The following is a 62,741-nucleotide window of genomic DNA, read 5'->3' on the forward strand; positions in this document are numbered from 1 at the left end:
AATGTGAAAAGGATGGGATATATTCCTCAGCCTAGTAGGAAAGTGCATGAAAGATTTCACGTAAATTGCACGCTGCGTTCATGATTTGAGGCTTTTTGTTCAAAACGGGCCAATCCTGCAAACTTTGAGCCAATTAGGATGGATTATGAAATATCGGACAGATCCGCCTTGAGCACATGCCTATAGAGATACTGTGTAACGATTTGCGGGATCTTTGGACAAAATCTGGAGGAGTAATAATAAAGAAATGTGTTTTACAAAAGTCGACCTCCTGGTGGCGCTATAACTGGCCGTTCTGAAAAATTTGGGACAGAGGTTCATCGTTTATCTAGGGAGTGTGTGTGAGATTAGCTGGTAACAGACGGACGGACACACACACACACACACACACACACACACACACACACAGACGCAGTGCAAAACATACTCCCTCCCCATGCCTTCGGCCTGGTGGAGACAAAAAAAAACGTGGTGAAATGACCCTTCAAACAGAATCCCCTGCTGCAGTGGTTTTCACATGTTCATAGGCCCAAGGCACGTACAGAAAAGTGTACGTGAATATATCAACGTGCAGTTGTGCACCTGTCAAAATAGACTATAACACGCTATCACTGTTATGACCCATTAAGTGTTTATTTTTATTTACTATTATTGCCAAATAAAAATGTTTAACCACTTAAGCCCTATTTTATAAATAGTGTCAAAAATTGCTAAAATAGCTGATCTACAACTCATGGTGATACATTGTGAGATTGCAAATCAGCTATTTCCAGTAGGCTATTTATTAAAATGGTGCATAATAGTGATGCCTGGCAGTTTCATTGTGGTTTAATATATTTACATAAAATGTACCTCTGTATTGAGAAATGAATGTGCACACGTATAGACTTGATTTGATCAATCGTAGAATGTGATATGAGAACTTGTACAATGTAAATTGACATTTGCACCTGTATAAAATATGCACACACATGTAATCTGACATTTTCACCTGTATCTACTAAATTAGCTTCCATTCCTACGTAAGCACTGCTCTGGGAGGCCGTATGGGACAAAATAACCAGTATGGAGACGACCAGCAAACACAGCTTCATCTGTAATAAATGAAGAACATTGCATTTAATATAACACCAATTATAATAAATAAATACACTTTGTGTTTGAAAATCTACAGAGATTAGACAATCAGTCTTGCTTTGACATCAAATTATGTCAGACTGACACAACTTTCAAACTTGTGCTTGTCCAGTTGCCTTGAAGCTTCTGAGATTAATCCAAATCAGAACCTGTCAAAGGAATGAGGAGCTGGCATTATAAACATTGGCGCAACTGTTTTGGAGAACAAGATGACACCAGGCAGTATCACTCAACGTGTATTAAACTATTAGGATATGAGCGTCATAAGATAACACATAAAGAAAGAAGAAGGGTTTAAGTAGGCCCTACACAATAAAACATGATGTTCTACAACGTAGATGAGATGTACTTCGACTGTTGCATTGAATTTAATTTAATCAGACCTCTGTGCTTACACAGATAAGAGTGAATCATTTCAAAGTTTTCAGATTTTCTGCAGTTTTTGTTTTGCAGATTTCAAGGCAAATCTGGAGCCAATCTGATCCAATAAATACAACAGTGTAGCCTACAGATGGATTTTTGTTTTACTGCTTCCACGTTGCAACTATAGCATCACTTAACTGTTTAGCCTGTGATTTCACGGTCTGTGCAGCTCTACACAGTAACCTACTAAGGCTTTCTCGTCATACATTTTATTTTTTTTCCTCTCAAAAGTTGAGGGGATGCCCCCCCCCCTTCTCATGAAACTGAGGGTGACCCCCCCCCCCCTTCTCATTAGTTTAATGAGAGAGACCTAATTAGCTTTAAGTGAAGTGAGCTTTACAATGTAAGCCTACATACCATTGTGCAGTGTGCACACAGTCACAAGTATATGCTCCAATGTCTTAGAAAGTTTCACCTAAGCACCGATTCTCTTCACTAACCCTTCCACATGCATGCACATGTTGCACATTGTATGCACACTCTATTTCCCCTGCAGCTTCTTCGGGTATCTAGGCCCGGGTCGGCAACCTGGCCTGGGGGAGATCTGCACTCTGAGGAGAACACGTTTCTAGATTTATATTATTCTATTGTATTGTATTTAATGTTTAATTGATTGCAATTGCTTGTGTGTGTGTGTGTGTGTGTGTGTGTGTGTGTGCGCGAGTGTGTGCGTGCGTGTATAGAGAGAGAGAGAAAGAGTGAGTGTGTGTGTGTGTGTATTAATAATCTATCAGGAATATTTAGAATATCTGTTTTCCTTGTTCTCTTTGTTTTCTATCTCAATTCTCCCTCCCTTCCTGAAAACTGCAAATGATGGTCACTGTTTTATCAGGACAATTCATATCCAAGGTTACAGCAAGCAACTGTTGGAGCATACGGTATCTACATTGGAGAACATCATGTTTTCTAAAAGACGTAATTAAACAGAATGCCCACTTATCACATTCAACAGAGGATAACTGTATGCACTACAGTAGAACAGTTGCATCCTGTATCCTTGGGCATGCAGTGTCCTGATAAAGTAGTAATAACCATAGCATCATGGTAAGGTCACATTTTAGTTTTGTTGAGTGTTTACAAGTCCAACTCCTCATTCTATTGACACTTTACAGGTTCTGATAGATTGATCTCATAAGCAACGAGCCAACAGGTTTGAAAGGTGAGTCCATTTCTGTTTAGTTCTTCATATTATTTAATATAATGTTCACTTTTAGCAAGCCATAGTTGATTGTAGTTTGGCATAATTTGATGGTAGCTATTTTTTTGAAAAATCGAAGAACGACTGACATTTTTTAGAATCTGATCTCAGGTCAGACTGGGTTAATCAGACCAGTGTGTTGTCCAGTGGAAACCTCATATGAATCTGATCTCAGGTCAGAATGGGGGCTGCCAATGTACTAGGACTAGGAGCATGTGGCCATCTAGTGGCCGCATTGAACAACATCAGGCCAAGCTGTTCCAGTGTTATCACAACGTGTTTCTAAGCTACTGAATGCCCTTCCCCTCTCCCTCAGTACAGACATGGACCATGCCTCATGGACTCCCAGCCCAGGTTATTCCTACTGTATAATTATGAATATAGTACAGTCAGCAAAGTAACTAGAAATATGAATGAAACTCTGTAGAGTGCCTACTTGCTTGTGCGCAAGCAGAGATCAGATCATATGCTGCTAAGGGACATACGCATTGTAGCACCTAACAACCTGTTAGGTTGTATTTTTAATACAGTATGCAAACTAAATATACTGACAAGTGTGATTCCTGATAATGAGAATGTATTCAGACATTTAAAAAATATACACTACAGCAATAGAAGTTGGCATTAATGCTTAAGTTTTATAATTTACACAAATGATAAAAATTTCAAATATTACAGAATTGTGATATTAGTGAGATTCTACATAAGCCTAGTGACCATATGCACATGAAGCCAGTTCTGGACAAACAGAATGAGCCAGTTTGGCTCATTCAAACGACTTCAGACTCAACACAGTAGTGTGCAGACTGTTGAGGTGACTGTTGGAGGGCCTTCTTAAGTTCCAAGTATAATCATTTTCAATATGAGTCAAAGGTATATCATACCGCAGTGCTGTCACTGCTCACGTGCCAAGTCAAGGCATTCACATCCCCATGAAACATTTGCAAAATGGCCTCTTTTTCAAACTCACATAGGGTATAATACCCTTTAATAAAAGCTTTGAGTCTGCACATAGTTTGATTACAGAGAATCTTAAATCAGAGACATCCAGGTTGTTTCAATGTGTCGCGCACACACACACACACACACACACACACACACACTTACACTTCAAAGAACAAAACAAGCTAAAATGTGATACTTTGTTTTTTCTTGACCTGCCAGGGCAACTGAGTACCCACATTTACCTGCAGAAGTAAAGGGAAGATTAGGGAACCGTAGTTAACATAGGTCAAGCTTTATTACATTACATAACCAGATAATATGATTGAGATTAATTCACAAATAGCCAACATCTTAATGCGGTGGAATAAAGGTAGGGGCGCACACATAATCATCTCTCAAATGTTGTACGTGTAATTCAGTAAATCTAGTCATGCCGTTTGTCACAGAAACAATGCTGAACATGCTGGTGGTATCATGGAAAATATAAAGTGAAGAATTAGGTAATATTAGCTATGCCAGCATCTAAAGTTCCATGCAAGGTTACTTTGACATAACATTTGCACATCATCTCTCCTCACCCCCCCTCCCCCCCAGTATTTGACAGTATCTGACAAATGGCTTTAATTAAGATTAACAGCCAGTGAGTGTTGCTTGACTAGGAGCAGACGACTTCCCAGAGCCTTGCGTTAACAAGAGGGACAGGGGCATCACTACTGTGCCCAGAGGCATTTGGGGCCCACGGCCGCCCGTCCGTGCCGTCGGTAAAATAAAATTATAAACACATACAGAAATGCAAACAGTTGAGTTTTTCTTTTTTTTATTACAAATTTTATCCCACAATTTGGGGGGTGTGACTCTAGAGTCTACTGTCATCTCGTTATGCCACTGAAGAGGGGCAGTGCTCAAGAAGGTCCAGAGGGGTGGCGCTGCACTAGGTCAACTAGGTCCACCCATTTGGCTTTGCAGTAAACTACAGTTGATTAGAACGAGTGTCCCAGGCCTGTTAACCTCTCAACGCCGGCTTTTGGGAATTCTCGGGTGATGCGTGTAGTGTAGTGGGTAGACAGACATAGGTCTACTGTAATAATCCACAACATGTCAATGTTAACACATATTCTCCTATAAGAGGTATGTCATGTCACGTCACTCACTACATCATTATTCCACGTCTAGGTGAAAGCAGTGCAACTTGCACATTAGCCTTGGTTGGTACCCAGGCTTTCATTTTCGTCGGCGCAAAAAATGAAAGCCTGGGAAACGCATTGGCCGCTCTGGTCTAGAAGCGGGAGTCAACTCTTCCGTGTGGGCGTCGCTCTAAATGTGACGTAGTGCTGCACTAGGGGGGGGAGAGGAGGGGGGAGGGCTGACGGACAGATCGGTGAGCCAATCAGGGCGTGTGCAAATGTCATGCGCGACCTGCCCCTTTAGACCAGAAACCTAACACGTTAGCTCAGGCTACTTGCACATTAAAGGTGAGCTGAAATGGTATTTTGAGAGTATTTAATTCCCATATTGGGACATCTAATAATTAAACAGGAGATGGAGGCAGGACTTAGCATTGAGCTGAGCAGAGAGCTGGGCCAATCACAGCCATGTGAGCGGGGTTGAATTATTTATAATATAACTTTCGAAACGCCATGGCTATACAACATGATCAGAAGCTACTCTAACGCGCATGGAGGTATCCTCAAAATGCAAAGTAAATAATATCCTACTTATAGACCCAAATGTTTTCAGAAACATTTTTGTGTACCATTTAGCCAACATGGCTATCGCGTTAATTGCATACTGCACAGCCTTCTAGTGTCTGTAGGACAATGCATGTGGAACAATGATTGAGGGGGTTTGTTGTGAATTATTGGTTAAAATGCGTTAGTACATGGTGTGCTAACGTAGTGCATCAACGTACGTTTTACAGAAAGTACATTTCTTCATAAGTATTTTGGCACGTATTGTTACTGTAAAGTAGGCCCCCGCTGTGACCCATGCCCAAAACACTTTTCTCATTTCAGCTCAACTTTAAAGTGACTATGGCTTTCCTTTTGGTGAAGTATGTTGTAACTTTTGTTTGTTTCCACAAACACTACAGTTTCTTCTGTCTCTTTTAAACATGCTTAATTAAAATTTATTTCATTTGTGCCTTACAGTGCATCACACGATGCCTAGCCCTAAAGGGCTTTTATGACACTATAATTCACTTAAGTGTGACACCACATTGCACACAATTACAATACAATGCCAATAATCAAAATACAATAGCAAAAAAAAAAACTAAAAGAAAACAAACAAAAAAAAACACTTTTATATGCACAGTGCACACGTTACATACACTGCACTAATATACAGAGAAGGGTTGTAGAAGGAAAAACGTTTGAACTAGTAGGAACAAGGCAGAAACTAAATGAGCATTTGAGTTCATGGTTGTCAGCTTTTTGTTCAAAGTCAGTTGATTTTGAATGTACAAAATTGAACTGTTGCCGAAGTCCCAAAAAGAATGAGCAATGCAAAATGATCCTGGCCATTGTGTGTGTGTGTGTGTGTGTGTGTGTGTGTGTGTGTGTGTGTGTGAGATTGTGTGTGTGTGTGTGTGTGTGTGTGGGGGGGGGGGGGGGGTTGATACAGTACATATTTATGCAAAAATGTATAGAGGGAGACGGATATTACATGGTTAGTATCACAGATAAATGAAGACTTCATAGGAAGGGCACCACGAGAACACGCAGAATTCTTCATGTACCAGAAGTGGTTCGTCAGCTCAGTCTTCATAGGCAACTGTCACTCATCTCTTGGTGCTCCAGCGCCGCTATTTCTGCAGCAGCCACCTCCACTGTACCTATGGAGAAGACTTTAGTAGTTTTAGTTTAATCTATTTCTGCAGCAGCCACCTCCACTGGGGGGGGGGGGGGACACACGTTGTTCCCACCAGTTCCGTTCCCCTCCATCAGGTGCCCTGGCTGGGCAGGGGGAGGCACTATAGAGGCCAGGATTACTGCATGTTTTTTGTGTGGGTACCTACTACCCTAGGGGACACGGGGTGAACATGCAAACTCCACACAGAAAGGCCCTTTTGCCAACCCCATCTAGGTTATGGGCACTAATGATGCGGAGGAGAGAACACGCCCCCAGCGGGAATCAAACCTAGTTAGCTGTGAGGCAACAACGCTACCGACTGTGCCTCCGTGCCGGGTTATTTGTATCGGTTCCTTTCATGAATTAACCTAATGGAAGCCAGGTAAAACCCTGAACATGGTTAGTTTTGCTCAGTGACACACTCAGTTTTCCATATTGCAGTCCAAAACTTACAGAGTCCAAAACTTACAGAGCCTTCGAAGTACAGTTTCACCCAAAAAGTACGGTGTATTGAGGAATTTGAATCCATGATTTACTATGTTGAGACCACAAAATGTGCATATGTGCTTAAACTAGTGGTCTCCCGATAGATACGTATACGATACAGAGGCCACGATATGATATATCGATTATATAAACGTATAATCGATATATATATATACACGATATATATCGTATTCAAAATAATGACCATGTTGCACAAATTCAATAAAACACTTTCAGGCCCACGGAGATCTTTAAATTAAAATGTCTAAACATCCTAACAAGAGGTCTGGGAAAAGGAGTGCATTGCAACTTGCAAGGGGGGCTTTGATAACGTTAAACAAGAGGTACATTTGTCAACACTGCGTCACCCAGCCGTTTATTGCCGTATCGATACAGCAGCCTCTCGATCGATTCACCTATCGTCCGGATGTTCGATCGATATATTGCCATATCGATGAATTGAATGCACCACTAGCTTAAACAGCATAAAGAAATCAGTTTCACAAAAGCTTTGTTTAACTTTTTGGATGGGGCAATGGGGCCCTCCAATGTTCGGCTTTCAGAAGAAAAATAAATCACACGTAAGTGTGTAAATATCCTTTGATATTTATATTGTACCACATGACATCACATGACGTTTACTGCTGTAAACAAACATTAAAAGTCCAGACTTTGGCGGCCTATTTTTTGTTAAAAGTACTCTAAACAAACATTTTAAAAGTCCATAGACTTGGCTGCGATATGATGTAAATCCCTCAAAAACAGGACCCACTCATCATGTGGCAACCAAGTCTATGGTCTTCTTTTGTTTGCTTTAACCCATTTTGGTCAGGAGTGTTTTAAGGATTGAAAAATAAGCAGATCTACAAGCTCGTAGCGCGGGACAGAGTGCCACGCTACAAGCTTGTTGGTCTGCTATTTTTGAATAATCGTGAAAATGTAGCGCAAATCTTTGAATATATATTCCCAAATCTTTGCTTCTGGGGGGGTCACTGGAACAACATATTTTCAGATGGGGGTCGGCGGCCAATTACATATAATCTTGGGAGTCCTTGACATGAAAACGACTGACATAGAAACATAGGGTTTTTCAGAAAACTAGGATTTAAAGACAGTTGTACAATCGTTCTCAGGTCAAAATGGGTTAAGCAGTGATGTCATGTGGCAGCCACAGTCACAGTCACATCCACCACTTCAGTTTCTATGTGTGCTGCTGCTGGTCTGCTTCTGTGAGTCTGCACTTCCCCCCTCTAAGAAAGCAATTTAACATTGAGCATTTTCTTCTCCATTAAACATACGTTATACTCATTTAATGTTTGTGTTAGATGACGTAAATTTTTCCTTCAATGGTGTTGACAATACAGGTTTAACAAACATTAAACCTGTATATAAATGGTTCACACTTCAGACGATTTGGAATATTGCTATTTTCTCTTTTGACAAAAGTTTACATTGCCAATGCAAGTGCCGCTGGGAAAGAGGGAGTCGCGGCTGTGATTGGCCTACCGAACGGCGCCTTCCGTTATGTACCCGGAAGCATGGCAAGCTTCCACTTTGCTTCACGACAGAAACAGAATCTCCATGTTGCCTCCCCTCCACAGACAAACAGAATCTCCACGTTGCCTCCCCTCCACAGACAAACAGAATCTCCATGTTGCCTCCCCTCCACAGACAAACAGAATCTCCATGTTGCCTCCCCTCCACAGACAAACAGAATCTCCATGTTGCCTCCCCTCCACAGACAAACAGAATCTGCATGTTGCCTCCCCTCCACAGACAAACAGAATCTCCATGTTGCCTCCCCTCCACAGACAAACAGAATCTCCATGTTGCCTCCCCTCCACAGACAAACAGAATCTCCATGTTGCCTCCCCTCCACAGACAAACAGAATCTCCATGTTGCCTCCCCTCCACAGACAAACAGAATCTCCATGTTGCCTCCCCTCCACAGACAAACAGAATCTCCATGTTGCCTCCCCTCCACAGACAAACAGAATCTCCATGTTGCCTCCCCTCCACAGACAAACGCCCCCGAGCCCAAGGAGGCATCTACCTTTTTATGTCTATGGATCAGCCAACCACAAGCCAATGGTTGTGTTCACAAACCTGGAAAGCTGGGCATAGGAGGTGCCAGTGCCCCTCAAAAATAAAACAAAACACCAATGCTGCAGTATTATTAAGAGTCACAAACTCACAATGTTAATTGTGGGTGGGACTAGGTCTAGGATGTTTTCAGCTGAAGGAGCTACATCCCATAGCCCAGACAGATAGCTTGCACCTGATTGGTCTGTGGTACAGTTCATGAGAACAGGTCATTTTAGTGAGGCCTCTTCCTTGTGGACACTATAGTCCGTCGGAAAGGGACTATAGGGTCTGTGATTGGCTCATCTCTCCGTCAGGCCAGAGGCAGGGACTATGTTTTTGCCCCGTCCGTCCATGTGACGGTCTGACTGTGTGCAGCGAATCTTGGACTGGACTGATCAGCGTGAAACTTTGCACACACACTCGCAGTGAGTAGGACATGGAGGAACATCCACCCCAATTGTCCCCCCCCCCAAGTCAGCCTCATGGTGGCGCTATAACAAGCTGCATCACCTTTTGGCCTATAACCTATAGCACGCACGCACAAACTACTGTAGGCAGACCTAAAAGCGATTGCCATGGTGATCCGTACTCACCAGGAGGTGAAGGATATCACTGGTCGTAGTCCAATGCCTCTCCTTCACATTGTTCAGGATCCTGCACCTCCACTTTTACAACTGTTTTTTATTTTATTGATTTAGGATGGAGAGAAAAATGTTCAATATTAACTAGGGGTGCAACAGTTCACTGAACTAGTCAATTTAATCGATTATATTTAAAGAAAATCTATCCTATATTAAAACTGCCTAATGGGTGGGTGGGTGGTGGGTGGACGGACAACATGCACCGATGTCAAACACAGACAGAATCTGTTGCTCAACAATGCAGATTTGCGCATGTGCTGCGGGCCCCGTCACATGCCTAGATGCATGTGCTGCGGGCCCCGTCACATGCCTAGATGCATGTGCTACGGGCCCATAACATGCCTAGATGCATGTGCTGTGGGCCCCATAACATGCCTAGATGCATGTGCTGTGGGCCCCATAACATGCCTAGATGCATGTGCTGCGGGCCCCGTCACATGCCTAGATGCATGTGCTGCGGGCCCCATAACATGTCTAGATGCATGTGCTGCGGGCCCCATAACATGCCTAGATGCATGTGCTGCGGGGCCCATAACATGCCTAGATGCATGTGCTGCGGGCCCCATAACATGCCTAGATGCATGTGCTGCGGGTCCCATAACATGCCTAGATGCATGTGGTGCGGGCCCCATAACATGCCTAGATGCATGTGCTGCGGGGCCCATAACATGCCTAGATGCATGTGCTGCGGGCCCCATAACATGCCTAGATGCATGTGCTACGGGCCCCATAACATGCCTAGATGCATGTGCTGTGGGGCCATAACATGCCTAGATGCATGTGCTACGGGCCCCATAACATGCCTAGATGCATGTGATGCGGGCCCCATAACATGCCTAGATGCATGTGCTACGGGCCCCATAACATGCCTAGATGCATGTGCTGTGGGGCCATAACATGCCTAGATGCATGTGCTACGGGCCCCATAACATGCCTAGATGCATGTGCTGCGGGCCCCGTCACATGCCTAGATGCATGTGCTGCGGGCCCCGTCACATGCCTAGATGCATGTGCTACGGGCCCCGTCACATGCCTAGATGCATGTGCTGTGGGCCCCGTCACATGCCTAGATGCATGTGCTACGGGCCCCGTCACATGCCTAGATGCATGTGCTACGGGCCCCGTCACATGCCTAGATGCATGTGCTACGGGCCCCGTCACATGCCTAGATGCATGTGCTGCGGGGCCCATAACATGCCTAGACGCCTTGAGGGTACGTTGGTTGTTTGGTGGATCACACACGTCGCAAATATAACATGCACTGCTGTCACAGTCGTTCGGTGGACAACATGCAACGATGTCAGACGCAAACAAAAACCGTTGCCTAACAACGCAGGCCGTGGTTGCGTGTTGGCAATGTCCAAATAAGGAGTCCATGATGGACTATGACCTCAGTACAATGATGTCATATTGATGACATGATCAGAGTACTTCATATATGGGCCCCTGTGGACAACATGCACTGATGTCAGATACAACAGAAGCCAACTCATTTAGGGCAAGAATCTTTTTTTTTTTATCACAAAATACAAGCACAAAGACATTTCCAATAACAACGAAACAGTTGTGAAAAACTGTGAAAAGAGGAAACGAAAAGAGAAAAGAGTGCAATGATGAGCAACAGAACAGGAAAACTAAACAAAACAAAAGACAGACATGAAACTTACTGAGGTTCTGGTGGTCTTCTGGTTCCTCCAGCTCACTAGTGTCTGGAGAATTCATCTTCCCATGCAGTGTGGACTCCACAGCCTGGTCTGGAATCAAGGAATTCAATATGGACTCAAATACATGACATAGGTTACACAGATAACACACAACAGGACCAACAATGTCATCCTTAGAGGCTCATGCTCTCACTATGCCTACAGTAAATTGTCTGAAGGCAGTGCTAGAGTAGAGTACGGTAGACCAGGTTTTCAATATTCATTACCAAATGGTCCAGGTTTTCAAATAACATTGAAAATAAAAATAAGTTTGGCACTTAAATACTAAATATAGACATATCATGTTCTATTCGTTGAAAGGTGAAATAACGGTCATGAAAGGTCCCATGTGTGTGTACATGATCATGCGTGCATGAACATACAAGTTCATAAAAGGTCTTGTTTAGGGTGTTAAAAAAAATGTGGAGTTCTTCACATAAAAATCTCCCAACCTGAAATGGATCTGTGAAATTTGACTGAATATAATGGTCAAGGCAATTGACATGGACATGGAGCCACCAAAGATCTGTAAGGTTACACTGCCTAAGTAGATTCCCTTATCATCATATCATATCATCATCATCATATCATCATCATATCATACTATCATTCTGTCAATGTCTGTCTGAATGTGTGTCAGAAACGCCGCCGTATCTCCTCACCGCCTGCACCAATCGCTCCCACTTTTCACACAGGCATTGACCATATGAATATGGAGGTCTTAACGAAGCCCTTTTTCCAATTCAACAAATTCTCACAATGGGTAAGGGCTAGTTCTTACAATGGTGAGAAAAATATATGTGAAATATTTGCAGACCAGCAGCAGCTAATAAGCTGCTTGTCTGCAAAGTTTTACACACCATTGTAATAACTAGCCCTTACCCGTTGTGAGATATTTGCCCCCCAGGGGGGTACTGCGCCCAGTGCATTTTTTATTCACTAATAAATTAGTGAATTAAAGATTGGTGCAGGCAATGAGGAGATAAGTGTTTGTTTCTGACACACAGACACACACACAGACACACACACACACACACAGACACACAGACAGACACACAGACAGACATTCGGTGAATTATAGTATGATGATATGATCATTGTGGTACAATCTAACAAATATTTCAAACGGATATTTCAAAATTAATTCCTTTGGGACAGTTAGAATTGCATTTGAGCAAGTCATTCGGTTGCCACTTCACTTACCCAAGAAAGAAAGAAAATAAGTTAACCCATTCTGAACGGGAACCCATTTTGGTGTTAGCATCATGTCGTGCTTTAGATATTTAAAAATAGCAGATCTACAAGCTCATATTGCGAGCTACACCGAGTGGCGCGATTTCTAGAATCTGAATTTCTAGAATCTGATCTCAGGTCAGAATGGAGTTAATCAGACCAGTGTGTGTCCATGTGGAAACCTCGTATGAATCTGATCTCAGGTCAGAATGGAGTTAATCAGACCAGTGTGTGTCCATGTGGAAACCTCGTATGAATCAGAATGGGTTAACACTCGGCCCTGGTAATTGTACGAGTACAGTACGTGAGAGAAAGAATGACACTTACCAATGTCCTCGTGGTATTCAGGTTCATCTTCAGGATCAAGCAAGGAAATCAAGCAAGAAATAAAATAAGTTAACACCGGTTATTCTACAGAGCCACAAACTATACATGAGAGAAACAAAGAGAGAATGACACTTACCGATGTCCTCATGGTCTTCTGGTTCGTCTTCAGCATCCTTTTGGTCAGTAGAAACGGCAGGGTCTGAAGAGCTCACCTCCAAATTGGACGCCACAGAGTCAGACTGGTCTGGGGGGAAAAAAGATAATTTTTATTATTTGACTTAAATTGGCCCCATGGTGGAGCTACAACAGGCTGCTTCACGTTTTGGCCTATAACCGTTTGGCTCATGGCCCATATACGCCCCCCGGCCCATATACGCCCCTGGCCATTTCACACTTTTCAACTCTATTCTTTGTTTTGGGATTCTTCATTCACCATTAAGTAATGCAATACAACTCCATGATTACGGTACATTACACCCCCCCATGAGTACACCGTCCAAACCATGGATGATGGTTTGGATCAGAGGACGATTCTACAATGTCTTCTAAATCATGACAGTTTTCTGAAAAACGTATGTTTCTATGTCAGTGGTTCTCAAACTATTTCATGTCAAGGACCCCTAGAATTCTATGTAATTGGCCGCCGACCCCATCTCAAAATATGTAGTTCCAGGGACCCCCCCCCAGAAGCAAAGATTTGAGTTAAAACGTTCTCTCTGAAAGAATATATTAAGATTCGTGCCACTTGTTCACAATTCTTCTAAAATAGCAGACCTACAAGTTCATAGCGCTGCACTCAGTGTCGCGCTATGAGCTTGTAGATCTGCTATTTTTCAACATCTAAAGCATAACATAATGCTTAAAACACCCAAAAGGGTCCCCGCCCAGAAAAGTATTTTCTTATAGAGATTACCCTGTAAGGATTACTTTTATGATTGGAATTAGGGTCATACTGTGACCTTTTCAGTTATTTTTTAGGTTACAGTACATTTCACAATTACCATTCAACATTTTTGTCCTCTAAACACAATCAATATTGGTGAGTGTCTGGTACTGATGATGTAGGCATTGGAAATGTACCAGACATTGATTGCTGTTGCATTTCAAAATATGTGGGCAGGTCGTGGGCAGGTGAAAGAAAGAAACGAGAGAGGAACTTACCGAAGTCCTGGATATCGTCAGGTTCCTCCTGTACATTGGCAATGGCCCTGGCTTGTAATTTCAACTTCACCCGCAATCTGGACTTCACATACTGGTCTGGAATGAAGGAATAGGTCCATCAGGATTTGGATACGTCATTCCATTTAAAATGTTGGATCTCTGAACAGAGTTCCATTACGGTTCTAGTCATTTTGGACCTGAGAAAGAGCTCTAGTCACGGTGCATTCACATGTTGACTTATTCATATGTGAATAATCCAAGCTGCGACGTCAATCAAACTTACTGTACACAATGTAAATCAAAACGTGTTACTTAATTCAACATTCACGTCATATACAACTTTATTTGGATTTTCTTGATCATGTCTTTTCCTCATTGATAGCATGCTGTCGTGACACTAACCCAACACTGCAGTGACTGCACATGTCGAAGGAAGGAAGGCTAGATATTAGATAGCTAGGCCACTGTGAGAGCACATGACGAAGAGCTAAATAAATAAGTGACACTGACAGAAACCATTGTGGTGAGGGTAGGTGGTGTTATACTGGAAAAGTGTAGATGCATAAGGAGCCATGATTTTCACGTGTACCTCGGCATCCCAAAGTACCGCAAGTTATCACCGCCCCGAAACCCGTACAATCTAATGATGACTGTGTGAGCTACTCTCTCCGGAGAAACAGCGGACTGACTGCATTACACCAGGAAATGTCGCATCACTCTTTTGCTTATTCCTTCTAAATCTCTACGAGATAACTCGTCAAATCTCAGTTACATCAATATTGTCCTCATAAAATAGTTGGTTTGTGCCAAAGTATTAATATTATAAAGATCGCTTTGGTCATTTGACTGCCAGGGACTTCCCATCCATTTCCCATGATCGTGGTGGTTTGACTCATATGGATACAGTATAAAGAATCAACTGACTGAGAGAAAACGCTAATGTTACTGCCGTCGAATTATTACACATTTCTGAGACAGTTTATTTAGTTGTGACAACACCCTGACAATAATCGCTGAGACAGTTTATCTATTTTTGGACCACAATGCTTATATGAGACAATTTGAAATGCAACCTAATGACATAATGAAGTGACATAGTGTGTCAGCCCTTCGGTCACCTTACTGGTTGTAGTAATGTTAAGACGAGCTACTCTACTCCATCAGCATCTGATTCGTTGTCGAACGAAATAAGGGACCTTGTCCACAGAAAGCATGCGTGTGTGTGTGTGCGGTTTCACGGCAACAGGACACTGCATTTATGATTTGGGGCATTTTGTGCCAAAGAGGCCACCTGTGCAAACTTTGGAAGCCAAGTGTAGCCAACTAGAGATTCGCCAGCACATCGAGTAGCCAATCACAGGGCTGATATCCACGAGCCCAGAATTCAGCCAGTCACAGCACTGATATCCACAGGCCCGGAATTCAGCCAAACACAGTGCTGATTGCCACAAACATCACGCCGGAATTCAGCCATTCAAAGTTTCTCAACTATCTGTCCAGGAGTGGTGGGGATGAGGACAGAATGGCACTTACTGATGTCCAGGCTGTCTTCAGGTTCTTTTTGTTTAGCAGACTCGTCTGTGGATTCGTCTGGCGAGTTCTCCTGCAGTCTGGACTCCATAGACTCGTCTGGGAAGAAGGAATTTAAATGAATTAATCAATTAAATATAGCGGTGAGCCGCAATTAACTGTTTCAACGTCATGCCCAAGAACACGAGATTAATCTACCTTTGTCCAGGACCTCACACCCGAGTGAACGATATTTTATTAATTGCCGTTAGTCCAGCATTAAAAAAAGAAAAAAATGTATTCACATTTTTTTGCTTCGTTGCTACCACGTAAAAACAGCCAAACTCCCTCTGTGCACGCCTTTATGGACATTATGGCTCAAAATGAGATGAAATAGGCATGATCGGCACCTAATAATAGATTAATCCAACCTCCCGCTAATGAAAACACTGATCGCATCGCTAGTAGGCCTTGTTGGGCCTGGGGCTCGATTAGTTTCACTTCCACCAAAACAACAAAGACCGCCCCTTCGCTCATGTTGTAGAGTCGGCTAGCACCTGCTACATAAAGCTCTACCGCGCCCAGATGAAGATGATTAACAGAGAACAACAAAAACACTATGTGCAGTGTTTTCGTGCTTTTCACAAAATGGTTTGGAAATCTGGGTGATTTTAGAGATTGTTTCTGGTCTTAATGTGCAAGAATATCTTTTGCCCATAAATGATAATCAACAGAAACCTTGAAAGAACATATTGGCATTGATCAACTGAATCTTTCATGCTTTCAAGGGCTTCAATACAAAATATGCCATAATCTGCAAGAGGACTCCATTGGTTGGAGTGCAAAGTGTGAAGACATGTCACATGGCACAAGCCTTCTCATCAGGAGCATTTGGTGATCAGTGTCATAATGATAAGACACTTAACTGAATCCTTATCTACTGGTTTAAACACAATGGTATTCTATGAAGGTAATGTGAGTTCAGTTATGAAATGATCTTCAGAATATTTCAAAGAAATTGGGAACATTTAGACAGTAGCAGCCAACCAGAAGTGTGCCGTGTTGTGAAGTAGGCATAGACTAAGCACTAGACATAAGACTAGACACCTGACACAACGGAAACAGTACTGTATTGACTTTTCCCCTCATTATCAAATCTCTAGTCTAAACCAAAAATAGCTCATCTACAAGCACACAAAGAACCATGTAGATCTGCCATTTTTCACCAGAATATAAACCAGGAATATAAACACTAGCGGCTCAAGTGGTTACTGGGCTGAAACAGAAAGTGGCAGACGCTCGCATGAAGAAACACTCATTAGGTGAGATATGAAGACATGAAGAAACACTCATTAGGTGAGATATGCCAAATTCAGGAACTAGCTCAGCTTCAGACACGTTCAGGGCAGAATGAGTAGTAAAGAAAGTAAAGAAAGGAAAAAGAAAGAAGAATTACCGCAGCTTTACTGCTCGTCTAAGATTAATGTCCCCTTTATCCCATTTTGGGTAGGAACCCCTTTTGGTGTTAGCAACCTGTTTGAATAGCAGATCTACAAGCTCAGAGCTTGTAGGTCTGCTATTTTTGAAAAATCGATGTAGAATGTAGAAGACATTTTTAGAATCTGATCTCAGGTCAGAATGGGTTAAGTAATTTGGCCAATAACTTGTCAATTGGGAAAGCAATGTTTTGGACCAAGAATGTCCTGAATGTTGAGTTTTGGCAAGTAGAATTCAAAGTCTACTTTGCTGACCTGGCAACAAAGCACTGGGTCCTGGTTTTAGGAGAGACGATGTGCCCTGGTTCTACTAGACTAGAGACAATGATGTGCCCTGGTTCTACTAGACTAGAGACAATGGTGGAACTTTTAGCGTCTTGGACCAGAGTCAAAGAAGGAAACAGAGAGGGGAACTTACTGAGGTCCTGGTTGTCTTCAGGTTCCTCCTGTTCATTAGAAACAGCCCTAGCTGGGAATTTCATCTTCACCTGCAGTCTGGATTTCACAGACTTGTCTGGAATCAAGGAATTGAATGAGGACTAATATAATAATAAAGGAATTGAATGTGACATGGGTTGCACAGTTAACGGACAACCGGACCAATGTGGTTTGAATCGACCGACATTGCCATCGCTAGAGCCCCATGCTCTCACTAGGGTGTATAAAGGACATGAGTTTACCAAAATACAGGGTTCATCCGCAGTCTGCCAGTGTAGCTTATATTTTAATGTTAAATTGTAGTAAGTAAATAAGCCATGTGGTATCTCCTGTATCCAGAGTGTGAGGCAGCTAGATGTACAAGTACACCCTCTGGACGACACTGGTACAGTATGTCTCAGGAACTTACCCACAATCCAACCCTTGGTGCAGAGTGCCAAGCAGGGAAGCATTGGGTACCATTTATTTTTATAATCTTTGGTATGACTGAACCTGTGCCTCCCAATCTCAGGGCAACACGAACCACAAGGAGAACCACGAGAAGATGGCGTCAAATGGTTCTCAATAAACACATTTCACGAATAGTGTTTTTGGCTTTTCTGAGCCTTTATTGGATAGGTACAGTGTAGAGAGACAGGAAACCGAGAGAGAGAAAGAGAGAGAAGGGGAGTGACATACAGCAAATGGCCAGGTCAGCCGGGAATCAAACTGATGTGTTACACTGACTCCCTAATAAAATCGGATAGCCCCACGCAATTAATGAAGAGTTGCCCTTGTTTGCAAATCTGCAGCAGATAAATTGTCATCGTGCACATGCTCACTTCATAGCAGAGCAACAACAAAAAAAGACTGATAATATGAAGGAAGTTGCTCTTGCTGGTAGCCGGAAAAGTTGTTCTTGTACTGAATTATTAACACCAATTCCCGCCAGCATTAATTAATCCCTCGATAGCGTATTGTCAAGGTTATATCGCACGTAACACTTACCGGTACTTTAAAGTAACTATCCTTAATCGCATGTTACAATGACAAAATGCTGTGTGTGGTGTCATGACCGGTTGTTGTTCTCTTGGTCGGTGGTGGAAAAACCTGACAGTATCACAGCGCCTGCTACAGGCCGTTGAAAAACCTTGTCTTCCCCAGAAACAGCCCCTCAATGTCGTTTCTGAGATAGAGGGCTTTGGATGTGTGATGCGTGCGTGCGCATCTTCAAAATGGCCGCGGCCACTGTCCCACTTGGATTGTTGTGCTAACGAACGGTAGCTAACGATTTGATCGGATAAAAACATGGATTAAAGAATATAAACCCTGGAAAATGAGAATTCCGGGTTTGGCAGGCGAGGGTAATAATTTAACCCTACGGTTTCGCCGGGTTTTGATTTTGTGTTGACATATTTGTAAACATTTTAGAAAAGCAATAAGCCATGTGAGGTCCAAGCTTACCCCCATTTTATAATGGCTGAGAGGGTTGGAGCCACTCTGCTGGTGAGTTGTGCCTCACTACACCCTTTAGCCCATTATAAAATACTCTGTCTATAGTCTATACTGCCTCCCCCTGACCAGTCGGGGCGCCTGATAAGAGGGGAAAGGAACCGGTGAAACTGTTCTGTCAGGTGAAAAAAAGCAGCTTGGACAAAGGTTTTATGGGCATGACTCACCAGGATCCTCAATGGCTTGATTCTAGGCTTAAATAAATAATCAATAAATAATCAATATAAATATTTTTGTAAATCTCTATGGGAAAAATGAATGGCCGGTTTTTCAGTGGAACCAGAAAACCATGCCCACTGCTAACAGCAGTATGTTAAGTTCAGGAGTTATGTTCGAGCATGGAACTCAGGTGACATCTTACACAGGTTCTAAGAACACTACAAGCTGACCTTGTGGAGAGGGAATAGCTGATTTGGGTCCCAACTTCAGTTTTGATAGTATATATTACACATTATTGGGAGTTTATTTGCACCAAGTTAGTTGTGTTGGCAAGTAGCCCGCCACTTATACGAACTCAAGCACAAAAGAAAAAGGTTAACACTGGTTATTCAAGAAATCCCAAACTGGAACTACTAGTAGTTTGCACAGAGAGAATGACACTTACTGGTGTCCTGTTGGTCTTCAGGTTCCTTTTCTTTAGCAGAATCATCCCTGGCTGTGTCTGAGGAATTCCCTTGCAGACTTGACTCGATAGACTGGTCTGGGGAGGGAGGGAGGGAGGTTGGGGGGGGGGGGGGGGGGTTGAGATCAAGTAAAAACCTTGATTATTAACTTACTAATAAAGACGGTGGAGTTACTTGGCCAATCACTTGTCAAATGGTCAGCTACGTTTTTGATAGCGTAATACTTCAATCTTCAACGTAAACGTCTTCTCACTTAATTATAATTCCTTATTACTAACGTCTATCCATAAAATCATTATTTTGGTGAAAACATAGAACTTGTACGAAGATGTGATTTGTTTTTAAAAGGTCATGCTTAAATTCATTAAGGGATTTCACATTGTTAGTATTACAGCAATATAAATAGATTAATAAGGTAAATTAAAGTATGGGAAATTAAACCATGCATTCCACTTAGGTGGCTGGGTAACAAAACAAGTTGACACTGAACTCTGGTGCTACTAAAGTCCATGGCAGACCTTTTAGCAGCTTGGACCCGAGTGAAAGATAAAAATCACACACGTGTGAACTGAGTGGTGCAATCCCCCCCCCCCCCCCCCCCCCCCCCCCCCCCTCTCTCTCTCTCTCTCTCTCTCATTAGAGTCACTACCCCTCTCACTGTTTCTGGCGCCCCCTACTGCTATTATTAAGTCACATACTCGTGCTTACACAGACACACACACAAACAAACAAACAGGTACGAGGACATTGCAAGCTGGTTGTAGGAGTGGTTGCACCACTCAAAAAAACAAAGAGGAACTTACTGAGGTCCATGTCATCTTCAGGGTCCTCCTGTTTGATAGAAATGGCGCTGCAGAAAGGATTCCTTTTCTGATGGGATTTCAGACTGTTCTTTTGGTGGAAGCATTTCCCACACTGGTCACAACAGAAAGGCTTTTCTCCAGTGTGAGTTCTCTGATGTGATTTGAGTATAAACCTTGTGGTGAAACTTGTCCCACACTGGTCACAAGTGTAAGGCTTCACTCCAGTATGCATGCGCTTATGCTTGCAGAAGTTTGAAGAGTCGTGAAATTTCTTTCCACACAGTTCACATTTGAACGGTTTCTCGCCATTATGAATTCTCTGGTGTCTCTTCAGATGAGACACTGTGGTGAAGTTTTTGTCACACTGGTCACAGCCAAACGGCTTCACTCCACTATGGTTGAACTCATGAGTCTTTAAATCTCCAAACTCAGCAAATCTCTTCCCACACTGCTCACAGCAGTAAGGCTTCACGGTATGCATTCTGCGTATATGCTTTTTGAAGTTTGTGGAGTCATTGAAACTCTTTCCACATAGTTCACAGTAGAAGGGTTTCTCTCTATTGTGAATTATCCGGTGTCTTTTGAGATGAGACACTGTAGCGAATGTCTTATCACAGTCCTCACAGTTGAAGGGCCTCACTTCAGAATGCATGAGCTCATGAGACCTTAAATGGCCATACTGAGTAAATCTCTTCCCACATTGTTCACAACTATAGGGTTTTTCCCCAGTATGCATGAGCTTATGGTTTTTTAATGATCCTGAGTGACTAAAACTCTTTCCACACAGATCACAGTAGAAAGGTTTCTCTCCTGTGTGAGTTATCTGGTGTGTTTTCAGACTGGACATTTGGGTGAAGCGTTTCCCACACTCCCCACAACAGTAAGGCCTCTCCCCAGTGTGGACTCTCTGGTGTATTTTGAGCTCGGTCCTTCTGGCGAACCTTTTAAGACACTGATCACAGCAGTAAGGCTTCTCTCCAGTATGAACCTTGGTGGTTCTCTGGCGCTTTTTGGTAGGGGTAGGGGTAGGGGTGGTGGTAATTGTAGTAGGCATTGTGTTGAAGGTTCCACCACAATGGTCAAAGGAGAGATGTTTTCCTTTCATTTGAGCCGGGGCAGACGGGGCATCTGAAACAGAAGAATAAGAGATCATTCTAACATGTAAAATATTTTTTTGTTGGAAGAAAAAGTTTTTAATTGTAGCTTAACCCATTCAGGCCTGAAAAAAAGGTTTTCTAAATTACGACAATTTTCGGAAAGATTTGAGGCACATTTGAACGATTTTTCAAAAATAGCAGACCTACAAGTTCATAGCGCGCCACTTGGTAGCGCGCTATGAGCTTGTAGATCTGCTATTTTTCAATAGCTAAATTATAACATAATGTTTAAAACACCAAAAGGGGTTCCCGCCCAAAATGGGTTAAAGCAATGACCACAACTCTTCAGGTCAGGTCAGGCAGATCCTGCTCCTGCTACTGGTAAACTGTAAGCCAGTACCACCTGTTTCAGTCGGACAGAGAAGGTTCGTTAGCTCTGGAAGCAACTACTCTAGTGCTTGCAACACGAACAATAAGGCGAGGGTATAAATTCCAGGACGGTATCTGGCGCCGGATAACCCACCTCATGGAGGGGGAAAGACCTTCTTTAATACTTGGTTGTATAAATCTTTCCAATGTGTGTAGTAGTGGCGCCCACACACATGATCAGCTATTTGAAAAGATTATGGATTTTACAATTGGCATTGTGAAATCCATGATCTCGCCCGCGGTCGAAAGATAATGATGATAACTCTTCACCTAGAAAGGAAATGTGGTTCTTCATGTAGAACAAAGTGTTTCAATTTGCTAAGGTGTGGCTAAGTTCGTCCCTTAGATGAGAAACAACACGTAGTGGACAGGACACTGTCCTCATGTAGTCGAATGGCTGTTACCATCTTCACTTTGTGTTGTTATTTTCAAAACATAGTTAGTACAATTACAACAGCAGTCTATGTGCAAAAGTGTGCTCTTCCCATTTCCTGTCTATCTGCTGTATAGTGTATACCAGGGGTCCTCAACTGGCGGACCGCGGTCCACGACCGGACCGCGGACCACCTCTCTGCGGACCCTAGGCAAAAGAAAAAAAATAATATATATATATATATATATATATATATATATATATATTTTTTTTTTTTGCATCAGGTCAGGCCAGCAAAAAAGAAATCTCTCCTAAGCTCAGGCCAGGCCAGCCACAGTCAATTTCAATTCAATTCAGGCAGTGTTGCTGCAGCACAACTACATTGTGTGTCTTATGTTCATGGAGGGAAGAAGTTAATAATATAAATAACATCAGATGGTACATTTCTCATGTGAAATTGCTGCAAAGGCCCCCAAAATGTCCCCCAAGGGCCCCCAAAATTCTGGCGCGCGCAGTGTGATTTGGAGTTCCACTCCGGGCCTGCACTCTGCACCCCATTATTGGTTGGTTGGAAGGGGATCTGATTTGTATAAGCTTGGCTTGACCATACTAAACGGGCATAGAGCCCCGCTCTCCGATGGACGCCGCGCATGGGACCGGACCTCAGTCTTATTAAAAAATATATTTGTGGACCTTCATCATTTCTAGTTGAGGACCCCTGGTGTATACTATCAATAAATAGGCAGAAAAACGTTTTAAGAAAGTTTGTCATTGTTATGACACAAAATGCATTCATTGACTGCATTGACTTCATTTGGCAAAACTTCCCCCACAGTGGGTAAACTAATCACATGTTCCCATTATATAATCTTCATAAAAGAATATATGTTGTCATGAAGTGTCTCCCTTCTTATACTATTTAATAATGCCATGTGGTGTACAGTTAAAATATCTAAAATTGTACGGATACATTATGGACTAAAGAAATACCTAACAAAAGCTAAACTAACTAAAAGAAAAACTTTTGACCACACCCCCTCTCTTCCCTTACCAGGGAAGTACAGTCTGACAAGGTATTTGACAGTCTTAACAAGGTGACTGACATTCCTCTTGGCTTGAGCGGCCAGTCTGACTGGAACTATAGGAAACATGAGCTACAGTCTAAAGTGGTCCAGGAAGAACCAAAATGCTCTACTGTCATAGTAATCAGCAGCAGCAGCTGATGAAAAATAATGAACGGAGCCCAGTATAATTTGCAGTGGTGACAAGGGTTGGGATATGTCTGAGAAGACAAGTTATGGTGTTCTAGCCTGGTTAATAAACCAGACCGAATCAGCCGTTGGCAAAAAAGAAATTGCCTGGCGGCGGATTACGGTCTGGAGAGGCTCAATTGTACGCCCATTTCCTACACCAGAGAAATGGGGCGGCCAATCGGGACACGGTATGCAATATGGGCGGGCTTTGATACAGTGACTTTCAATGCTTGAGACCTTTGACTGACAGTAGCTCTGACCAATTGCGTCAAAGAGAAAATGTTTCAACCCGCCCCCCTGAAAATGAAATCCAAGCTGAGCCTCCCCAGACTAATATCCCGTGGTCCGTGCGATATTAGTCTGGTTTATTAACCAGGCTAATGGTGTTCTTCCCCCATATCTACAAACCTCAGCTGCCCAACACACCACATCACATTACTCTACGTCTGTATAGTGAACACTCGATCCCTAGCTCTAAAGCCTGTGAGCTTGTAGATCACCAATTTTCAGCTCATGGCCGTTCTGAAACGTTGAAGTAATACCAAGCTCTCTCTCTCTGTGTCTCTGTGTGTGTGTGTGTGTGTGTGTGTGTGTGTGTGTGTGTGTGTGTGTGTGTGTGTGTGTGTGTGTGTGTGTGTGTGTGTGTGTGTCTGAGCGAGCATCCTTTATGGAGGCAGCAGTGCCATTCTGGACTTCAGTGCTTTGAAGAGGAAGGAAAACACATTCCAGAAGAGAAAGTTGTTCACTGCAGCCAAGGCCACAAACACTGACTTCATATGCCCTCACTGCAATAGACCATGCCCGCTGGTTTTATGTTGACCGCCCGCGCCCGCCCGTGGGTATTTTAATACCGCCCATGCTACACATCACATACTTTGTACAACAACATCATATCCCCGCACGGGTATGGATTAGTTCGAACGCGGGATGCCCCGATCAGGGTTTTGGGGGCCGATCACCTGAAGCAGGACCAGCTGATACCAATCACCGATCCGATCATGTGGGGGAGAGCTATTTCTATTATTTATTTACCAGAGTTGGCACAACACAGCTGACTTTGCCATGATAATAGCCACACCAGGGGGAACATGTGGCCCCCATGCCACCAAGGGCCCACAGATGGTCCAATCCACACCAAATTTGGCAGTCACACCGGCCCCAAGGAAGGGCCACAGGTACACTGATGCTCATAATCAGAACATAAAATCATAAACAAAACAGCAGCAGTGCTGTTTGGAAATACCGGTACTCAGGCTGGAAACCAGGCTAGTTTGTCAATACTTTGGATTTGAATCTGATGAACACGGAAAGCCAAACGACAGTTGCAAGTCTATGTACTTTGTTGTTGTCGTCCTAGCTATAGATAAACCTATTGTAATCAAAATAGCATTGCAACCCATCGTTGCATATCCGGTCTACAGAGGATACGGAAACGATTCTCTGTTTGCATGTGTGGGTATGGAAATACCGGATATAGTTTGAGTAGGCTGGCCTTAGACTGGATGCATTGGATAATATCTGAATAGAAACCAAGATAATAGCCTGGAATTATATAGCGCCTTTCATGAACCCATGGTTACTTTACAAAATGAACAAACAACCAAAAAAAGAGAAAGGAAGATAGAAAGGAGTATGGGTGAGTGGGTGAGTGGGTGAGTGAGTGAGTGAGTGAGTGAGTGAGTGAGTGAGTGAGTGAGAGAGAGAGAGAGAGAGAGAGAGAGTGCAGTTTGAGTTGAGTTCCATGCACACCTTTTGTTACTTCAAGATTCTGGACAGTATTTGTCATTGTTCCAACAATAATAATAAACATGCATTTTCATAAAGGCATTCGTCTACTCCCATATGTTGATAAGAGAAAAACTTGAAAACTATCTGTTTAAGGCAGTGGTTCTGAACCAGTGGTCCTTGAGGGGGTTCCAGGTGGTCACCAGCTAAATGAGGGAGTTGGTAACCAAATGGGCCCTTATACTGTAGATCTTTAACTCTTGAGTGTAAAATGAAACCAAGTGGACCCTTATGGGTCCATTTCGTTCCATTTTACACTCCCAAGAGTTGAATTATTGTTAAACATCTGCATTACTTAAGTTAATTTACAAGAAGTCTGCACAATTAGAGAATGAAGAAAATGTGTTATTTTGATCAACATTTCTCTGTTCCCTCTCCTAAATATAGTGGCTAAATAGTGGTCCGTAAATAATGGACCTTGATATGAAAAGGATTGAAAACCACTGATTTAAGGTATATTCAGAACGGATACAAAAATCTGCAATTAGGTTGCGATTAATCGCGATTAACTATGGACAATCAAGCGATTAAATATTTTTAATCGATTGACAGCTCTATTCCAGACAATGTCTGAATGTCTTTTACAGGTACGGGGGTTGCACATCTGAACCAGAGGGTCAATGCTTAAGGACATCACCGCGAGTATGATGGCCTCAACTCAATATCACCTTTTTAGGTGATAGTTATCACCTAAAAGGCTAAAACTGGAGTATGTATGAGCCATTACAGTGGTTTAAAGGTGAGAAGATGAGGGCATGAATCGATAGGTTGAGGTTTATGGAACTGTGCATTTTCTATACAGAAATAAGTCAACAATGTGCATGCTCACACACACACAATCCTGCTCTTGTAAACATGCGTGTGCATATGCAGTATGCACAAACCTTATTTCCTACCCCATTAACTCCCACAGTTAAGGCAAATAGTTAAACAAATGTGAGACGCTTGGTGGTGCAACTGCAATCCAACTGAAACCAGCATGACGATGCAGCAGGATAAGATGACAAGGGCTATAAATAAATTATAAAGCACAGACAGCCATATGTTTAAAAAGTCATCCAAATTGGAGCATTATTACATAAGAATAAACGTACGAATTCAAAGCGATGCCATTTATTTTCCCCACATAGTTTAAGCACATCAAGTATAATTCCACAAAGTCAAATATTTGTCATGAAACACATGTACGATGATCTAGAGTAGACTAGTCTGATTCCAAGCATTTCCAGTTCACTTGCCTGAATGTGCATGTGCAAGTAAGAAAACAAGTTAACACTCAACACTGGTTCTAGTCTATAGTGGAACTATGCAGCTTGGTCCTGAGAAATAAAAACATCATGAAACTTACTGATATCCTGGTGGTATACTGGCCCCTCGTGTCCAATGGTAACGACCCTGGCTGGATCTGGAGGGTTCATGTTCACCTGCATTCTGGACTCCACAGCGACAGACTGGTCTGCAATGAAATAATTGAAAAAAGAAAACAAGAGGACTTTAGGATGAATTAAGATGCCAAACTCCTAGACAATATCGGTTCACTTTTATATACAATTATATGGAAATTACTTAAAGGGACATTTCACCGCTGGAAGAAACTGCAGCCACTCAATGTTAATAGTATTTGTAGTAGATAACAGTAGCACAAATGAATTTGCACCATATGGCCAGAAAAAAGGTTTTTGGTCATGAACATGGGGTCATGACTAAAATATTTTTTTATTTCAATCATATTACACACATAAAACCCCAGGAAAGTGTTTGTGTTCTAAACATCATTGGTTGCAAAAGGGGTGAAGTGGCCCTTTAAGATTCAAGTTTCTGAGGTGGATGGAATTCAAGAATCATGACATCACGAGTGGAGGAAGTTGCTTGTTGTACTTGCTTTATTGACTACGGTTGTACAATATTGGCCTATGAATGTACATTGTAAATGTCTAGAATGGGAAACAAACTATTTGGAATGCAGCTGCTCTTTTACAGTTAAATATAAATGTAAATGTATAATACTGGTGATGCAAGTGTCGTCGTATGTTTATGGGGAGCTTGGATAAGTTCACCAAGGTGGACATCTTCATCCACTCTTGAAATCACAGGCTTGAGTTTAGGTATGATACTGGGGGGGGGGGGGGGGGGGGTTTGAGTTTCAAAGCTGGATTCATTAACTGTCGTACATTGTTGTGTGTAACTGTCTGTCGTACATTGTTGTGTGGGTTTGTCTCCCAGCACCAGCAGTACTTGTAATATACACTATATAGGCTCCAGTAAGGCCTGCCACTAATCCAACATCCGGGGAATCTTTCCCCGGAGTCTCTTTTCGTCCTCCCCGTCGCAGTTCTGTGGACCTCTAATATTAACCCCCAATTGACCGCCGAGTGTGACCGTGGACCAGGCCTCTTCATGGAGCCCACCAGAAGTGTGACCATGGACCCGGCCTCACAGAGCTCGACCTGGACCAGATGTGGACCAGACCCCTCCACGGAGCTCACCTGTCTATCTCTCTTTTCTATTATTTCTTCCCATTCCACCATCCGTTACCATTGTCGCAATATTGCTTGCTCTGGGTGGATCTTTGTTGGTTGTAAAGTGTCTTGAGACAACTTGTTGCTATAATAAAATTGAATTGAACTGCTGCTTTTCCACATTTTCACTACAATGATGAGCTAAAACATCCATGCGGGTCATCATGTGCACATGACCAAAACCCTTGAACCAATCTGATCAGCTGCATGTTGGCTAATAAACTCCACTTGGGTGAGTTTGGGCTTGTGTTGCAGTGGTGGATGAGTATAATGTGACTCATCAGGGACTCCCATCCAAATGTGTGTACAATGTGAGCTTACACAACATGCAAATTTAAGTCATGTCAGAATTAAAATGCTTTTGATTAATATAAATAGGGATAGGGATCAACGGGTAACTCACAAATAAATTGTATCACAGCACAAGGCCCAAATCTGTAACATTTTACAGCTTAACAAGTGTCAAAGATACAAAACACACATATGTCTGTTACAATACTTTTAATAAGATGATAACAGTAAGCCTAACAGTGTAATTGCTCCAAGACATTTTCCTGACAAAGCACGCAGAAATCAGAAATACAATGATCTATCTGTAAATTCCAGGAGTTTTTGTGTCCGTCTGTCTTTCTGTCTGTACTTCAGAACCAAATCTCCAGAACCGCTCATCCGATTGACTGAGGACCCAAGGAAGTGCAACGTCGATTTGACGGTTAAATCCATCAGATGAGCGGTTTTCCATAACTGGCCACGGCCACTCGTAGCGGGCATGCATATGTCCCGAACCGCTCATCCGATTGACTTCACACTTGGTGGGTGAATTGCTGTGGACACACGGGAGTGCAGTGTGGCGTGTAAAGTCCATCGGATCAGCCGTTCTCCAGAACTGGCCTGGCCTGCTCCGAGTCGGACACATGTATCTCATGAACTGCTCATCCGATCGACTTCACACTTGGGGGGGGTGTATTGGCGATGACCCATGGTAGTGCAGTAGAGTGTAAAGTCCATCGGATCAGTGGTTCCCCAGACCCAGCCCACTCCGAACCAGCACACTGGTATGGGCACTGCAGTAAAGGGTATTTCGTTTAAAAAAAAAAAGAACGGACAATAAATGAATGGCCTTATAGGCCAGTGGGCTATAGGAATACATCAATATGTAAACAGATGGAACAAACACGCAGGCTTAATTCACTCTACTCTATACATTAATTCAATGCATATTAGGCTCATATCACGTAAATTGTTTTCTCAGATCAGGCCCACGCAGTTGTGATATGACAGAGCAAGCAACAATGGTGTTGGACAAGGAGATGAAGATTGTGGTTAAACCTCACCTTCTCATACCGCATCTCCAGCCAGCCCTTAGCAGGTAGCAGCTTCATCGTCTGTTGCCGTCCACTCAGTAAAGTTTAGTTGGGTGTATAATGTATATACAAAAAATGACGTGCTCAACAGAAAGTGTTACAAACAAAGGCACTGGAGAATAAGCCGTAACGAGTATGAAAATTATAAATCGCATCACTGCTAGCTTTCGTCTTAAGTGCATAATGCATTAGTTAGCAGAAGTATGCCGTGTCAATTCTACTTCACATGCCACCTCCAAACAAGCAAGCACCCACACAAAGCTCTGGCAAACCCAGGCATGCAAAATGATATAGGCCTCTTCTGTGTCCAACATCACATGACCTACGCCCTATGCACCTTACTGGTTGTAACCTCTACCCTAATAATAAGTAAAGCGATCAGCAACCAGTACAGCTATACAAACAAAGTAAGGACATACAAAAAGAAAAGAAACAAGAGGCTACAATTAAGCTTCAATGAACTAAACCTACATTCTCTGAAAACGGGTGGTCTTGTTCATGACGCAGCCAGTCTCTGATCAAATGTTCTCTGACAAAGTTGGAAGTGGTGCCAAAGGTAGTTTGACTGCAAACTCCGGTTTCTGGTAGTGGTCGCCATTTGCTTCCACCATGCAAGTGGAACAGACAGGAATTGTATTGCTCCATCCCTTTCTTTACACCGTCTTCGTCACGTTCCATTTACAGTTGGTTCTTGGCTTGCTGGCTCTTCTTCCACCTCCTGAATTGTCTGTAGATTTTACGGACAACCTAAAAATGAAATGCCATTTTATATTAATTAAATCTGCAAATATGTCATGCAGGAAGTGTGTGCCATAATAATGGTAAATATAATGTAACTTTATATAAATTGAATAATTTCAATATGAAATGAGTCTAACCTCAATATGAGGTCCGTCCTCAATCGAAGAATGAGTTGCTTGAATCACTGGTCCAGTAATGAAGAAAGGATGTTGATGCCTGATTACCAGACCTTATATCCATAGTTATGCTCTCTACAGTGGCCTATCTCTGCATGGAGCTGTAGACTCTGCTGTGTAATGTGGGGGCTGGTTGAGGATGTTAATATGACAATTATACCTATAACAACAACAAAAAGTTCAAGTTAATAAATATTAGGCTAAGCTACTCAACATTTCTGATGCAAGCTTATGCAAACTGATGCAAATCACTGCCATATGATGTTCGTACATATTGACGTTATGTTAGCTGGAATGTGAATGAAGTTTACCTAGCTAGCATAGGTCTAGGTGGACTGTTTACATTAACAAACAATAGGTCTACTTACAGAATTCAGGTGACTTTTTAAACTTGCTGTGCATCCATGGAGTTTAAGTTTCAAATTGCATCTCGTCTTTGTCTCGCCTTTATTGGAAAATTGGAAGTGTTGCCACACAGCTGAGATCTTCTGGATTTTGTCTTCATTCCTTCAACTCCCAAGGTGAACTGAAGCGCACATTTTTGATTGACGGATGTCATGTACCCAATTAATGAATATATTTTGAGCCAGAATGCCAAAATATGTATTTGCCTTCATTGATAAGACTACATTTTGCGCATAAACCATATATTATTTAGCGCATATAGCACATTATTATATAAATATTGTAACGCCTACCCCACAAACGGATATCCAAATGTGAATAGTTGAGGCCAGCCCTACACAATCATAGCAAATTCATAATTTTGCGATGCGATGACCATATTCAAGCATGTTAAAACAGAAACTATACCCCTAAATGGCACAATAACCTCTCAAGACAGAAATCAGTTAAAATGCAATTTGTAATACAAGGAATCAGACATACATGTTGATTACAGGTTTTCAAACATGCAATGAATCAACAGTGTTATGTTCTGGTGTATTCAACCCTGCATCAAATTGGCCTCAAGTTCAAATTGTCAAATAAATCAGTGTTTTACTCTCAGCAAACGGCTTAACAGTTCTATAATGTCAATGCAGGCGGTGTGTGCAAACTGTGTGTCGTCATGGAAAAGTAGGTGACAGTAGTGGAGTAGTGTAGAGTGTGCATGTGTGCGTATGGAGGCTGGGGAGGAGACTACAGGAGGTAGAGGTACCCAGCATGTGGGGAGGAGACTACAGGAGGTAGAGGTACCCAGCCTGTGTCATGTGTGCGTATGGATGGGTGGGGGAGGCTGGGGAGGAGACTACAGGAGGTAGAGGTACCCAGCCCGTGTCAAAAGCCTGCAGGGGGAGGCCACGCCAGTTGCTACACCAGTGACTGCAGAATGACTCCATGCAAATGTGTCAATATGAGAGGCAAAGGGAATGTTAAATATACAAGTTAATACAGATATTACTGGACACTATGAAGACTGTACAAAATGGGGTTAATTCAAAATGCATTGCAGAAATATATGCATTTAAAAGAAAGGGGACCAAAGTCGTCTTCACACTGCAGACCCGTTAAAATGTAGTAGCTGTCCCGGGGTAGAATTAATGATGATCAATTTCCACAGACGTTCTTTGTCCACTTTTCCCCATGTGAACATCTTTACACTGCAGAGAAGCATCCGTGGGGGGGTGGGGGTGGTGGTGCAATTGACTATCTTGTGTGACGGGGTCAAGTTCAATTTACAGAACTACAAGCTATGTGTCCCCAGTCGTACTGTATAATGGGAATGTTTTTCTATGGCATTAAAAGGCCTTATTGTTGTAGTCCCAAATTATTAAAGTTTTTTTTTTTAAACCATTACGTTTTGTCATCTGATTTTATTATTGTGTGAATAAATATATAAGACTCACTGTCCCGTCAACTTGCCTTTCTAGTATATGGGTGTAAATGACTAAAATCATATAGGGTAAAATTGTAAAACTGTATATATATTTCATCTTTGCAGATTTAGCAGTAGGCCTATAACTTTACCCATATTTGCAATTACTTCTCTCAGTAAAGAGGGAAGTGAGAGAGGCTCCTTGGCTGAAAGAGTGTGAGCCAGCCGACTGCCTGCGGGACAGATTATAACGATTATACGATTACAGCGCATTGGTGATTGAACATATTCCGTAATTGTTCATAACATATTAAGTAAACATTAGCATGGCTCACCTGGTAAGAGTGCATGCCACATGTTTGGGACTGTGTTCCTTCCCACAGCTGGCCCGGGTTCAGGCATGGCCCGTGGCTGCATCCCCAGATTCCCCACTCCTGGCTTTCCCGTCTCTCTTGCGGTCACTGTCGGGGATGAAGCAAAAATGCAAGGGGAAGATTTTTATAAAATAGCATGAGCAGGCCTATGTGTTAGACTTATTTTATAGACAAAGTATATTCCACTGGATTGTCGGTCAGGTGCCCTGCAATCATTATGTCAACTTTCTTCTCATCACGTTTCCACCCAAGTTGTTATTATGCACTGGCACTGCCGGGGACACCGAAGCCTATTGGTGACCTTATTAGAAAGCTAGCTTCAAGTCGACCTTGAATCTCTCCTCAGGGATCAGTGGCTGCAGAAGCTAGAGCAGCTGCCTGGGAACTGGAACCGCTTTCAATGCCAGGATGAAAGTGTGGCTAAAAGCAGTCCACCGAATTCAAGTAGCTCCTGTTTTGACTTTTCTTCATACCACACCCAATTCCCAACTGTGCCTCTCATTTAATTATCGTATTTGAGTCACTGATTTAAGTCACTGATTTAAGCATTAAGCTTGTAGAAATTAATTGACAGTCAGTTGACAGTAAAACCGGACAGGCCATTAAAATGTTATTGTATTTTTGAAAAATGACTAATCCAGAAATGACTAGTGAAAAAGAAATCACACACATGTGAAGTGAGGGGCGCTAAATTATATTAAAGTCTAACTCATGTTGATAGAATTGTGATGTGAAACAAACAGTGCCAACACAAACGTAAACGCCATTAACAATAAAGAGACAATATGATGTAATGAGGCACATTATGATGTAAATTTATTTTATTACATTATATTTATTTAATACATTCATTGTCAATGGTGTTGACTCTGTATAGTTTGTATTGTAACGTTATGTTGTATTGTTGTTTACATAAAAGAAACGTTAAATGATCTAATTTCCTTCTATGCCAGCAGTTATCAGACACTGTGGTGTTTACCCTCAAGATACACACTGCCCTCTCAATGAAATTTTGTTTTGGTTGGACAAAAACATCCCTGTCTACCAAAACAAACAGTGAAATCACCAAAATAAAGAAGAAAACTGCCCTCTGCTGGTATAGATGGAAATGATTGGTTAAAAGAAAAAACATTGTTTTGTTATGTACACAGGGCAAAGTTGCATACTATGCCTTTAACAAACAAGCTGCAAACATTATAGCAATCATGTATAAAAATGTTAAGAAATGTAAAGCAATAAAATATAAGAATGACAAGACAAGTAGTATTTTAGATTTTAGTATTCTCCATTACCTAATGTCAGTTAGTAACCTAATGCATATGAGAAAGAAAAACAATAATTGGGCGAGTGAAATCATCCTTTGGGGAGCACATGGGGAACACAAAACATGTATATGTGCTCCCAAAAGGAAGTTTGTATTTGTTCCATTTGTCCAGCAATCATTTCTGGCCAGTCGCAGGCAGAGAATGTTGTCTGTGTGAAGCTTGTGGAAAAGTGCAGATATTTTACTAAAGACGTTTTCCACCAGAACTTTCAAATGGACATGAAACTAGAGGACAATATCTGACTCCAAGTCAGCATTAAAAGTTGTGGCATTGCGAGACTCGCAGTGCCACAACTTTTAATGCTGCCACGATCAGTCTGCTACGTGTGTGTGTGTGTGTGTGTGTGTGTGTGTGTGTGTGTAGAGCGCAGCACACTCATCACACAAATACAATGCAGGCATGCCTTTACATGTTATGTAAACAGCATACCGGTGTGTTAACTGTTATTGTGTGTTGCTTTCACTGGCATCTTATCAGGTAATAGTCAAAGATAACACCATATAAATGAACACGTGTGACGTCATAATAGACACTTTGTGTGTACCATGTCCTGCTTATTATAAGCGACTTTGGGCTTACTATTCTGTAGTTGCTTGGGCTAGTTTGAAGTAGTTTCCTAATGTTTTTAAAACCGGTGATTCTCACATTTCCATGATGTCAAGGATCCCCATCATCCCCACTGACTCACATTACTATTTATCCAAGGACCCTACATCTAAATATATTGTGCCCGGGACGTACCGATTTGTGCTGTTAAAATGTTTCAAACATATCCCACGTGACGTTTGTCACCCACCCATCCCATCATTTTTTAAATAGCAAATCTACACGCTCAAGCTTGTAGATCGGCTATTTTCAAATAGTCGCTACTTTTGGGCTTGTTTTCATATACCTGGTTGCTTATTTCTCACACAATATGGCAACACTGCTAGGGCAGTAGGCTCTCAGACTCATTCCTACATCCTTCCTGCTCCTTTTTGCCGGACTCCATCTTTGTCAAACTCCATTTAGTGCATCATCCACAACGTTAGGCCGTCCCCTTAATAATAGCTCTAGCAGCATGTCATGTTCAATAGATTTTCAAGTCAACCCAGTCTTATAAAAGGTGGATATAGTAAAACCAGAGACAACAACATAAAGGCTTGTTATAACCTACTCGCGCGGGCGTCGTTTGCCCCAAAAAGAACAGCTCTGCAAGCTAAAACGCGGAGTTAGCTTGTAGATCGGTTCTTTTGGGCGAGCGACACCGCTGTACTACTGATTATAAAGTAGACATAATATAGAGCCGTTATTTTTTTTATGGCAGCGTACATGCAATTATATAAACATACCCATGGCCATTCTCTGTAATTCGCTCACTGGTTGGAACATGGCGGCCTGCATTTTTGCTGCCAATTCTTTTCTTCAGACCAGACGCTGTTAAAGACAACGTTGGGGCGGCGTTTTGTTCCTCCACAATTCCAAACGATATCGCTAGGTTTTAACGAACGGGCTCTCCGTTTGTTATATAAATTATTTTGCCGTTAACTAGTCCTAGTGTCTATGATCCCAATCCCAGTACGGGTTATATCTCCGTGTGATTGTCGCTCTCTCACGACCGACCGGCGACCGCCCATTAAAGGCAAAAGCTAAACAAAAACCGTACAACACTTCCGGTCGTACTCGTAACTTTCAAAATAAAAGTTTTAAAAGTACTTTTTTTGATCGATTGATTGATTGATTGGTTTGGTTGATTGATTGATTGATTGATTGATTGATTGATTGATTGATTGATTGATTGATTGATTGATTGACTGACTGAATAAATTATAAACAGTTTGCATGGACAAGCACAGGGAAGTACAGTACAATAAAAGTTATGCTAAGAGGATAAATCCAAGAATGCCTTGTTTGAAATCTACTCATGTCATGACACTAGGCTAAACAAACACATTTAGCATTATAAGTGTATCCAAAGATCTAGCCTACTGTTCAAAATATCAAGCAAACAAAAAATCACTGACATATTATGATAAAATCTACTTAAAATATTTAAAAGATAGTCTATCTTCTATCTATCTGGCTGGGGTGTTAATTATTACATGGAATTAACTGAAAACTGTAGGGCCCATAGATTATTTTACGTTTACATAATTACAATAACAATCATATTTCTTGTAGGCCATTTTACCAGAGCTCACATTAACCTTCATACCACAAGAGGGAGCACTTCATCATGCAACGTATCCCAACCTAGATTTAATCCAACACTACAGTGCATTGGACATGATGGGACGACATAAAGGCCTCTTGTCAATTTATGTTAAGCATCACATAAGCAATACAATGCAATATAGGCATCATTATATTATAATTATATACTAGATATCATTATTTGGACACAACATTATGTAGCTTACACACCTGCATGGTCAGGGTACACTTCAACAGTAGGCTAATTGTCAACCAGTGTGCTACCCGACACCATGGTTTAAATTCAATGGAATTGACACCTCTATCCTGCAGCTTGTTATATTGTAGCTATGTAGCTATGTAGCTATGTTATACCATAGTCTTTTCCCTTTTTTGCTTCCTATATGATGAATTCCTGTTCTGTTCTTTAGCTACATAGAAATGTCTATTTGTATGTCTCTAAATGTTTGTATGTCTCTAAATGTTTTGATGAATTGAACAATGTGGACCCTGTTGTAAACAAGTGTAATGCTTAATTGGGTCGTCCACTCACAGTTAACAGTCTTTGTATTGAGTTTGTGCTTAAAATGTACTGTAAATTCTACAAACTGTTAATAAATATTTAAATCAATCAATCAAGTCAGATTGATTAAAATAAAGTTTAATTCGTTACAATTTGGTGTTTTTGCTCTTGTACAATTTTTGCTGTTAAGCCAATTAATTCCTCCCCACACACGTGTGTTATCACTGCTGTCTTTTTGTAATCTTTATCCCCTCAAAGTTTTAACCCATTATACCGTACTGTATTTCTGCATATTGCTTGTTTGACCCTCTGTATTATTACCTATTTATGGTGTGTATTGGTTTTTATTTATTCTCTGTGGAGCACTTTGTAACTTTGTTTCGAATTGGTGCTATATAAATAAAGCTTTATTATTATTATTATTATTTTATTTATATTATTTCCCCCCTACCCATAGCTGAAGGCTTATCTCCTTTTTCTGTAGGCCTATATGTCCTGTGTCTCTTTACTGATGTAGCGCACCGACAACTACATTTCTCCCACGGGTAGGGATCTTAGAGTGTATATGAATAGAGGTGGCATTCGAGTTCTCCTTCCATCCACTTGCATTAAGTTGCTCAAAAGCGCATGAGGCGATTTCACTCCTTCCGGGTAGGAACAGTGCATTCTGGGATGGATTGCAATAGTGATTGGGCCCAAGGTAGGGATCAATAAAGGTCTAGTTGGTGTGGTCTAGCTTCCGTCCCAGGCTTACTAATCTGCGAAGAGAAAAGCCTGGTCACAACCTAAGGCAGAGACGGTATCGGCGGAAGTGTCGGCCGGAACATCCGTCAGATGCATTTCCCCCGGATACGATATTCTTTCGACCAACCACAACACTTGTTTCATACACGGAGAATGTAAACTGATTTTCTTGAGCGGTACTACCGCAGAAATCCTGCAACTTCTGCCCAAAACAAATGATACCGTCTACAGTGTGGTGGCGGTCATAGATGAGTGGTTAGTGAGCCCGCCTGGTTGTTCCAGGTACCATTCCAGGCCAAGGTAGGCCACTGACTGAGGCCAGCAAAGTGTCCCTGAGCAAAACTCTTAACCCCTAATTGCTCCCTGAGCAGCAAGCAGCTCCGTAGAATGGCTCACTGCTCCTAGTTGTTATAGGATGAATTTCAAGTAGGCTTATGTGCATACACACAGTGAAGTGGGGACTATTCTATTCTATTTTGTTATCAAAAATCAGTTCCAGATTGTAAGAGAAATGTTGTCAGGTGGAAATGGGGCTAGAAAGAAAATCCCCCCCACCACGCACGCAAGTGCGCGACACACACACACACACACACACACACACACACACACACACACACACACACACACACACACACACAAACACACACACACACACACACACACACACACACACACACACATCCATCCAAAGGCTCAATAACATGTAGCAGGAAAATAATACATTTATTTTTACCAAATGGGTTCCCAGATTGCTGTTCAATTTGAGAGTTTGCCATTTTGGCATCAGGTGTTTAAACAGTACAATGACATTATATTGTCAATTGTTCAAAAAGGTCCTTTTTAAGGCAGAGGGATATTTGATTTCATTCCGGTAGTGTGAGAATGGTGTCACAGTATTCTTTATCCTGCTATGTTGAGAGCCCTTCACCATTCCAGTGCCAACAATACAGGGCCAGCTCCACTAGGACATTGCAGTCAGGGGTGCCTGCCAAGCAAAGCTGACAGCCGAGCGTTCCCTATACCCACGTTTCAGCCAATCAGAAGCCACGGCCTTCAGCTCTCATGCTATGGCAACAATTACCGCCATATCGAGGCCAGGGCCCAATTAGAGCTCAGGGCCAGGGGGCCCTATATAGTCAGTCAGAGCCTTTGCGTGAATTGACGCTGTTATTAACTTAGCATTTGTTTTAAAAAACACTGTGTAGATCCCTTGCCCCTCCACAGGACCTTTGAGGGGCATGGAAAAAGCATGTGCAAAACAGCATTCAATGACAAATAATTCACTTTGATATACACAGATCAGTGAATAATTCCATGTTTTGGTGGATGCGTGGGTACTGGGTAGAGATGCTGCCGGAGAAACAGAAGTACCCCGGTTCGTGTCCTGGCCCGTCCCAGCCTACGTGTTGATTGTCCCTCACACTTAACTCATAATTGCTCCCCAAAGTGCTGACCACGTTTAGCCCTGACCACGGTATACATACTATACATATTCTCATCGTAATAGAATTAAAAAGGTGCATGCCCTCTGTGCATCGCACCTCTGCCAGGAAGCGTTGCCTGTCTATGACACCAATCATCTATGAAGTCAGTACTATGATGTCAAAGTTTCATTCTATTCCGTCATCCATCGACTTCCAGTATAAAGTTCAGAAGAAAAAATATATATAATAATAATAATTAGCAAAATCTGGATTTACTTACTTGTGCGTGCACAAGAATGCAATATTATCCGCACACCAAAAAACTCACAGGCCAAAAACATAATCTCCCACCTTACTACCATTTGACGTCAGAAAACAGTGAAGAGCAAACAGCACGATAGCTAGCCTCTATTAAATTAAATAGGTGAAGGAGGTGTCCTGGTGTCCAGTCATTTGTTTTGCTTCGTATGCACTCACTCACGTCTCCTCACCATGGAGAATGATGATGTAAACCTACTCCTGACAGAGGAGACTACCGGCCATTTTCTGCTGGTGCCCCCAGATGGCTTATGTTGGATATCGGTTGTGTCCTGCCTCCTGCTCGCCTTCTCTTTCGTAGGGAGCTTATACGTGTGGAAGAGTAACCTGCCGAGCGATCACCCAACAGTGATAAAGAGGCGCTTTACAAGTGTCCTAATCGTATCAACCCTGTCACCCATCTTGGTTTGGGCATGGAGAGAAGTCACAGGTTTACGGCCCGGCCCCTCGTTGTGGGCACTGATGGGGATCCGTTGCGAGGGCCTCGTCCCTGCAGCCGTGCTTCCCCTGCTGCTCACCACGCTGGCGTTTCTGGGCCCTGTCATCCAGCTGGCCACGGTCTGTCCCTGGAACTTCAAGGATGGCATACAGGTGGCCTTTGACCCGTGGTCCTGGATGCAGTGTTTCAGAGACATGCTCTGGCTCAGGAACCAGGTGGTGGCTCCGCTGACAGAGGAGCTGGTGTTCAGGGCGTGCATGCTGCCCATGCTTGTGCCCTGCGGCAGCCCCTCCACCGCCATATTCACCTGCTCGCTCTTCTTCGGAGTGGCCCACCTTCACCATGTCTTTGAGCTCCTGCGCTTCAGACAGGGGACTGTGTGGGGAATCATTCTCCCGGTGGTATTGCAGTTCTCCTACACAGCAGTCTTTGGAGCGTACACAGCCTTCATCTTCATCAGAACGGGTCACCTGCTGGGTCCCGTGCTGTGTCACTCATTCTGCAACTACATGGGCGTCCCTGATATCAACTCAGCCCTGGAGAACCCGTACTGCCTCACCGTTCTCTCCTGCTACCTGCTGGGTGTTCTCCTCTTCTTCCTTTTCCTCTTCCCACTCACCGACCCCACATACTACGGCCTGCCCAGCCCCGTCTGCACCCTGTCATCCTCCCACTCGTCCCTCTGTGTCACCTGAAGACCCTCTGGGCCATGTTAGATGTTGCTATACGCAATGCTGTCCCAGGCATTTCAAAAACGTAATGAAAAACGTAAAGATGGCCGCCGTGTGAGTATATTGAGGGGCGCTAGCCCCTCCTATGCCAGCTTTGAGTGTGTGTTTGTGTAAACAAACATTGAAGACAAAAGTGTGTAAACACAAAATATTGAAGACAAAAGTGGGGACTGTAATGGAAATTCTAGAATGCCAAATACATTGCTAAATATATGCATTATTCTGTATTTCTCTGCCTTCCATTAAGTCTCTTTGCTCACCAATGTGTTCAGTCTAATTCAACTGTAGCTGTCAGTCTCAAACAGCTGACTTGACTCCTCCCCGCTGTCAGTAAAGGTACCGGTATACTTATTTGTGTGTCGCCCTTATGTTTAGCCATAACATTACTGGACATTCAGTATAACATCTCTGTTAAGACAAGACTGCAAGGACTGTCTGAGAATGGGGTTGGGGATAGGAAGATTATTTAATTTACAACAGGACGCAAATTGTGATTGCCTGGAATGAGATGATGCATGATGATGTATGATGACAAGAGCGCCCCTCACTTCACACGGGTGTGATTTTTAAAATAAAATACATTTTGCATCGTGGCTACAAGTGTGCTGCCTTTTTCTTTATCTTCTGTATAGAGAAACAGTCTAGTGCCTTGAGCTGCAAAAAGAGGAATAGTGTTGTGCCTCGTTGTTGACTAAGGAAGCTCCAAGCTTCTAAGAATGTATGTAAACATCTAGTGTAACAGCTAATGTAAACATACGAGTGTGCTCAGGCTATGCTGGAGCTACTTCTATTGAGAATGGGGACAACCAACAGTAGGCAGAAATGCATTGGACTCAGGCAACAGCCTAGCTTTAATTATCTTAAATCCCTTTATTTTAGATTGTTTAGTAGTACTCGAACAAACAAAAAGATAGCGCACACCAGTAGTGGGGAGGTGCTGGCCGCAGGAGATAAAACTTTGACTAAGAAAGGAAAGAGGCCACACAGCTCGTAGTCACGATGACATACATTTTTATGGCATCGCTGCCTCTTTCCTTTCTTTGTCAAAGTTGTAGTAATAGTACAACATAAACATTAAAGAGACTAGTTGTTACTGTACAATACTTTCAAACAGTTGTCATGTTGCACACATGCTTAAAATAGCTCTTATTTGCGCCGCCCTCGTTGAAAACAATGTATTTCCAACTCCAGCTTGTCTCAGTTCAAGCGCTCGGTTTCCGCCCCCTCAATATAGAAGTAGAAGTAACTCTTCTATTAGATGGCTCTGCTCCCCAGGTGTCTTATAATTAGGGTTGTCCTGATCTGATCACATGATCGGAAATCGGGGATGATCACGTCATTTTCAAATGATCAGATTCATCGGAACCAGATCAGTAGCAAAGAAACGAGATCTGGACATCCCTATCAATATTATATGATATCATGGGACTGGATATGGTCTGTGATTTTGGATATTGTATTGTGATATGGCATAAGTAGTCTATAAAAATTGGTATTGACAGATACTCAAAATCAAATGATCGGAATCGGATCGGGACATCCCTAGTTAACTTGCGGCGTTTCAGTGTGTGTGTGTGTGTGTGTGTGTGTGTGTGTGTGTGTGTGTGTGTGTGTGTGTGTGTGTCACACACACACACACACACACACACACACACACACACACACACACACACACACACACACTCCCTCATTCATCCATCTGTGTGTGTGGCCAGATTAATTTTCACTTGTGAAGTTCGGTTCTTTCCTCATCTCTCATGTTTTCCCCACTTGTGATGTTTTTTCTTTCTCTATCTCTTTCATCAGACCTTGATGCCAAAAGTGGAATTGTACACTGGATCAGAGCTCTATGATGCTAGCTCATCAGGGCGTACACACTTCCACAAGCCATAGGTTTTCCCCACTTCCGTCTGCCACAGACGCAGTGTCCCATCCTCAGAGCCACTAGCATACAGCTCACCGTCTGGGCTGAAGCGCACACAGTGGACCGGCCCAAAGTGACCCTTGTAGGACTCCAACTCCTCCAATGTGCTGTAGTCATATTTGTAGAGCTTAAAGTCATCTCCACCAGCCACAAGGAAGTCCTTCTTTGGGTGAAGGGAAGCTGAGTTGATGGAGGTTGGTGCCTCAACAGTCTTTATCAGGTCCAGGCTGAGGGCATTGTAAAAAGCGATAGTCTTTCCGTAGGTGATAACCAGAATCTCTCCATCAGCCACAACCTCCATGCTGCTCACCGACGTGTCGAAGGACAGCGTCTTCACAGCATCAGCGGAATTCCTGTCCCACAGACATATGGTTTTGTCTTCTGCAGCTGAGAGGATCTGCTTGTCACCATTGCACCACAGGGCCTTCTTTATAGCTTTAGTGTGGCCAGGGAACTCCTGTGGTTTGGCTTCAGGCTTGCCGAGATCATAGATGCGCAGTACCTTGTCATTTCCTCCTGTGAGCAGACAGTTGCTGTCCTGTGTAAAGCTGACAGACTTTACAATGTGCTTGTGTTCCAATGTAAGCACCTCATCTCCAGTCATTGCATCCCACACCTTCGCTGTGAAATCGGCTGCAGCGGTGGCTGCTTTGGTGGCATCTGTGTTCAAAGTGGCTCCCCAGACAGCACCTTTGTGACCAAGGAATGTTCCTATCCAGTCCCCCGTGTCTCCCTGACGCAACATGGGCTTACCATCTTTGCATGCACTGATGAGAAAATACCCACAGGGAGTTATTCCACTGAAGGCTAAATCCACTACAGGTCGGGTGGGACCTGAGCAGGTGAGTGGTGTTTGTCTCATAGCCATGACTCTTCCAGTCAAACGAGGTTGTTAAATTGGGTAAATACAGTAATTTAATGGAAGGTAGAGAATAAGAACGCTACAGCTGGAAGCTCAGGTGAAGATCAGCAACTAATGATCTTGATTTATTTTTAATGAGCGTCGAGTCAAATAAATGATCACTGCCACTACACTCTGTGAAAGACAGAAACTTCTCTGACGTCACACACAACATAAACAGTTGTCATGCCTGCCTAACAATGACAATTTGCGCTGCAGGCATTCTAATCTGCACACATTATTGTAGCATTGTAATGCTGTTTGTACTGCTTTCCAGCCCAAACAGGTATAACGCCAAGGGAAAGCTAATTGTATGTAACTGATGACCTATTGAAACACGCAATCAGCATAAAAATGTGTAAGTTGGAATGCAACGTGTTGGGTTTCCAACTTGGGCTGTCATGAATGGAAGTAGGAACATGGCTCCATGCAGTCCATGCACTATAATTGACACAGTTTTGGGGTGTTCTCACACTTAAATGTATTTTGAAATGTGAGCTGGCACATCTCTCTCTCTCTCTCTGACATCTGACAACCTTCAAGACAGTATTAACCGTGTGCGTGTGTGTGTGTGTGTGTGTGTGTGTGTGTGTGTGTGTGTGTGTGTGTGTGTGTGTGTGCGTGCTTGCGTGCATACATGCGTTACCATTGATAGAAATTGGGTTAAGACAATAATGGCAGAGTACTACTACTACTAAAGCCTGTTACAGATTTGTATGTGTCTCTCAGTTTATCTTTCATATTTTGTCTCCTTACTTTCTCAAGTGTGGCCAAAAGCTGGTATTCACTGGCTCAGTGATGTAATGTTTGTCTAAAACTCAACAGGTGGCTGGGCCAAACAGGGCTAACTACGACCGCGTCAAAGACCACGTTGAGGAATTCTGGTATCATCCAGTAGTATATCAGATTATTAGTGGAGTCTTAAAGGCAGAGTCTTCTCTTGAGAAAAAATAGAGTCTGCAACACTGGTATGAAAAACTCAGCTCCACTGGTTTATTTGATTCAACGTTTCGATCCCTTAGGATCTTCTTCAGGAATGGATTTTCTCTTGTACTGCCTTTTGTCTAGCACCTGGGCTAGAGTGGAGGTGCATGCTCTATTTCCTTTGTTAGAGTCTTCTCTTGACCCATTTATCTGTCAGTCTATCATTCAGCACTTGTGTGAAAGCTGGTGAAAGCTACAGCACTCAATTGTATAGTTTTTTGTTTTGGTCTTCCCTCTCTGAAAGGAGATCTAGGCACTGGCACCAGTTTAAGGCTATTGATGGGAAGCTAGCACCACTTGCTGCTAGCCTGGGGGGAAAAAAGCACTGACCACACCCGCTCAAGTGACTGGCTTACACTATTTCACCTGTACAGTCTGAACTGGGAAAATCTGCTTTCTGCTTCGATGCCCCTATTTCATGGAACACTCTACATACAACAAACGCAAAGAATTTATACCCCAATATCCTATGGACAACAAACTGCTGTTAAACCTCCCTACCTCAATATGTAACTTATTCAGTTATTTGTTAGCCATGATGAAGACTGTAGGTCGAAACATGTCGGTTGAATAAGGTTTTCCTCCTTTTTAACCTTTAAGTGTGCTCGGATCTCCTCCTTGTTCTATTCATGTATACTTCAATTTCATGTGTTTTATTTCACTGTTTCTGTGTTTTATATGCCTTAATTGTAGATATGTTTTTTGTTTTATTTCTGCATATGTCTTAATTGTTGATTTTGTGTGTAATCTCGGCAGCATTGAAATGAGTGCAAACCTCAATTCTCTTTCAGAGAATAAATAAAGGTTTCAATCAATTTATAAATAGAGAGGGAAGGACCAAGTTGCACTGATGCATGTCAACGTTAGCATCAGAAAGCCATGGACACACTGACCCTCATGTCACATGCATGTTATATGCCTTAATTGTAATTGTACATTGCTATTCAGACGGTATGGCCTTACAGTGAATAAATAACTTATTCCACAAGGGATATGTAGATAATTTGTTGTTCAGTTGTTCTTGTTGCATACTACTTGCCAACATGTTCTGTTTCTGTCGACAATGTTTTCTTCATACCTTTTGTGTTACCAGTTAATTGGCAGTTCATTAAAATCATGCCTCGGGAAATCCCGGAATGTCATCAAAGACTCCACCTACACTGTTGCCATGATGAGCCAGGATCCTCAAAACATTCCCCCAGGCTATAAGACAGCTAAATAAGAAAAGTCATTAACACCTTGCAGTACCTATGGTGTTGCCTTGTTATTGTATGCTGTGCTCTGGGGTCTTAACTCGTTTTAACCCTATCTTATTGTTTTTGGTGCTGTGATTACTATTATTTATGTCATGTTTTAATTTTTTGTGTTAGCCCCCAACCTAAGTTGTTTTATATGAAAATAAAGGCTCTTGGATCTTGAAAATATTAGTTCAATTTAAAGTGGAGAACGGTGTAATTTGGATTCAGTATTGTCATCATTTAGACATGGCCCTGCAATGGAAAAATGGGTGTTCTGTTGACCAGATTGTTTCTCAATCCAGCCAATCAGATGTGGAGGGCGGGCATAGCAGAAACTGTGGATGAAAACCATGCTATATATTATCATGAAAACCATGAGGTGAGGCACCTGTTATCTTGCATCACACACACACACAGACACGCTTGAGTGGAGCCATGAAGCTAATCTTCCTGTTGGGTGGGGTTCTACTACTCTCTCTGTCTGGTAAGCAACCTATACTAATATCTGGGAAGAAATATTCTACAATTTTGTAAGCTGGCCACTGCGGCCAGCATGGTCAGAAATAAATACCAAAGGTGTGTTGTCAACTATTATTCAGCACAGGTTACATTTGTGATAACTCCTCTATTAAATTGATTTGACTGGTTTCACAGAAAATTGCTGAAATTCACTTCATGAACTGAATGTATATTGTCCAGTTTGAAGTAAATTGGACTGTGACAAATCTAACAATTTTAACCAGTCTCATGATAGTTGTGTTATGTTAACCTGTACCACCAGCATTATGCAATCTTCACGTGGCTATGGCTAGTATCTTGAAAACCAAACTGGAATTGGATTTTAAGTAGGCCTATATTATATTGTTTTGTTTTTTTTTGCTAGTTTTTCAATTGATAACTCATCTCCCCTTCATGTCTATAGTCCTGTCACTGTCATATAATGGAGATGATTATGGAGATGAGTTTGGAGAGGACGAGTTTCACGTTCGCATGGGCAGAGAGGTACCAATTGTTTTACATTAATATATCTAGCTAAAATTGCTATTCTTTTTATGAACTTGTTTTTAAAGTAAGTAAGTGAGAGAGAGGTTTATTGTCTGTATCAGCCAGGGTGCAGGAGTCTAACTCTGTTTCAATGCGCTAGACCTCTGGGAGATGGAATGCTGAGGTGGAGCGCAACACCAGCTACCATCAGCTTCCAGTACTTACCGCACAACATCAAGCCGTGCTACTCATACGCTGAGTTGGCGGTGCCATGACCATGACCATGTTTTTAAGTGACACATTTTATTACAAATCAGTTATTCCCTCTATTATCATACAGTCCTATTTTGTAATTAAGTCATTTTGATCATGTTCCTCATTTGATTCGTAATAAATTAAAAGGACGAGTTCGTTTTGCTTTAGGCTTCCTGTAGCCTATTTATTTATTTGTTTGTTTGTTTATTTATAAGAAGAAGAAATGAAAATACTCACAATGTGTTGTGAGCTTGTATATTGGCTATGAGTCCCATCAATTGCATCTTTTGAGTCTCATGCTAAAACATTTGACATTTTCAGTTCAATCTGTGAGTTCATTAGCAGTTTACTTTGTACTGTATATTAAAGTTAGAAGGCCTTATGTGCCAGTGCCACAAGGCACGAAGTAGATAGGTAAGGTAGGTAATATTAAAGTTATAGTCTATAACATTTCCCTGTGTTAAAGGGATACTTCACTTTCAAATGAATGAAACGCACACACACACTTAGTTTACTTTCAAATGTATATATACTAGAATTTCGCTCATCCCAATTACGTTGAAGCGCACTATGGGAAGAAAGAAATTGCGGGAGTTGACTCCACATGTAGTAACGGATGGGTTATTAGTTATTATTATGTGTTGTTGCGCATGCACGCACACACACACACTCACTCACTCACTACTGCGTGGGAGTCCACTGGGAAGCTTAGACGCGTCACTGCGTGGCAGGCGAAATAGCCAATGCGAACTGTGTAATCGTAATACTTAGGCACAAACCAACTATTGTCGAAGAACAATGTTGATGTAACTAAGAGATTCGCTGAGTGAGCTATATTTTATATACAGAGATTTAGAAGGAATAAGCAAAATCGTGAGCTGACAATTCCTCCTTCTGTGAGGATGTTTGTCTCGGAGAGGGAGATCAGATCCCAGCAGCCAGAAGGGGGGGGGGGCTGAGAGCTAGTGTGGAGGTCCACCAGGCCAATTAGAAGACGGGGTAGAGTGGTGCCAGATTCGCAATTCGCAGTGTGTTGAATGTCATGTTTTTGTGGGCTTTTGTCATAGACCTGGCGAATTTTGCGCACATCTTGTGGGCACATCTTTTTCACACATCTTTTGCGCACATGTTTTCATTTGTATAAATATAAATATATATATATATATATAAAATTTGAAAGTAAACTATCTCTTTAACTTAGCAAAATATATTATATATATATATACATTTTTAACCATAATTTTCTTCTATAGCAGCAGTTATCCGCCACTGGAGTACCTGCAGATACAGTAGAGTACACACTGCCCTCTTGCTGTATGTTGGTGAAAACACCAACATACAGCAAGAGGGCAGTGTTTGTTTTGGTTTGACAAAAACATCCCTGTCCACCAAAAAAAAAAAAGGCCTGTGTTTTTGCAGTTAAACACCACCACAATACCCAGTTGCCGATAACTGCTGGTAAACTTTAAAGTAATGACAATCTCTTTTGGGTCTGAAAACGTTGAAAATCCCTGTTCTGAATGATATTATCATATTATAATAAGTACTAGTACAATCCTAACCCCCTCTGTCTGTCCATCCCTTCCACCCCCACAAACACACACACACACACACACACACACACACACACACACACACACACACACACACACACACCAGCCCGACTGTGACAAGTATGGAAGTGCCGGCTGTGTCAAGCATTTCGAGCCACTGTGTGGATCTAATGGAAGGACGTACACCAACGAGTGTCTTTTGTGCAAGGAGATCAGGTATGCCTGACACACTGACTGAAGGGTAAAATATTTTTGACACAATGGTGCCTACTGTACATACCTACATTTAAAGGTATTCAATAACTACTTGGGTTGCATCGCAATGCATTTTGAGCTTTTCGATCAGCTACTTTTTTAATCGTGCCCCAATTGCAGACTAGCCAATAGAATAACAACTAAACCAAAACTTTTTTTTTTCAAAAAGTGTTAAAACTTAAAACTAAACTAAAAGTTTAACTAAACTGGAAAACCTGCTTTAAAAAGACTTGTTTATGAGCTGTTTAGGATCCATCATTAGGCTGTTTCACCTACATAGAATACGTGACTTGCTCATACACACTAACTCCCATCCCATATACAATATCAAAACTGCTGATGGCATAAAGTGGGAATGGTGTTTGTTAGACTGTTAGAGCATCACAGATGCTATACAATTGGATAAATACAATATGTGTAAGATCAACTGTGGGACAAACACACAACAGACACAAATGGCAGAAAGTCAGACGAGACACATACTCCACACAACACGACAAAACAGACTGGCCCACACACAAGACATTAGAAACACACAAAGTATATTTCGTATACATTATACGTATATACACACACACACATACTGTACAAACAAACTGTTCCCAGTAAAGCTATTCTACTAGTCTAGTCTACTTATTTTACAGAGATGATCACAATTATCTTTCTCTTTGGCTTTGTTAATCTGTTTGTTTTCTCTTGCCTGTTTTGTATGTCTATGATAGGGCCGTTTATGTGACATTTATTTAAGATAGGCCTATATTATTAAAGTATGTGTTTTACTGTTACAGGGAGACCTCGGTGCCTGTGAAAATCATTGCTATGGGAATATGTTGACAATGCTGAGACTATGAGTGACACCCACAACTACAAACACACTTCTCCTCTTCTGCCTATTTGTTCTCGCCTCATTGGAGATCATTTTCAGTTGAATGTACTTTGTGACAAGTTACTAGTATACACTAGAACTCTATTGTGTAAAGGGTTCATTAGCCATTGGCCTGTTGTTACTATTATGTTCTTGCCTCTTGGCTCATTAAAGATAATACTTAATGTAATCTGCTTTGTGAATCATTTCTGTAAATTAAACACTAGAACACTACTGTGGTAGTAAAGGGTTCAGTACTACGCTCATTAGACTTTTGGCCTGTTGTTACAGTTTGCACCTTAATCAGTGTTTCCCATATATGCATTATTTGTGTGGCGGGCCACCTCTTTAGTAGGCATGCAAGCTTCCCCCCACACAATCAGCTTCTGGCTAGGGGAAACACTGCTTTTATGCTTGATTCACACTAACAGTTCAACAGGACTGCCAGTTTGACTCCTAATATGCATTATTAGGGCATGGGCCCCCGTTTGAAGTCATTTTTTCTATCTCTGAACGAAAGATAAATACCCCCACACACCGTCTTCAAATGCAATTCAAGTTTTAATGGGAATATTCCCCATGAAATATTTTTAATTGCATTTGAATGTGTGTGGAGTTTTTTTTCTTTCAGTACGCATGGGGCCCTCGTTTGGACATCTTTGTAGGTGTGCAAAATACTTGCTTCTATACGCACAGCAGGCATATTGAAAATAAATTGGGCCTCTTCCTTACTTACTTTCCAACTCTTGCCAGTCACGACTTGGAAGCACAGTGATTCTCAAACATTTTAAATTCAATACCCCAAGGAAGCGTATACCTAGACGACACTTTGAACCCCAATGCTAGCAGAGTGTTTCCAGTGAGCCAACATGTACAATATCAGCAGATTCAGCACCTGTTTGGAATAAGATATAGGCTCTGGCTGTGGCTGCTGTGCATAGATACACCGCAAATCAGAGTGTACAAATGGGGTTTCATTTGTACACAGTACTCTCAGAGTTACAAACTGGTAAGGGTCCATTTGGACCCCTGGTGGTCTCGGAGCTGACTTTGAGAAGCAGTGATCTACTGTAGGTATTTTGGTAAGCTACAACCATACCATATAGTGGCATTAAAGGGAAACTTCACCCTTTTTGCTAAAAATATATGTTAATGACGTTTTGAATATCTACAACACTTTCCTGGGGGTCTTTATGTGTGTAATATGTGGCGTTAAATATTTTAGATTTTAGCAGTGGGCCCCAGTGTCTCTGATGTTATGGGCTGCACTTACTTCCTGGACTACATCAAGGTTAATTAAATAAGGTTAGGAAACGAAGACCGTACGGTGGACTCCATGTTGCTCACTGGAAGGAAAGAAACATGCGCAATTGAGACCAAGGAATGCGGAAGTGTTGGCTGCATATAGCCCATTGCGCATGTTTCTTTCCTTCCAGGGAGCAACGGTCTTCGCTTCCTGTCCTCTTTTAATAGTCCTTGCTCCTTGGCCCTAACCTGACGCTGCCAGATGAGGGCGGTATTGGGTAACCATGTTCCCAACACAGCAATCATCTGGGATCTCTCAGGCAGTTGAGCTAACAAAAATCCGTTCCGTACCGGACCAATCAGCGTGAGCTAAGGGCGGGATATGTGCGAAACCGGACGTGAAGCTATATAGACACGTCAATATGATTGGTTGTGTTTGCACGCCCACACGGTGATAGACAGACGGTCCCATCCAATCATCTACCAAGTATCTTGAAAAAAAGGACAGCCCCGTCATCGAATTTGCTTCCGCGATCCCAGATCCCAATAAGCTGTGAAACAAATTTGTGTAGCAAGCTTCTTGGATCTGGCAGCGTCAGGTTACCTTGGCCCTCCCTTAGAGTATATATATTTATAGAGAAGGCACCCAGAGGAAATCTTGAGGCGAAATGGACATAGTGGCCGAATGAAGGTATTGCAGCCTGGCCCCAAACACATGAACGCGCTGTCCGTTGACTATCATTGTACACGTTCACGACGGACGACGCTCGTGCGCGTTCAACGGCAGCGCGTTCATGTGTTTGGGGCCACTCAACATTGCAATCCGTCCCAGAATGCACTCTGTTCCTACCCGGAAGGAGGAGTGAATCCGCCTCATGCGCTTTTGAGCAACTTAATGCAAGTGGATGGGAAGAGAACTCGGATGTCTTCTCTATAGATATATATACTCTATGGGCCCTCCCCTATCCACAAGGAGGAGCAGTGCACCAAAGCATTATGGGAATTGTAGTCCAGGAAGGAACTGAGCCCAGTCAGTGTCCATGACATCAGAGACACTGGGATCACTGCTAAAATCTAAAATATCTAAAACCACATATTACACACATAATCCCCAGGAAAGTGTTCTAAAACTTCTAAACGTCATTAACACATATTTCAAGCATGTCAAATTTACATAAATGTGCAATTATTAGGCCAATAATCACATAAGCAAGGGTAGTAATATATAAATGAGTCAAGCAACAAATTGTGGTGTTTCTATATTTAAATGGTTTAATTTATTGTGAATATTATATTTAATTATGTTCCATCATTTGCCATTTTTTCATTATTTAGCATACCAATTGGTCATCATACTTTTCTTTATTAATGATGCATAATAAACTGTGGAGAAAGTAGCCTACTATTTCACTTTAGGGGCGTTGGTTATTGTTTCTATTAATCCTGTGTGACGCCCCTAACTAGTCGGCTCACGAGGTTACAACTACAGTAGTACTAGGCTAGCCATAGCCTACTAGTACTGAGCCTAATAGCCACGAAGGAACTATACTTCAAGTTCTCGACAACTTTTTTCCGTAATCCGTATTTGTGATGGCAGATTTGACATCATCAGAGTCAGACTATTCCTCTGAGGATGATATTACAGATGAGGAATTAGAGAGGGTGTTCGGCGATTTTCAATTTGATGGCCGTGGTTATTTGTATGAGCCAGAGTACACGGACGAGGAGTTATTGGAGAGGGAGAGAAACGGAGAAATGCAGACACAACAAAGTGGGGGAGCTGAAGCGGCTGCTGCTACAGCTACGACGACAACAACAACAACAACAACCACCATGCGAGTGTCTGGAATATTACCCATGGTGGTGCTCCTGTGGTTGTTGTATTCCAGTGGCCACGGAGGAAGACTGCCTGTGTTGTAGCAGGTTGAGGCTACAACAGACTGTGGTTGACTGCGTTGGAAGGCCCGCGTACTGCTGTGAAAGCACTGTAGTTGCGAGGATTTCCCCCCAGTTCATCACCAAGTCGACGCAGCCTGTGCTGCCTTCAAACGTTCTTTCACGTCCCGTACACTGGTAAAGGCGACCCGGACGATACGGACCTCCGGCCCCGACCAAGTGAGTGTAGTACTAGCCATGGACACCAGCCTTATTCTCGTAGATGTATTATGCATTTACTAAAATAGACATTAAAATAGACATTCTCTCTGCGAGTCTTTGTCGCCTACCCCTGTGGTAACCGTAACTGCACGGTCACGAGTAAAGCCCGCAGTGCTCCAAACATGTATACATGCGAAATATAAGGTGCTTAGATGCTTCCCCCAAATGTTAGCTAGACCTGTTGGTTGTTTGTGCAATGTATTAATTAGTCCATATTTATTTTTCAATAATAAAGTGTTTATAATCCCGTCTGTCGGCGCATCCGGTGAAAGCCGGAATTACGCCCAACGTAAACAAGAAGTAAACGAGAAGGGGAGAGTTTGACGGGCACAGACCCTATGCCCCACATGCTATGCCACAGCACAGACGGACTAAATATTACTAAGTAAGACCTGTCCAGCTTCGGACACAAACATTGTTTTTCTACCGTTTCCTATGACTGTTTTTTAGTGTTTGTGCACATTAGGCACTGAGGCACATTAGGCCAGTGTAAACATTGCAAACATTGATGACAAAAGTGAGGACGCAAATTGTGATTGGCCGGGATGAGATGATAATAAAGCGCCCCTCAATTTACAGTGACAGCCTGGGGGGGTGGTTTTTACACGTTTTCCCCTTTTTTGTAACAGACTGTGTATCCCCAACCCCCTGTAGATATGAAAATGTCAAATTCGATCAAATACATCTACGAGAAATCTAAGGCTAGATAAAGACGATCATGGATGCATCTTATTTTTACGTTTCGTATCATAGATGTGCAAAGGAATCGATCAAATACATCTATGATAGTTACTAGTCTTGATCCTACTAAGCTAGCCTATTTGAATAATCCATAATGTTTCAAGTATCTATTGTTGACATAACAATAACATAGCATGATTTTTATTTGTCATTATTTTCAATATTTCATGAAATTCATGTTTGTTTTCAGTCATCCACCTAAACCACGTGGTGGGAAGGGAACTTCAAGGACAAGGACGTCACAGAGCGAGTCCTTCCCAGCTGCATTGACCCGCCATCACAATCTTCCACAGGGACTTGTTGGATCCAAAGAGGCAGATGGATCATTTGATATGATCCCATGATGTTACCTTTCCAACTTTATAATTTCAAGGACCTGCAGTTTGTAATTTTTAGACCACAGACTGCCATAACTTGGTGTACAAATGGACATTGGTTCCATTTGTACACAGTCTGTGTTACAGACTTGTAAGGGTCCACTTGGTTCCCTGGACCCCGCTTTGAGAGAATACTGGACACGGTTCTATGGTTGCTACTTGCTAATGACATACTGAATGTCTAATTCAATATATTTTTACTATGTGATCTTTGAGGAATATTTTATATTATAACACAATGATACCTTCCTATCATAAATGTTCATACTAGTAAACAAGAAAATCATTCATTTTACCATGTGATTCACATGGGTATTAGGCATGATGACTAATCCGAATACCCTTATTTCACCTTGTATACTCACATTGGCACATGCATGGGTTCTTGATTTCCATTTTTACAATGACAAAATAATTGTGGTGAACGCAATAACAATAGCAGTACAACTCTGTTTCAGTTCAATGTTTTGGGGAATTATTTTTTTGGAATATAAAAAAAAAAAAGCTTTATTTGTACAAAACAATCATTCAATCTCACATGGATAATGGCTATTTGAATGCTGTGCCCCAAATGTTTAGTTAGTTACACTGTTGCAGGATCAGGCCTTGGAATCAGAGCAACATTCCGAAGCAGCCTGTTTTCTTGTGTACAATGGCACAAAGGAGTGATTGAACAAAACAAAAGATACAAGTGTGTAAAACTAACTACGCCTATACGTTTTATAACTTCATAGTTCAAGAAAGTTGTCATGAAAATAACCTTCCTGAAATATTTACAGTTCAAGTTGAACATCTTTTCCTGCGGCTGTTTTGGAACAGGAATCATATCTGAAATGTAATCTTCTTGGTGTATATTCCAGCATAGAGGAATCCCACTGATCCTGTGTAATAACTTTGAAAAAAATAAGAAGCTATGTGCATCATGTACACGTGATGTGACGACTACTTACCTTGGCCTACACTAAAGTGTACATTAGTGTTCTATTAAGTCTAACTTTTGGGAAGGTGGAGTTTGCTTTCAGGTTGTGAGTGCTTGTTTGAGAGGAGATGTTAAAGTGTTAATAGAGCAGTAATTCAATTCAATTCATTTTATAATGTACGATTTGCTTTTCGGGGGAAGTGGACATGACCTTTGGGCAAGTAGAATATGACCTGTACTTGTGTCAACCCCTGAGATAGGAATGTTGTAGCTCAGTACTAGCTCAGTACTCTCTTTTAGTACTGGGGTATACTTAACTTTGTTTTCTTAATCATATAGGTAATGTTTTATGAATGTCGTTCATGAACAAAGACCTGTATATGTGCCTAAAGACGGTCATTTGCTTCATGTCTCATTGTATGTTCTTGTCCATCACCATCGCAAATTATCTCTTTGAATCTTCTTGACTTGAAGCCACTTCTGTTTGCTGCAGTGCTCCTCTGTGATGGGTGGGTGATAAGATAACGTGTACTCAACACTAGTTATGAAGAACAGACTTGCACCGATGCACAGGTTTAAAAAAAAAATCTCAACATTAACAAATTCCTTAAAAACCTAAAAGCATATTATATTGCCTCTGTTGGGTGGAAATCTTGTATGTCCAAAACTGTTACATGGACTGTTACTGGAAATAGAAGGAAAAAGCTGTTCCAATGGATTCAATCTAATTATTTCGTTTTGATACTTTTCATTTGTTCAATATTCCTAAAAAGCCACTTTCAGTTTAAAGTGAAAGGGTACAGTAGAAAGAATTGCATGAAGATCTACAAGCTCACACAAGCTTGTAGGTGTGTGTATTGTATACACACACAAATATATATGTGTGTGTGGGGGGGGGGGGGGGCATTAACTATTGCTTCTTCACATGCCAATCACTTTACTGTGGCATGCATTGCACATTGGATAGTTATATACTACCCCCTACTGGACATACAACATATCACTGGCAGAGAGATGGTGACATTGATAGAAAGGTTTGTTTTGTCTCAAGTACATTCTAGAGTGCTTATAGATCTCTCGTGCGTACACGCGCGCGCACACACACACACACACACACACTAATTAAAAAATCTGGTTTGTTAACTGATGCTGTAGGATGTCTACTGTACAGGTGGTAACATGTATTAGTTGTTAGTGCAGTGGCTAAGCACGGTAATGCATGCATGCAGCATGTACTGGCTTCCCACTAAATTCAGCATCCGGATACCATTGATTTTATTTCATAGAATTACATTCAGGCTGGGACCAAGGCTATATTTGGGGTCACTTTGGTCCAAACGTTTGAGAAATGAGAATTGACCAAAAGGTCAAAATACAGTGAGTGACTGCCTTTTGTTTTGTTTTGATTTAATAGTATTTATATGTTATAGTATTTAATCATTGCCAAAGTAATCTTTGCTTATATCAGGACTATCTAGACTATCTAGTAAACCTGAAAATGTAGGAATATCATTCACAAGAACTCCACAAAGATCATGCTTGCAGACCGCATAGTTGTGTCTTCTTATTTGTTTGTTTAATCACTTCCAATTTCACTTGCTTCTCTCTCCCGATTTGAGAATGTAGTTTCTGTATTGGAGAGACCCATGTACTGAACAAACACTATAGATAGCTATTTAACATTTAAAAAAAGCACACTAGTGTGAAGTGAGGGGTGCTCTTATCATCATACATCACATTCCGTGCTCAGTAAATCAAATCATTTCCGCGGTACACACACACACACACACACACACACACACACCTGTGCATAGGATGGGCTCCCCCTCAAAAAAAGGATGACTTCAGAATTCCTTCAATCTACATGACCACAGAATAGTTTATTACAGTGCTGGCGAGTACAGCCACTCTGAGCATGTTGGTAGCAGCACAGCACAGCATGGCTTCTCCAGGTGTTAGTGGGCTGCAGGTATCCGTTGAGCACTTTCTTCACCACATCAGGGAAGAGGCAGGTGATGACGATAATTATGATGGCGAACCAGGCTCTGCAGCTGGACAGCAGCTGAACGAAGACAAAGTACATGTGCTGGGTGTGGAGGAACGGCCAGAGGATGCTTCCACAGAAAATGGAAAAGATAAAATAGAAGGCTATTGAGCCCCACATCACTAAATGATTCATCCATGTCCAGAGATGGGTCTCCAGTGCCAACTTTAGGGTGACCGTGATTAACATGACAGTGAAGACAAATGTGCCAAATGTCCAGTTCCCTGTGTCCTCCCCCATCAGTATATACGACCCAAAGAATAAGACAAAACCATGACAGAAGCTCAGCACTATCCAGTACCGGCTTTCTGCTTTCCTGAAGCACAGCAGAGAGTTCCTACTGATGTCCCTATATAGTACAGGTTTACTCTGCAGTACATGTGGATGGATTGGTTGTTCAAACACACTGTACACCAGGATGGGCAGAGAGGTGAAACAGATGTTGTACAGCATGTCATGCATGACACCGTCATACAGAGTTTGTTGTGAAAACAGACAGAAGAACTGGTATAAAAACTGTGGCATGATGAAACACACACTCTTGTAGAAAAAGTACTGCACAAGCGTGGCTATTCGGATGTAGTATAAGTGGCCATGGACCAGCAGGAGTTTAGCTAGGAATTTAAACCTGGCAATTGCATAGTCACTGTTTCTCACAGCCTGACGACCCTCCTTACCCATTATACCTATGCCCACGTGGGCTTCGTGTATCATACTGACATCATTGGCTCCATCACCAATAGCTAGCGTGATTGGTTTATCTGGGGATGTTTTTAAAAGTCGTACCACTGTTGCTTTCTGTAGGGGAGCCATGCGGCAACAAAGGACAGCAGAACAACTTTTACACACTTCCATAAAGAGCTTCTCATGTTTTCTCAGTGCTGAAGAAAGACTGACCCCATCCACCACCAAACCATGCTGGATCTCATTGTCTTCCTGTATCATTTTTGCAAATCTGCAGAGTTGTTCAGCACACTCATGCTCGGGCTGCTGAAGGAGCTCTAACATTTTCATGTTGCGGTGGAAGTGGCCACACGACAGGCTGACACTGACTGCCGTCTCGTGTTTGTCCCCCGTCAACACCCATACTTTGATACCCGCCAGACGTAAGACCTCAATGGTCTCCTGGACCTGGTCCTGGAGTCTGTCTTCCACTGCTGTAGCGCCCAGAAGCTGTAGGTCTCTCTCTATGTAGCTGAAAGCCTCTTGTAATTTCTCCTCCCTCATCTGCAGAGCAGTGCGGGCTGCATTCAGACGCCTGTCCACGTCAGTGTACTCCTCTGGGCTGAAGTGTCGACATGCAAACACCAAGGTCCGCAAACCTTTCAGAGCAAACTCGTCTACATGAAGCCTGGTCTTCTCGATCTCTCCACTGGTGGTGAAAGGCAAGATGGCTGACTCTGCTCCCTTGGTGAACAACACTTTACCTCCTGAAGGAGTCTGTACAATGACACTCATCGCCCTGCGATTAGAATCAAATTCTAACACATGGAGCAGCTTGTACTTCTCCGACTTGCCAAATACTTCAATTTCCATGGTTTCTCCGTTGTTGTCGGTTAAAGATACCCCCATCCTTTTAGTAGCTTCTACCAAGGCTTTCTCATCTGGTGATAAGGCGTAGTATTCCATCTGAGTTGATAAGCCGTGAGCATGGGAGAATGGGTCACCACCCGGTACCAAACAGTCAGGCTGGTCATAACTGATCTGAACTGTGTGACACAATGACACTGCCTTGAGAAATAACAACTCCTCATAAGTCAAGTGAGGTGTAGAACTGTTCCGTGACTCCTCTGTCATTCCCTTTGGTATCAACTTACCATTGACCTCCTGGTACATTGTTCCATTGATGGTACACTCGCGGAACTCCATTTCATTTTCTGTTAGTGTACCCGTCTTGTCAGTAAACACGTACTCCACCTGTCCCAGCACTTCATTGAGGTCTGACGTGTTCACCTCGGCTGGCTGGTCACTCTCCTCGTGGTACAGGTCCAAATCCCAGGCAATGAAAAACGAGCCCAAGAACCTCACCATCTCCATGGTAACGTAGAGTGAGATGGGGATAATTTTGTTGTAGAGAACCATGTATGCCAGGAAGTCTAAGAATGACTTCCAGAGCTTGTTTTTCTCCTGTTCTGTCACGTGGTTGTAGAAGGGTTTGTCCCATTCATTCTCAGCCTGCCAGGCAGACTTCAGTATGGTGCTGAAGACGGATAAAAACAGCAAGAGGCCCAGATAGATGATTACGATGGCGTTCATGGACTGCTCCACTACAGACCTTTTCTGGAACTTGCACTTATAGTTAAGAGCCATCTTGGATTCCATGCCCGTATAAACGGCTACACCGAAAATCTCTTTGGTATTTTTCAACCTAGCCCCTCGTAGCAGCAGATTCTCTGGACCCAGTGGTCTGACAATCTCTTTCCCTTGGTGGGTCACTGTGATCCGAGAGACAAATGTGTACAGGTCAGCCTCGGGTTGTTGACACTCCACCACCGCCTGAAGGGCCTCCAGTCTGGACACCGACTGACACGCCGCTGTCTCTGATATAGAGTAGTGGGACTTGAGGTTGGTCTCTCCATCAAGACTGGCAGTAGTGATGTGGCAGGTGCCATCTAGGCGGTCTGAGGACAGCAGCACTAGGTCAGCTGGGAACGTCTCGTCTTTAGCCACACGCACTATATCCCCCACTCTGATGTTCTTAGATCTCATCTGGAGGAGACCTCCATTCCGAACCACAAACACAGGGGCATCATTCACCTCGTTGTCCGCCTTGTGTCTCAGCCAATCCTCATAGCCCTGTTTAATGGCAGTCACTGTAATGACAAAGGCGAGAGGCAGGCCACTAGCGAATGGGTGAGTAGGGGAGTCTATCATCAACATTAAGAGGAACATCACAAGGAAATAAAAGTTGGCTATCCTGGAGAACTGCTCAAGCACATTCCTGGGGACAAAGTTCCAAGTGGTGTACTTAGACGAGATGATTCCGTTGTCAGCAAAGTGTTGCGGTGTGCTGTGGCCATGCTGGGGGGAACGGTTAGCCACATAAACCCTCCTGATCTCACTCTGGTGGGGAGGGTCAAAACCCAGCAGCCGTCGTATCCACCGGAGCATTGTTGTAGAAACCTTTTATCTCCTTCTCAAAATTATCTTGCGCTTACTTGATCGCTCTGTCTTGCCCACTCTCGCTCTATCTCTGGTTCTCTCTCTCTTGCTCCCCACTTCTCTCTTGTATTTACTTTCTTGTTATCATAAGAATGTTCTGATGGATGCGATTTCTTTTGGATGTGTCCCAATTATTTGCCCCTATAGGATTCTACAAGAGTGGATTTCTCCGTAGAAGCTCAACAGGATTAACAGCCGTCCCTTATACCAGAGCTCTAGTCTGACATCACCCTCAACACAAACCATTGCCATGTATGTACATTCACTACGCTCCCCATGCCTAGCAATGCCGATTTGCGAAGGTGCCAATGCCGTTCATGCATGCGTGTCCTGGGTTTGGCATTTTAGTGCTGTACCCTTCATTGGAGGGCGTTGGACATCATTCGCGGGCAGTACCCCTGACCATTATAACAGTACTCAGCTATGATCTCAGTGGTGGTCATGGCTTAGTGGGTGAAGAGGCTATTTGTATACTGTAATCAGAAGGTCACACAGTGAAAATAGCAGATCTACAAGCTCACATTGTGTCGCAGTGCGAATAACACTACTCTAGATTATTGGTTCACAAACCATTTACCAATTGGAGTAAGATTGGTTTCAGTGCTATTTGGCATGACCCTATAGGCTACCATAATAAAAAGGTGACTCTGCATGTATGTGTTAGGGGCTCATTTTGACTTGGCTCATTTTGATCCAAAATCCCAGGAGTAGATCGATTTTAACTGTCACGAAAGTTGTTCGGCATGAGGAGACTTATCTCATAGATAAATCTATCTAATAAATCTAATGATATATTATAATTGGTGGTTACCTGTGTGAGTTGTTTTACTCAGGAAAGAAGTCTAAAGTTACTCAGTAGTCAGGCAGGTATATTGTAGAGATTCTGATAACATCTGAATGTTGTCCTATTTTGTTCTACAAAGAAAATAAAAAGAATCCGTTTAGAGATCCATACCCAGTAACATGCATTGTATGAAGAGAGTTGCTTGTATGAAGAGAGCGTGACTGTTATTGTTGAAAGATGTTTTTACACATATCCAATGAACTGTGCAACAGTAGTTACTGTTAGTTACACAGTAGGCCTACTAGCTTCATTAGTATGTGTCAAATGAAATCTATAATCTTACTACAAATGGATGGTACAAATGGATTCTGCCCTTGCTGGTACTGCATCTGAAGAACCACCAGAGGGCAGCAGATACACATGGACAGGCACAGGCAGCAAAGCTGATTAAAAGAAAAAGCTGGGTCCCTGTGTGTGTGTGTGTGTGTGTGTGTGTGTGTGTGTGTGTGTGTGTGTGTGTGTGTGTGTGTGTGTGTGTGTGTGTGTGTGTGTGTGTGTGTGTGTGTGTGTGTGTGTGTGTGTGTGTGCGTGCGTGCGTGCTGCACCGATGGGATATTTGTTATGTTGACAATTAGCAGTAGCCTGCCTTTTGTATTGTTGATATATGTGTTCAAATATACCTCAAATACGAAGAATGTCATGAATCCATACTGCCTTTAAGTGCATTTTTGGACACACCAAATTATGTGTGTAACCTATCCCAAATAAATTAGCCCTTGTGATTTTGGGGGATAAACAATTAGGCTACCTCAAGAACATATAATCACTTATTTGCCTATATCTCATTTGGCTGGCCAGTTGAAACACTTTTTTGTCCCCGTATAGGCCTAGTTACTTGGCTTTGTAAGGCAGCATAACATCCTGGCATGATCTGATCTCTGGCCTCTGTCATTCTTTAATACTTAGTCTACTTAATACTTACTTACTTAATACTTACTTACTTACTTACTTACTTACTTACTTAGTCCTCTTGCACTTCAGGGCGTGCAGAGCCAACCATAGCAACCAGGTCTCTCCATCTGGGTCTGTCGTGGGCAAGGTGTGCAGCTTGTGCCAAAGTCACAATATGTCAAGTCAAACTTTAATGCATTAAAAAAATAAATAGGACTAGTACCTGAGAATGAGGACTGAATATTAGGTTGATAGCCTATGTCATGATTCTCACGTGAGGAGACATTAAGCTATGGTGATTCTGATCACAGAAGCTGCATGGGCCACCTCTCCTTTCCAGGTGATGTTTAAGCGAGTACAGAGCTTTTGTTTCATCCACGTTTCCTGATATCATTAGGCTATATCACATTTCTAGCGCTCGGGTGGCACAGTGGTAGGCTAAAGTGTCTGCCAACCACTGGCTTTGTTGAGTGTCTATCTATATGAAGATAATTGGCTTGTGTTTGGGGGAGGGAAGCTAGGGAGTATAGTGGGTGGTACTACTACTACCTAAAGTATTAGGGCACTTGCAGGACGGGCATTCTCACATTTTAATACAGCCAGAACACCCCATTCTTGCAGCCAGCTCAGTAGAGTGCCTCACTAATCATTAGACTCCCAACCCACACGTCCTGGGATCAAATCCTGCTTCTGCCACTATCTTTCCAACAACCATTCAGAAGTGCAAACAAGGAACCGGCAAATCCAAGATCATCACAGGAAACAAAGACTTATGTTCTGACAGTGTGAGTGTGGCATATGAGTCCAGTTTTATAGTGAGCAGGTTGATTGTGGAAGTGTTCACAGGTTTGTATTGTGGTGGGCATGGCTGGGCTGGGGATGGAGTGGGAACAGGTGTGTGACAATGACTGAGAGTAGGAATGGGGAGTGGGAGTGGCTGACAGGGAGACATGGTCTGTAGACCATGACAGACAAGCATCGGCCCACAGGATTGGAATACATGATATGCCTAGCTCCAACAAAACATTATTTTTTTTCACAATATTCTAACTCAAGGAAAACACCACAGATAGAAGACATTCAACGTACAAACAAATACTTCTCTTTAATGATTACATATTAAAGAGAAGTATTTGTTTGTACGTTGAATATTTAGGCCAATAAAACAAAAAGTGAACCTCATTTTGAATTTCACCAAGTTCACAGAACAAACAGTATCTCTCTTCCTCTGGAGTGGCATTAAACCTGCC

General features: G+C 42.3%; 5 protein-coding genes across 9 annotated transcripts; 1 reads left to right on the top strand and 4 right to left on the bottom strand.

The window, feature by feature from the left end:
* Nucleotides 1-3,695: 3,695 nt before the first annotated feature.
* Nucleotides 3,696-35,402, bottom strand: LOC310856134 (uncharacterized protein). Of its 5 annotated transcripts, none has more exons than XM_083761374.1 (13): nt 35,133-35,402; nt 32,438-32,563; nt 32,255-32,335; nt 26,835-26,942; nt 20,550-21,677; nt 19,728-19,823; nt 17,613-17,708; nt 15,723-15,818; nt 14,190-14,285; nt 13,165-13,272; nt 13,029-13,055; nt 11,433-11,519; nt 3,696-6,536 (listed from the first exon to the last, which is right to left on the bottom strand). In XM_083761374.1, the coding sequence occupies exons 1-13, from the start codon at nt 35,182-35,184 to the stop codon at nt 6,466-6,468; spliced, it is 2,172 nt and encodes a 723-aa protein (XP_083617500.1). In that variant the 5' UTR covers nt 35,185-35,402; the 3' UTR covers nt 3,696-6,465. The 5 variants fall into 5 exon arrangements, with proteins under 5 accessions (XP_083617500.1, XP_083617499.1, XP_083617503.1 ...); XM_083761373.1 differs by having other exon boundaries at nt 3,696-6,548; XM_083761377.1 differs by lacking the exon at nt 32,255-32,335 and having other exon boundaries at nt 3,696-6,548; nt 26,835-26,937.
* Nucleotides 35,403-39,156: 3,754 nt separating this feature from the next.
* Nucleotides 39,157-40,116, top strand: LOC310856722 (CAAX prenyl protease 2-like; the record flags this gene model as incomplete). The annotated part of the gene is made up of 1 exon (XM_083762194.1): nt 39,157-40,116. The coding sequence occupies one exon, from the start codon at nt 39,157-39,159 to the stop codon at nt 40,114-40,116; it is 960 nt and encodes a 319-aa protein (XP_083618320.1).
* A 1,883-nt stretch (nt 40,117-41,999) lies between these two features.
* LOC310855384 (serine-threonine kinase receptor-associated protein-like) lies at nt 42,000-42,944 on the bottom strand (the record flags this gene model as incomplete). The annotated part of the gene is made up of 1 exon (XM_083760361.1): nt 42,000-42,944. The coding sequence occupies one exon, from the start codon at nt 42,942-42,944 to the stop codon at nt 42,000-42,002; it is 945 nt and encodes a 314-aa protein (XP_083616487.1).
* Nucleotides 42,945-56,405: 13,461 nt separating this feature from the next.
* Nucleotides 56,406-58,130, bottom strand: LOC310856724 (phospholipid-transporting ATPase IF-like; the record flags this gene model as incomplete). Its single annotated transcript, XM_083762196.1, has 1 exon — nt 56,406-58,130. The coding sequence occupies one exon, from the start codon at nt 58,128-58,130 to the stop codon at nt 56,406-56,408; it is 1,725 nt and encodes a 574-aa protein (XP_083618322.1).
* Nucleotides 58,131-58,194: 64 nt separating this feature from the next.
* Nucleotides 58,195-59,705, bottom strand: LOC310856725 (phospholipid-transporting ATPase IF-like; the record flags this gene model as incomplete). The annotated part of the gene is made up of 2 exons (XM_083762197.1): nt 58,195-58,223; nt 58,412-59,705. 2 exons carry the CDS (start codon nt 59,703-59,705, stop codon nt 58,195-58,197), a joined length of 1,323 nt encoding a protein of 440 aa, XP_083618323.1.
* Nucleotides 59,706-62,741: the final 3,036 nt, after the last annotated feature.

This window comes from Protomyctophum parallelum (genome assembly GCF_964188405.1).
Source record: "Protomyctophum parallelum genome assembly, chromosome: 3".
Taxonomy (NCBI): Eukaryota; Metazoa; Chordata; class Actinopteri; order Myctophiformes; family Myctophidae; genus Protomyctophum; species Protomyctophum parallelum.

Coding starts and splice junctions, on each gene's coding strand:
- LOC310856134 (XM_083761373.1), bottom strand. CDS start 35,184: ATGCAGGCCGCCATGTTCCAACCAGTGAGCGAATTACAGAGAATGGCC. Junction 15,819..17,612: donor TGAAGACAACCAGGACCTCA/GTAAGTTCCCCT, acceptor CCTTCTTCCCAG/ACGAGTCTATGGAGTCCAGA. Junction 6,549..11,432: donor AGAAGACCACCAGAACCTCA/GTAAGTTTCATG, acceptor AAACTACTAAAG/TCTTCTCCATAGGTACAGTG.